This window comes from Mangifera indica, chromosome 10 (assembly GCF_011075055.1).
Source record: "Mangifera indica cultivar Alphonso chromosome 10, CATAS_Mindica_2.1, whole genome shotgun sequence".
Taxonomy (NCBI): domain Eukaryota; kingdom Viridiplantae; phylum Streptophyta; class Magnoliopsida; order Sapindales; family Anacardiaceae; genus Mangifera; species Mangifera indica.
In genome coordinates this window covers 3,573,012-3,643,746 of record NC_058146.1, presented here as the reverse complement: position 1 = coordinate 3,643,746, position 70,735 = coordinate 3,573,012, and the positions used below count along the sequence as shown (strand labels likewise).

Genomic DNA, 70,735 nt, shown 5'->3' with positions numbered 1-70,735 from the left:
ACAGAAGATTAGATCAAGGCCAGAAGATCTTTTTTACAAAATTAAACCACAGATACTTTTAATGTAAGATCTAATCTCAACGTAGATATTAATGTCATCATAAAACATTTGCATCAGAGCTCACAGCTCAAAGCAGAAGTCAGTAAAATTATCCAAAAACGAAAAGAAAATTAAAAAAAAATATAAATTAATGAAATAAATGCTTACAGGGACATGCGAGTCTCTGGCACTTCTCTTGGGATCGGTTGCAGAGAAAACAGTGTAAACCAAGACGAAAGTTCCGATGATCTCGGCACCCAATCCGGTGCCTTTGCTGTAGCCCTCACCAAGCTCGTTGGCTCCACCGCCGTATCTATTGTAGAACGAGCTCTGGAAAGCCTTCACCAGCCCAACTCCACATATGGCTCCCAAACACTGAGCCACCATGTACAACAGCGCCCTCACCAACGATACTTTACGCGCCAAAAACAGCCCGAAAGTCACCGCCGGGTTAATATGACCCCCTGCATTGTTTTATGTGTAAAAGATTGTTACTTGCTATACAAACGAGACAAAAGATTAAAACTTTATGTGTAAGTGGTTGCCTTACCGGAGATACCGGCGGTGCAGTAGACGAGAACAAAGATCATGCCGCCGAAGGCCCAAGCGATACCGAGAATGCCAACGCCGCCGCAGGGGTCAGCGTGGTCGGTCTGGCTCTTGTAGCCAATGACGGTCAGAACGGTGATGTAGAGGAAGAGCAAGGTGGCGATGAACTCGGCGATTAAAGCTCGGTAGAAAGACCACTTGGTGAGCTCGACTGAGTCGAAGAGAGGAGCTGGAGGGGGGTCTGTGTAGTCCTTGGCTGAGAATGAGCCGTGCTCGGAGTCCTTCGCCATGGATTATTTTTTTGCAGAGACAAAATTCAAACGAAGATGGAAAGAATTTGAGAGAGAAGGTTTGGCTGCTGAGCCTGTAGAGTGCTTTGCTGTGAGAGAAACGTAGGGAAGTGGGGTATATATTGAGAGAAATGGACGATACTGGGAGTTTCCTTTTTAAGATTTTAATTTTATATTATTTATTATTTTAAAATTTACATGAAAAAGTTTTCTTTTTCTCGTCATCTTAGTGAATTTATAGTTATTTAAAACCGATTAAGTGAATTAATATATCAATTTTCCCGAATTAAATTAAATTTTTGGTTCAAAGAAAATAATAAATTAAGAGTGAATAGATTTAAAATTTAAATAATTTTGAATTAAATAAAAAATGATTATTAATTTAACTAAATTTTTTATTAACTAGTTTTAAACTAAATTTCAAAAAATATTTTATTTATTATTTTTTTGAAAATACATTTGATATTTTATTAATTTATTATTCATTTTTTTAAAATTAATTTGGTTCCATTAATCTGTTTTAAAATTAGACAAATTGATAACCAAACTGAAAAATCAAATTTTTTATATTTTTCAATCAGTATTTAAATAGATTTTTTAAATAATTTACTTTTTTAATTGGTTTTTATTCAAAACTTGGATTAATTCGATTTAGTTACTTAATAATTTTGAACACCCTTGAGTTTATTAATAGGTTTTATGAAATAAATCAAATGAGTATTTTTCACCGAAACTTTGATGAAATGACGTTTCCTACCCCTTAAGTACTTAACAAGATGAAAAAACTCATATGATGTGAATAAATTGAGAGTTAATGTTCTCATTTATAGCCAATTTGAGGCAAAATGATAAGCGATCCTAATTGTCCAATTCAATTTTAAAACATGTGTCGATCAACTTATAATACCAAAAAAGAAAAAATTAAACCAAAATTTAGAATAACAAAAAATGACTTAACTAACACATGACACAAAACATACAAAATATTAATTTCATCAATCGAAGCATCTCTTCATTGACCAAACTCATAATGCGACGTTAAGGCAATGACTAACTATAGAAACAACAACCAACAACTCAATATGAAGATAGACAAGTCTCGTCTAGAGGAAATGACCTTCTCATGTCAACATAAAAAATAAATAACTTCATACTAAATTAGGATACGATTGTTATCTTATATCCCTATGATGAAATAAGCAATTAATTTTCAAATTTTAATTTGAATTATAACTATTAAAAATATCATTCTTCCTTTTCGTCTTATAAATATAAAGAATTACACAGACGAATGAGGATAATATAATCAAACATATTAAATATCTTTCTTATACGCAATGAGGCTCTTAGGAAAATCGAACCACCTTCTTTAGACTTTTTTTTCTTCTAAAATCAAATATTTCTCAAGACAATCTCTATTATAAATATTATTCACGCTCTATTGGAAAATTATTTCTCGAAGTAGCCAATAACATAAAAATAAATACGGGTTTTCACTTAGGATATCAAACTATTTTAGTAATTTTCTTGTGTACACTATCAATAATTCTCATGATAGTGGATAATTAATTTATATTACTAATTCTCATATATATATATAATCTATCTTTTACATATTTAAATTATATATAAAATATATATATTTAAAATATATATATATATATAATATTAAAATAAAAACCTAAAACTAAAATACATAATAATATGATTCAAAATTTATGGTTGGTTTGCTTTCACCGACCCTGCTTGACTTTAACTACACTGAGCACCGCCTGCGCACTCCTGTCTGGCAAAATCCCAATATGTTTTTTTTTTTTTTTTCAATGCTTTCATCCCTCTTTTATTTTCTCACTTCGTTCTGGATTTCATCTTGCAATTAAATATAAATCTTGAAAAAATTACATTTTAAAAATTAGTTATTGAAATTAAAAAATTTAAAATTTAAAATTTTATATTTGAGATTTTAATATAATTTTTATTATATTTGATGTGAGGAGGCAAGTATAATTATGTATATTAAATTATTTTTAAAATTATATAATGAAAATGTTAATGTATAAATAATACGAGAAATTAAAATAATTAAAACCCCTTCATAAATTTTTTCGTGCAAGTTGTACTTCAAAGATCGTTGAAGCCATCTGACTTGTCCTAACGGCTCTCTTTTTTACTCTCTCTCTCTATCTCAAGAGTCAAGAGATTGTCCCTACATAATTAATTACTTATCGACAAATAATTAAGAAAAATGCGAGTCCCCGTGGCCGTGACAAACACGTGAAGAATTAGACAACGGTCGAACCCAGCGGTCAAAAAACCAGAAACACAAACAGATGGTTCAGTCCCTGAGAACTCAGACCCACGAGGCCGTACTACCACATTAATGAACCCCGATTAGCTAGCTCAGAAACCAGGAACCAACCCCGCCGTCTGTTTTTTCTTTTTTGGGATCAATCTATCTCCACCCGGGGTAGGGGTTGCTGTTGTAGGGTTAGATCCAGACCCGGGTTCACTATTAGACCGCAAATTTATTTTATTTAATATAATTAATTCAATTTTAATATGATAATTTAGTTTAAATAAGTTCTTTATCTGAAAAAAAAAAAGTCTTTTGTCTAATCAACCTTTACAAAGTTTGGTTTAAATAAAATTTTATATATAAAAAATATGAATTTAAAATTTTTTTAATGAAGTTATAAAATTAAATTCTTGACTTAGTTTAATAATTATATGGTTAGTTATTATACTCAAAATTTTATATATTCTGTATAATTAATTTAATTAAAAAAATACGAGTTTGATATTCTTGAAAATTAAAATAAAAAAAAATATCTTCTTAACCAAATCTAAATAGAATAATTTTTTTGAGATCAAATTCATCTCACCGAATAAATAAAATTTCAAATCCGTAATTCAAGAGCCTTAAATGTGGCGTGAGAATCTCAAATCAAAATCCTCTTGAGACTACTGAAGGTTTCTATTCTATACTTTAATGTTAATCAATCAAACTAGGGGGCCAACGGTTGGACTTATGAACCAGCTAAAATAACTAAAATTTGAGGAGCTATTTCAGAGGGAACCCATTCCATTCCATTCAATTGGATTCTTTTGATTTGCCCGAGTAATCCAACTTTGATGGGCTGTTAACTTTTTAATTATAAGGTTTTGGCCAAATCATATTTCCCACCCAAGCTTTGGTGCAAACTATTTTCACCCATTAACTATAAAAAATTTAAATACCTAAAATTTTGTTAAATTTCATTATTACTATCATATTTTTTTCAGCACATTTTTCTTGTTAGGTTTAAAAATTAACAATTTATCTCACATTTTCTTATCTAAAGTTTGAAAAACTTATATTTCTCCTAAGATTTTTGTAGCAATTGGTGAAGGCATTCTCCCTCCCTCTTAGTTTCTCTTTTAGTGGTTGTCCATTTCAGACCATCATCGGCTATTCTCTTCCCTCACTAACCAGTGTACTAAGAGATCGAGATTTGGGTCTTTTTATCTTGTGACGAAGGGACCCAAAGTTCGATCTCTTCATGAGCTAACTGGTGATAGGAGCAGAAGATCGATGATGGTAAAAAATGGACAACCATTGAGAGAAAAGTTGAGAGGGAGGGAGAGCGTCATCATCACCATTATCTTTGATCATCGATGGTTGCTTCAAAAACTCTAAGAGGGAATGTAAATTTTTCAAATTTTTGTTGGAAAACTTTATTAGTTTTTAAATTTAGAGATAAAAATATGATCAATTTTTTTTTAAAATATTTTTATTAAATAATAATTTAACCCTCGATAGTAATAATAAAATTTATCCGAAGAGTAAGTAGTTAAATTTTTTATAATTAATAAGTAAAAAAGTTGAATTTACAACAAACCTTGGGTGGGAAATAGCCGTTTGGCCTAAAGTTATTGTTTTAATCACTAACATAATTTTGTCTTATTAACCGACTTTAGCACTGATTACTCATTTTAATTATTCACTATAAAGTTTTCTGGGGGAATCCAACCTACAACTTTCGGGTTGTGTTTGAATTGGATTCTTGGAGAAAGAGAGAAAGTTGGTTGATTTTATTTTTCTTTTGAAAATTTACAGTGGGAGAATTGACAAAGCATTTGCTACATACCTAGGGCTGGATTCTTTTGATATAAAAAACGAGCCGAGCCGAGCCGTTACCGAGCCGAGCTGAAAACGAGCCGAACTCGAGCCGAGCCAAATTCGTCGAGTCGAGCTCGAGCCGAACTTTAAAAAGCTCGAATCCAGCCCTATACATACCATTAATTATTCTTGTTTTATTGGGTGACTTTCACCCGCAGCCACCAAATCAAGTGTAGCCCCATTTTGAACTTTCATTCAAAATTTAATTGCCTAAATTGAGAGATAAAAAAGGCATTCTCTCTGTATGAAAGTAGTGGTTTATATTCTCTCATACAATATTTTAAATTTTTATTTTTATTTTATTTGATATAATAATTATAAAATCCTAACAAAACTGAGTTTAAAAAAAAAATACAAAAGGCTATAATTTGAAATAATTAAGATAAGAAAGAGAAATCATATAAACTCTAAGAATTAGTTTAAGTGATTAAACGAAAAAATTCATCGTAAAAAGTTAGAGTTCAACTATTATAATCTTTTTGTTATATAAAAAATTTGAACTGATTAATTTTAAATCAAACAGTAAGATGTTATAATAAAGTAAAACTTTGAATTATCTGATACAATAATTATAAGTTCAGTTACTGTAAATTAAAATTTACCCTGATCATAATACATTGACTTTGAGGATAGGTGTATGGTGTACAAGTATTAGACAGAAAAATTATAAGAAAGAATAATTAGTGCCCTACATATATAACAATAAGTCCACCAAATTCTTATCCAAATATATATAAAAAAAAAAAAAGAAGAAAAGAATATTTTCCATTTGCATGGGAATATTATTATTATTATTATTATTATTAAAGCATAAGGGAGGCATTTGGCCATCACTACCCACTGCCTGCCTCTTACAATTTTATTTTATTGATTCCACTATCGAGGGAATTTTAATTCCATAATTAATTAATTCATAATCTGTTGGAATGGATAGAACATGGATGATGCTCATGATCATAATTTTTAATTACAACAATTATTGAACCTTAATCCCAATTATTTTTTTACCCAATTAATCAATTAGATTTAAGTATATAATAAATTAAACATGTAAAATTTTTAAATATTAATGGTTGATCTTTTAATTTTTGGGTTATTATTTTAATAATTAAATTAACTTTAGAAGCCCATATTGGGGAACCGACCAAACTTCGAGACAGCCAGCTAATCAAAGCAAGCCACGTGGGGTCATCTACATTTTTGGATTGTGGCTGTCATGTTGCCACGCGTGATTTGAGGAGTCGGCTGGGTTGCGTGTGCCTCCATTTTTGACTAATTGGACCTAGTTGATACGGGGAAAAAGCTAAAATTTTCAAGAAGCAATAAATTAAAGGCATGTCATAATAAAATAGTTTAAGATTATGGAATTAATACGGAAATTTTAAAATTAAGATAAGAAAATGTCTATTTGCTTTTTTAAAAATGATACTTATATATTTTATATTATAATATTTAAATAAAATAAAATAAATATTATTTCATTTATTTTAATTGATAGATAAGAAATTAATATTACTAAATTTAAAGGGTAGAAATCTATAATTTCACTTAATTTTGTATGAAAATAATTATTCAGTCTCATAATATTAGAGGGAATATTGTAGTCAATAAACTTATAATATACACTTATATATATCATTATATGACTGAATGATTTTAAATTAAAAATAATTTAATTATGTAATGACACATATAAATATGTATTCAAAATAGATACACAATATTGTTTGATTGTGATTTGAGGATTTTGTTCTCAATAATATTCACTTAAATACAACCCAAAATAAAACAACTCTTCTTGTTAACTCTTCGAAAATAATGTCATATATAGAAACTAATGTCTTATTGGAGCAAGGCAAGATTAATGTGACTTTTTTTTCATTGAAGGAATAAAAAAAGAAGAAGCTCGTAAATAAGTGTAGAATAACGCTGTCCTATATACCAACTAATATCATCTTCATCAATGGCTTCTTCCTTTCTTTTTTCTTTTAAATAAATTTTCTAGTCCAAGACATTCAAAGAACCAGCATGGGTGAAGCGAAAACAGAAAATTCATGATTCAGAATAAGTGAGAGACACAAGAGACCTAAATTGAGAGCAGCAGAAACAAAGCTAGCTGCAAAGGCATTTTCAAACTCATTACATTTCACATTCACAGGGACCCCGACTCCCACTACACAAGGCCCTAAGAACACTCTGGTTAATTCTTCCAAGGCAACAATTATTTCTTCAAGGTTCTCACACGCCCTTCTGGGCTCCATATTTGGTCGAATACATGTGCATCCCATCCCACGAAAAGTAATTCATCAGAAATAATGAAAATAGCATTTCTTTCTTTTCGATAGGACCACTGGTAAATTTGAAGAGCTATTGTCTGCAAATTCTTGATCCCTTTCATTTATCTTTACGTTCCATGCTGATGCTGAGGGAGCTTTCAACTTTTTGTGCAGAATATAGACAACTTGGTACATCCTTCTTCGGATACACCACGAGACTGAACTCACAAATACAAATCCATAAGTAGGAAAATTTTGTTCTTTCATTTACTTTTGGATTGCCCCTTTTTTTTTCAAATTTAGAGATCTCCTACACTTGCTTCTTAAGTTTGGCTTTGAAACTGGAATCTTCGTCAAATTTTCGGTCTTTGAAAAGCGGAAAATAATGAACATCAACCACGCAAATGCCCATAAAGAATTGTCTGTAAGCATAATTTTATTCATATATAAAATGCAGCAAATTTCAACTTTTACGAGCATGAATATACCAAATACATGAAAATTTGATAATTAGGTATATCATAAAATCTTGATCATATATTTTTTATGCTTTAAAAAGGTGAATAAAAAATATACCAAAGTACAATTAAGTCAATTCTGCTACATTATTGTCAATGTAGAACATGAAAAGAAAAAAGGGAATTTTGGAGGCAAAGGAGACATTAGACATTGTGTGGTTAAAGAAGAAGGTGCATAAGCACTCAATTCATAGATGCTTTTCTCGCATGCAACTGAAATTATAAAGTCTATTATGTAATGGGATTTGAATGATGAAAGAAGGCAGAAAAAATGGTGTCACTGGATCAAGATCTCCTACCATAGAAGTTCTATGATTACCTTTGATATAAAGTAGCTTTGAGATATCATTATGGGCAGCTTTGATTTTGCTTGAAGATAAAACAATTGACCCATGACATAAGTTAGGGTTTTCCAAATTCAAGGCAAGCCTTTGAAGGTTACTCACCTGGAGTCTTTTGACCACACCCACACCTACAATACTTTTCCAGTATAAAATGATAAAAATTAACAATAAAACTATATGTACAAACAACGTACACAACTTTGTTGTGTACAAACAATGATATATCACTATGTGATTGAATATTATTTTATCTCTAATTTAAAACTATCTAATCACATAGTGACATGTCATTGCTTGTATACATACCACTACTCAAAAATTAAAGCTAACATTATAGTGGGGAATGAATTCATGCATTTTCATCAACTAATAATAATTTGTATGATCAAGCTGAGTTTTCAGTTGCATGTCATGAGAGACCAAAATTGTATTCAAATTACTAACAAAAGCAACACAAAGATAAGCATGAATATGATGATAGCTCTTAACTGGCAATTATACCTGGGTCTCAGACAGCGATGATGGATATTTCTACAGGCTCCTAGTGTTACCCCAGTCATACTAAGGTTTAGTCATTGGAGGAAGGTTTTGCTTCCCATTAAACTGCAATATAGAATAGGCACAACAAAAGTAATAGACGCCAAGATATACTACTAACCTCTGTGTTGACCTAAATACTGCTCTCCATTTTCAGCTTTTTCAAAGTTCTAATTCAAAATGTGCCATCACAATCAAGAAGGATCAGTTTAAGGTTGTGTGAAAACAGACTACATTCTTCGGTTTTAACTAACAAAATGATGAAAAATAACAAAGCACCATTTCCTTGAAAGTGATTCTGTACAGAATATGCACAGCAACCAAATCTGATAATCTAACAGACAATGTAACGCTGGTACAACAACTAATTTTCCATGGAGTATGTGCTTAATGCTCTCTGATAATACAGATGGAATGGTTGAAACCCAAGCAGCTATGTGAATGTTCAAGATTTACAAAAAAAAATGTTTGACCTTTAATTTGAAAAACCAGCTTCCATTGCTTGCAAGATAGCAGCAGTATTGAATCTGAAGTTCCTGAAGCTTGTGCCTGGGCCTGTGTCAGGAGGATGAGAATCAGTTGCAGGTTTAGTTGATTGATTCTCCAGAATCATTGTGTTACTTCCTATAGAACTGCTCTTCGCTTTCCACACACAGATCCCTTCACAAAATGGAAAAATGACACATTTAATAACATTGTAAAAAAATTAGCAAGCCACCCAATTTTCTATGAAATAATTAAATGCAATTCTAAATTCTTCTGAACATAAAATTGCGTACCAGATTTATCAGCCTAATTAGAAGTTCATACTGAAATTGAAACAAGCATCAACCATGAAACCAAAATTCATATTAGCTTTCCAAATTTTAATCTTCAGTATTTGATCTCCTCTACGATAAAAACAAGGTAAACCTCCTGTCCAAATTTTAACCTTCTATATTTGGTTTCCAAGACAGGAGAAGAGATGAGTAATCAGAACCCAAAAACAGGGTGGAAAGCGAAGTTTGGAGTAGCTTTTAACAGGCAGAAAATTTCCACCCTTCCCCAATAATTCATCATCAAATACACAAATTCCAACTCTAGAACAGATGTGATGATCCGTAATTTGAAGTTGTAGCCAAATTACAACAATGACTGTTGACCGTCTAACATAATTTTAGTAACAAAGTTGGACAAAAATCTGTTTAAATTTTATTAGACTTTAAGAATCAGCTAATGTATGTACCTGAGGAATATGAGATTCATTTATAACTTGTTATACCATTATATGGTTTCTACACTCAAGAGTACAAGATGCATTTATAACATGTTATATTATTATACAGTTTTCACCCTCTTTCAAATCCATGACATAAAACCTAATATTAATATCCTACAAAAATCAAAATTTCACAGGAAAAGGAGAAAGGGAAACCTTTGAGAGGCATATCAGGGTTTGGAGAAATAGGGGGCTTATGTGCTGAAATCCATTTTTTCAAAGATCTGCACAAGGATATCATAAACCTATTAAACAGCCAATTGCAGAAACCTGTATGAAAAAAACAAAGTTGAATACCAGGATACCCACGCCAAAAAAGGAGCCACCATGTAAAGCTTTAGACCAGTGACCCCATGGGATATCACATCTTCACTAGCAGGCTGAAGATCATCAAGCCGATGCCATGCAATTTCCTGCAAGTAACAGAAAGGATACTTGTTAAGAAAGACATAAAGATCAGAAAAGAAAACGGATTACATGGTTAAAAAGAACTAAAACAGTCTTATATTAATGAGAAAATCTGTATTTTATATATTTTTCCCAAGTCTTCAAGGAAGCCGCTCAACCAAAAAAAAAATCTATAAAGACTGAATCTTTCAAATATAAATTATTTGATAAAAAATATAGCATACACTAATCTCCTTTTTTGTTTGAGGGGCAAAGGCAGTATTATCTCTGACACCGGCAATTATGTAGAGCCGCACCCTCTGCTGTCCAAATATCAGTTCAATGTAGTCATCTTTGTTAAGAAGCATTGAAACATCGAAACCTGTTTCCTCCAGGACCTGCATTGTTACAGTAAGTAGGTTAAAAAAAATCCAAAGTACGGCAAGAGCAACTACAGATTAAACCAATAACGGTTCACATCCCCTTCAAAAAGTCATAACACAACAAGTATGCGTGCTCTTAAAAAAGAGCTTGGAACAGAAACCAACAGAATCAAGTCTGTTTACCCAAGTTAGAAAAAAAGCAATCGATCAGTTAATTTCTATATCCATTATTAATTTCTTGCATTAGGATTATATCTCTCAACAAGCAAATATTAAGAGAATATTATATTATCAGTGGCTAGGCCATGGGACCACATTTTGAGCTCATAATGGACATACACAAAAATTTTCTTTAAATCTTTTGAGAATATTTACTTCAAATTAAAAAAGAGACAGCCTAGTAATCAACAAGGTGATTTCAGAAAATTTTCTCTACAATACTATGATTGGAATTTGCACTAGGGCTGCAATCAAGCCAAGTAGAGTAGTGTTGGGCTCAAGCTCAGGTCAAGAAATTACAGTTAAATCTCATAACTTATATATTTATTGATTACCCTCATATTCGAAGTCAAGGAGTAAGATATAGAGGTGTAAGTGAAAGATTTTAAACTTTTAGAGGTTTATTAATATTATACTCAAGTTGAGTTCAAGCTCACAAACTGAAGCTCAACTCAACAATAATCACGCCAAACCAGCTCATTTGCAACCCTAATTTGCACTATTACAAACGTGCCAATCCATAGTATTAAATAAGACTCACCTCTCAACATAAATACTAGGTCTATTATCTACAGAAAGAGACATCAATCGCTAAATTGAAAAAAGAAATCAGTTTCCATTGTGTACATATTCAAAATAAATCTAAACCTTAAAACTTTTGTTACTGAAGCGTCTATTGCTCAGGTATACAGAACTGGTTTTTAAATTTCAATATGGATGCTAGAATAATTATATCACACAAGAGAGCACAATCAAAGACTGCCACAAGAGACCAGCTTACTTCTCGGATGGCACATGTGTGATCTTCCTCATCTTTGTTTTTTTTCCCTCTTGGAAAACTCCAACTTGACCCTTTCCATCCCTTCACTAATATGCACTGTGAAATGCAGCAGATAATATATCAGGTAAAATTACAAACAAAACTTCAGTTTTAATTTCAAAGTATTATATAGCCAAGTATAACACAATTGAAATTTTAAAATCCTAAATCATTAGAAAGTCCATCATTATAGGATACAACGAATAAAAAATAATTGCAGAAAGAAGCAACAGGTGAGGTACTGTTTCACTGATGAGTCAATTCCTATTCAAAAGCTACAATAGAAGAAAACAATGAGACAGGTTCTAAAACGGGTTAAGAAGAAAGTCTGTAATCCACTAAGAATCCAATTCTTGGTTAGAAAATACTGTAGAAGAAGAGGTGTCAAGAAAAAACAATGCAAAACTTTTTCTGACATTGATGTAATTAAATATAACCAATGCAAATGTCCCTTGTCTTAATTGATTAATATTAAACTATCAGATATCAATAAAGCAAATTTTTTGTCATTGATGTCAATAATGTCATGCTTCCTGACTTGGTGACTTCTGATAAAACATCACACACGTAGGCAGGTGAACATTATTGATATTCAAAATCAAACATCTTGTGCATAACCACAGTACAGTAACAACATAAAGTATACAATTCAAAAAATTAGAAAAACAATCTTATTCAAGATGCCACAATCTTATTCAAGATGCCTCACCCGTTCATACGTTTCATCCAAAATGATTGCCCCAGTTACCGGAACTCGAACCTTGTAAGAAGTGAAATCCTTGAATATGTCGTCTAAGTGAGCAACATAAGGTCTAAGTACATCACAACTGTTAAAAACTGAGATATATTAAGGAAACAAAGGGTAAGTGAATAAAGATATGACAACCTGGAGAAAAAAAGAAACAAGCACTTGAAGAATATCAGAAAATGGTCAATCAGCAAAAAAGATGAGACCTCACCTCAAGAAATATATTACAATAGAAACAAGCACATGAAGAAAATCAGAAAATGGTCAATCAGCAATAAAAAATGAGGGCTCAACTCCAGAAACTTATTACACTATCTGAATCAGGCTGCACAAATCTTTTTTGTGGCACCCTGAATTCACGTGCAATGAAATCATTCCTTAATTAGCCAAAATAACATTTTCCTCTTCCAATTTAAAAAATTACATACAGCAAAATTGTCTTAAGTAGCTTTATCTTGTCCTTATCTTGTGCTATTTTCAAATGTATTCATTTTCAGACATGAAATTTTCTGACCATGATATATTTTGTCTTTATCCACGTTAAAATCAAACAGTCTATCATCTGTGGGAAGTTCCTTTTGATTTTATTTGTAAAAGAAAAAAAATATTCCATGAAACAGAAATTAAAATACACCCTCTTGCTCAACTCTATAATCTATGTTTCTTGGTGTGCTCTCCTTCCGAAATAGTCACTTCAAGGCCACTTAAAAACTATGTCTAGTAACACCTGACAAGTATTTAGATTGTACTCTTGTCAAACCTTAAATATGCACCACATAGTCTGGCCCTAAACTTCCAAACTTGTGCAACAGATACAAAAAAGAAAAACAAGAGAAAAGCATCAGAAAAGCAATCAAGAACATTTGAATATACAGGTCACAGAGGTGCATTATGTGATGATATTCAATGCCTAAACAACTTGTTTTTTCTCTAGCTTATTATGAGCTAATACAAAGTTGAAAGTTGGTTGACGATAATCCCAGAAAGGATATGGCATTAATGTGAGAAATGAACATCAACTTACTAAAAATAAAGTTAAAACGAAAACAGATGGTAAAGGATACGTAATGAAGTGAACTCCTTCAAATTTAATGACTTCAGTGATGGATTATTTTCCACTGAATTATCCTCGTAGAACCAATGTGCGTACTCCACAAGAAACAGAATCCTCTCAAATGATTGTTGATCTTCTTTAGGCACATTCAACACAAATCGACTGTAGCAAAATCATTTGACCAAAGGGAATAGACATGAATAAAAAATAATGGATATGAAAAGAAAAAAGGAACAAGGGAAAAGATAAGCCACTATATATGCAATTATATAGGTGCATTGCAACAACAAAACCGATACACAATTCTAATGCTTATAAAATAAAGACTATACAATGATCATCATAACTTACTAATAAAAAGAGTTTCAAAAAATTCACTGACATAGCAAATCTAACAAATTGCCAACTTGTTCTTGTATTTTAAATGTTCTCATGTTTCCATTTTAGTATCCAACAACTATAGAAACGTAAGTAGCACATATACAGAAATGCGAAAACGTGGAAAGACAAAAACGGATATGTTGAAGCATATCCCCTAAATATATAGGAAATAGAAACATGGGGAAACATATAAATATGAAAAATATAGGGTTCTTCTTTTTTATAAATATCAAATTTTCATTAAAAAGTTAAAATAACCTTTTTCTTTTTGTTAAAAGTGTGTACTGTACAGAGTTTTTAACCATTATCATTTTTGTTCCCCTTAGTTTACAAGCGTGCAAGCTAGTTAGAATAAGCAGAAGATTTTTAAGTCAACAAGATTTTTGAAATAATGAAGATGGGAAAATTCTTGATGACAGCAACATTGCCAAAAACTATCATTTAACACGTGTCACTGCATTCTTTTGTCTTACAGGTATGAAATTACTTTTGGTTGATTCCTGATTGACTGGCAGGTCTGTCACCGCATTCTCTTGTTTTAACAAAACCTGGACCAGAAAATGCTTAGTACATTTCCTTTGAAGCTCTCATCTCCATAATTTAACTGTTTCATCAGCCAATCCAGTGAAAAGGCCACAATTGAAGCCTTCAATGACAGGGTTAATGGTGTTGTCATGGTATCGGAATAATTCCAAACATTTAGAGTCTGAGATTCACCACATTTTGAAGGTTTAATCCCAGGAGCCTGAATACAGCAATCATTGTTCTTCATTTAAGCTCAAACACGAAATTGCATTTGAAATGTGTTTCCAATTTTTTAATAATTTCTGAAACACGTCCGGAACGTTTCACACCAGTTTCAGACCATTTTAGAAACCAAAACGTTTTGGAGATGCTTGGCGTGTTTCTGTTTCTGTGCTTCCTAAATAGAAACTACTCAAATCAAGTAACAGATTCCAAAGTGCTAAGCTTAATGTATAATTAACTATCACTAATTCACCCCGTTGTCATTAGCCAAGTTTTGACAAGTAAGTTCCATGCTGGATATCCAAAACTTAACATGGCAACTTAGCTTTAATCGCTTATCATAAGATATATCGTTATCTACAGGATATTAACTAATGGATCGATTAAAAAGAAGCTATTCTATACATTCTAAAGCAGACAAAAGAAACAAAGCAACATTAAGCATATACGAAACGAAGTTCTGAGCAACAAAACACTTGATAAAGAGATGAGCAAAAGAATCGAAGCGTGAAAGAAGAACAACAAAATACCTGCAGAGATCATCGAGAAGTTCTTGAGGAGGAAGGCCGCCGTGTTTATGCGGCGCGCTTGAGGATCGATGGATACCTGACATCGCTATAAGAAGAAAGGCCTACAACCGAAAATAAAACCCTAAGTACTTTTGTGTTTTTGATTTCTACGTTTTTCGAAAATTCTGGAGAGTTGAAAGGGACAGCGAAGGCGCTTCTCTCTGGCACTGGGATCTGCAGTGAGAAGAGAGGCGGCAACGCAATCACTTTTTTAACTTCTAGAGGCTCTCTCTCGGACTTCTTTTTTTCCTTCTTTCACTTTGGTGTTTTATATCTGACAGGATTATTGTTGAACCCGATTATCGATCTTGAAATTTTATAAAAATATTGACTCTCTTGTGGTAAATTTAATTTTATTGTAAACGAGACTTGCCAACATATTTTAATTTAATTATTTGAAAAAAAAAAGTTCAAATACTGAAATATGGAGTCCAACCTGTATTTCCAAATTTAGGGTTTATTCATTTTTATTTTCCATAATATTAATATGCGACAAATTTGGGCCTTATGTCATTTTACAACATGAAATCGTTGAGAAATAACTCTTTAATTTATGCATAAAAAAAATAAAAATCTTATAAGTATTTTTAATACCAAAATTTAATATGTTCGAGCAAATAAAGCCTTTAAACGAACTCAAATAGAGTATTTGAGTAGAGATAGTCAATAAGAACAAAAGTCAAATACGGTAATTAGGGTGTCTACTCTTGTAAATAAAATTTTTCTACGTCCCCATCTAATTTCTGATATGAGAATAAAGAGAAATCTTCATTCATTATGGAAAAAATTTTATTTCTTTTCCTTTTTTATCTAGTAAGAAAAATTCTTTATCGTACATTTCTCTCTTCTCATCTTTATTAAAAAATAATAAAATATTTATTAAATATAAAATTATATTTATAATAATAAAAACTTTTAAGAATAATTTAATATATAAAAATTTTAAAAATATGTAAAAAAAATTGACAAATTTAGAATATATTTATCTTATCCTAATATTTTATCCATTTTTTAAATCTATTTTCGTTTTCATTTTTGTTGAAAATTTCCTCCCGATTCAATAAAAAATAGATTTTACAATTATAAATGTAAAATGTTACCTTCAAAACTTTCTTGTAATCTCATCTCTCTCTCTATACAATTATAAACGTAAAATGTTACTTTCAAAACTTTCTTGTAATCCCATCACCTAATAAATTAATGTTCTCCTGTGAAGGAAAAATTTGTAACAATATAATTAAATTTCAATTTGAAAAAAATAAAATAAAATAATTTAATCCCTTTCCATTGATTCCCCCAGCTGTCCCCGGCTCTGCGATTAACTAACCTGACCAGTACCTCAACTACAGGACGAACAATTAAAAATCTTCCCTCAATATTCTTTAAATTTAATATAAATATATTAAATAATAAAATTAAAATTAAAATATTATTTCAAATATAACAAATATAATATATTAATCAATTTTATATATTTAATAAAAATTTAAATAAATTTAAAAAATAAAAATAATTTAAAATTATAAAAATAAGTTAATATTTTAAATAAATATATTAATAAAAAAATTAACAAGAATGAGAATCAGATAAGATAGAAAAAAAGATACATATATCTCTATCACTGGCCATCCACGATTACAAAATTTTTTTTATCTTTTTTTATATTTTTATTGAAAAATTTCTTTACCTTAATTGTCAAAGAGGATCGGATTTTTAAAATCAGACCGAAATTGTTATCTTTCGATTCTTTCAAAAGAGAGGACGACGCCGTTTTAGGAGAGTAGCGGAACTGAAAAAAAAGTAAATTAATTGAAGTTAGTTGGCAGTTCGAAAATATTAAGTGTCAACGCGAGGTCGTACGCGAATTTTTATAAAATGATGCTTGTAACGAGATAAAATTCTTCATCATCTTCTTCGTGGTTTGCAAGACTGCAATTGAGCTTTCGCTCTCTGGATCTTATTTGCCTTCGAATTTGAAATTCTTTTTTCTTGACTCCCGCAACGCAGCATAAGTATCTCGAACTCTTACTCTCACTCTCGCTCGACTTCGAACTTCACTATGCGAAAGCGGCCGCAAGCCACTTCGGCGGAGCCGCCTCCCGACGCCGCCGAACCGCCTCACGAAGAGATTAAGACTGTTAACAACACTCACCTGAGGAGAGCGCAGAGATCGGGTTTCGTGGTGACGGTTTTACTTGTGTTGTTTAAATACAGCTCTTGGGGCGTTTACTATTATCAGTTTGAATCCATGCCTCCGCCGCTCAGTTCTGAGCAGGCCGGCAAGAGAGGCTTTTCTGAGATTGCGGCCATGGAACATGTCAAGACGTTGACTCAATTGGGCCCACACCCTGTTGGTTCTGACGCCCTTGATCGCGCTGTGCAGGTTCGTTTCATTCTATCGATTTATAATTTTGTTGATGTTATCTTGTTTGTTACAACTTTGAAAATAAAACTGATAATTTTGTAATAATGAATTTTCCCGTTCTTCAGCTTTACTCCTTTCACTGCAGTGTATAAGTTGTATGTATTCTTAATTAACGCCTTTTTGTATTAATCTAATGCTGCCAAACAGTTTGTTGTTGATTCTTTATAAATATCGCTTTTGTATCAATATGATGACTGGATAATCTTTTTTCTACAAGAATGTTTTAAGTGTCATAGCTTAACATTCTTTTCACCACAGTATGTTTTGGCAGAAACTGAAAAGATTAAGAAAACTGCTCATTGGGAAGTTGATGTGGAAGTGGACTTCTTCAATGCAAAGTCTGGTGCTAATCGTTTGGTCAGTGGCGTGTTTAAGGGAAGAACACTTATTTATGCAGACCTGAATCACGTGGTAGTCAGAATTACACCAAAATATGCATCAGAGGCAGCAGAAAATGCTATTCTGGTCTCTTCTCACATCGACACTGTTTTTGCTGCGTATGACTTCTCCACTTTTGTAGTCTTTTAACTAGTTCTTTGACTACTGTCTACGTAGAGTGGTGCCTTTTTCTGGTTATTTTTGAATGTGACAAGCTCTATTTTTAACTTTGATCCTTTACAGTCTGTTTTTGGTTATCAAGTGCATACACATTTAATTGATTCAAAGTGCTTGGCTTGGTTCAGGGAAGGCGCTGGAGACTGTAGTTCATGTGTTGCTGTTATGCTGGAACTTGCTCGAGCAACATCTCAATGGGCTCATGGATTTAAGAATGCTCTCATATTTTTGTTTAATACAGGGGAGGAGGAGGGTCTAAATGGTGCTCATAGTTTCATAACTCAGGTTGAAGCATATTAAATGCATATGCTGAATGGATTCCAATTTCATTTTTTATTTGGACTTAGTATTAATAGTTCATATGATGATATGACATGTCTGTGTGCCCCAAATAATTCAGTACTTGGTCTGTGGGGCTACATGTAATTACTTATTTTGCTCTTTTGTCGTTTCTGAACATAAAATAATGTTTGTTACTTAATTCTCAAAGCTTGTAATTTTCCATGAAAATCATATCTTACATGCATTCAATTTTTTAATGTAGCATCCCTGGAGTACAACTATTCGTATGGCTGTTGATTTAGAGGCTATGGGTATTGGAGGGAAGTCTAGCATTTTTCAGGTGCTTCTTTATTTTATTTTCATTTATTTGACTGCATATGGTTGTGAACTCTTCAATTGATGGTGATGCATTTGATTAGAGATTCTTTTTTATGATGGCCTAGTTGTTAAATAGGTCTGTGCCAAGCTTTCATTTATTTAATGCCATTATTGTTGACATGATGACACATCTAAACTTCCAAACCATCTTCCCTGTTTTTTTCTTTTGAATGGTATGTCTTCATAGTTTCCAAGTCCATAATGGGGCTGTTTTGTTTGGTGAGATATTATATTCAAAGTAATATAGTGAAGGAAAGCCTCTAGGGAGCTCATACTAACTGCTAAGAGCTTACTCTTCTACTTGACTTTTGGATTTGTATATTCCTTATTGTTGGCATGCTGGAAACACTTCTCACACACGCCCTGATTTTACACATTTAACTGATATGCCTCACAGTTTAACGTGATTTTGTATAGCTGATGGAATACCACTGACTGCTGAATTAAGTTAATTGTCAAATTCCAGTTTCTGTCCTTACTATTTTTTTTAGCCCAGACATTACTGAAAGATAATCTTGTAACTTTATCCTATGTATGATGACAAAATCCACCATTTGTATTCTAATCTCTAATTTATATGAGTATTGTAATATACTAATCGTTGATGAATTATGTATGGTTTGAGTGCAGAAGAGCATGTTTGTTTTCTTTTTTCCAGATCTTCTCTTCCTTTTTTTTTTTTTCATCTCGTCTTGAACCAGATGGTATCAAATAATCACAACTGCTTCTTATATATTCCACAATTTTTTATTTATTTGAGTTATCAGTTAAGCATATTTTCTTTACTTATATTTTGTTTGTTGTTTTGTAGGCTGGTCCTCATCCATGGGCTATCGAGACCTTTGCTTCAGTAGCAAAATACCCTTGTGGTCAGATAATAGCACAGGTTAGTGGATCCATATTTTCATGGTTATTTTCTTCCACTGCACTTTTCATTTTTTGTGTATGCTTGTGCTACCAGCAACACTTAATCCTGAGAATTTTGATGTTTCAGGATTTTTTTTCTTCTGGAGCCGTTACATCTGCCACTGATTTCCAGATATACAAAGAGATAGCTGGTCTTTCAGGTCTTGACTTTGCATACACAGATAGAAGTGCAGTATATCACACCAAGGTGTATCTTCTATATATATTATTCTTTTCCTTTACTCGGAGTTCTTTTATTTTTTTGAAAAACTCCATTTATTCTACTGTGGATAGCAGGCAGGCCTATATTTCTTGGCTTCAATAGAACTCCTTATGATTGTTGTTTCTATCTACTATTGTCTAAAAATAATCAAGTTGTTAGTGAATGGAAAGAAATTAAGAAATCTCCTGGTGTGCAAAATTATAGGGGATTTTCATGAATTTAATCTTATCTTGATCTTGAGTACTAATTATAGCTTGAACAACAAAGCTACGTGTACCCGTTTTGGGTACACAAATATGCACACATCATACATGTCATTTTATGATTGGATAATTTTGAATTAAAGATAAAACAACACCCAATCATATGATAACACGTATGAGCATGTATGTATTTATGTACCCAAAGTGGACACATATAGTATTGCTCTAACTTGAATATTTTACATTTGCAGAATGACAAATTAGATCTATTAAAATCAGGGTCTCTTCAGCATTTAGGAGAAAATATGCTCGCATTTCTGCTTCAGGGTGCTTCATCCTCTCATCTTCCTGGAAGCAATGCAGTGGAAGAAGAGGGAAAAACTGACCATGAGAGTGCTGTGTACTTTGACATTCTGGTAATGTACCTTTGTAACTGCTAAAATCTTGAACACTGTCATAAACTGCCCACCCACTCTCCACCTTTCGGTTATCTGTCATGGGTAATGGGGTGGGTTGTGTGAGGCATTCTGCTAACCTGAAATGACATATCCACATATTTTCTAACGCTTTATTTATCTCAGGGAACTTACATGATCATATATCGTCATCGTTTTGCAAATATGCTTCACAATTCAGTGATAATGCAATCACTTTTGATATGGGCTGCATCATTGTTTATGGGTGGTTATCCAGCTGCAATGTCACTGGGCTTGTCCTGTTTGAGTGCAATCCTCATGTGGGTGTTTTCAATTAGTTTTTCTGTTCTCATTGCCTTTATTTTACCCCAAATTTCCTCATCCCCAGTGCCTTATGTGGCAAGTCCCTGGTTGGTGGTTGGGTTGTTTGCTGCACCTGCTTTGCTTGGGGCTTTCACTGGTCAACATTTGGGTTATGTTATTCTGAAAACATATCTTGCAAAAGTATATGCCAAGCGGAAGCAGTTATCAGCTGATATTCAAGCTGAGTTGATCAAGTTAGAGGCTGAAAGATGGCTCTTTAAATCTGGTTTTGTTCAGTGGTTCATCCTTCTAGTGATTGGAAACTATTATAAAATCGGATCCTCTTATTTGGCTCTTGTTTGGTTAGTACCTCCTGCTTTTGCATGTAAGTTTGCAGTTACAGCTCTCAGCTACTAGAATATGGACATTACTTTTTCTGCTTGAGATGCATCTGAGATTTAGATACCATGATTTTGTTAAAATTTTATGAGATTCATGAGTTATGATCATGTGGATACTTCCTGGCTTTAACTCTCGCATATGTTTAATTCATCATTCCAAGTGGCTGCTTTGAAGTAATTTCTTACTTTGGATATTCAGATGGCTTGTTTGAAGCAACTCTGACCCCAGCCCGCTTACCAAGGCCACTTAAACTTGCAACTCTGCTTATGGGCTTGGCCATACCAATTTTAATTTCTGCTGGAAATTTTATTCGATTGGCTGTCACATTAGTTGCAATTTTGGTTCGAATTGATAGGTAAAACTTCCTTCACTGATGTCAATCATTTGATGTTTAAGTAAAAAAACCATGTTTTGTTCAAATTAAAAAAAATAGTGCATTTTTCGTTCAATTTCTTTCATACACTTCATTGTTTTTATGGGTTGTTTAGCATGCTAAATTTCTAAGTGGAACATAGTTAGTTGTCAAGGGCACAAGTTACACAGGTCTCTTAAAGCCTACAGTCAAGCTGCATCATACTCGCATTTGTGAAAGTTGGATTACATTGTCATACGTTACATGAATTTAGTAACTTCACTTGTCAGTTGATCCTGCTCTGCATCCATGTGCAGGGACCCAGGTGGCACCCCTGAATGGCTGGGAAGTGTAATACTTGCCGGTGTTATTTCTATTTTCATATGCCTAACTCTGGTGTATCTCCTTTCGTATATTCATCTTTCAGGTATGCATATTTCTTATGGCACTGACAATTTTGTTGGTGACAATCAACACTAACATTAGATAGGGTGTCAATTGCTTAATTGTGAAGCAATTTTAGTGTATTCAGACCAACATTTCACCGTCATCCATTGGCTGTAATCACATCATGTTGAGGTCTAAGGTTGGAAGTACATTTATCAAAATGTCTCCATTGATTCTCACCATTTTGATTTGGTTGTTGATAAGGAGTTCACTTGGGAAGAAAATGGAATGGAGAGTTTCTTTTTTGTGTGTTTGCTTTCATGTATTAATTGATTGTTGTGTAAAATTGTCATATAGGTGCAAAAAAACCATTTGTCTTTGCAACATTGTTTCTGTTTGGCTTTTCACTCATCCTGGTGTTATCTCATACCGTTCCCCCCTTCACTGAAGACACTTCCAGAGCTGTGAATGTAAGTTACATTAATACTAGGTAAATATGGCATTGCCTCTTATTTTTTTAGCTTTGACATGGCTAGATGATAACCCAGATGAACTGAAGTATGTCAAATTGATGGTGTTGTCTCTATAGTTACTGCATATTCTTTACGGTGCTCTAGCTTTTCAGTTCACCAAATAGGGTTATCACGTTGTTAAATATGGTCATGGCTTTCCAATGTGAGATTCCATTAAACTAGTTATGCTATGTTATAATGGAGATTATTTTTTATGATCTTTTCAGGTTGTGCATGTTGTAGACGCAACTGGAAGATTTGGTGCAAAGCCTGAACCAAGCTCATATATAGCTTTATTTTCTTCTACTCCCGGAAAGCTAACAAAGGAGGTTGAACAGATGAAAGAAGGCTTCATTTGTGGTCGAGATAAGGTTGTTGATATGGTTACTCTGTCCATGAAATATGGTTGCTTGACCTTTGACAACACCGAAGATGGGTGGAGCCAGTCAGATATTCCCACAATACATGTTAATGATGAATCCAAGGCCAAGAGCGATGAAAGAATCACAGAAATTTCACTTGATACCAAGGGCTCTGTCCGTTGGTCTCTTGCTATCAATGCTGAGGAAATAGAAGATTTCACTTTCAAAGGTACAATGACCTTTTCAATCTGCATCCTTATCCTTCTGCCAAGCTTATTATTTTTCTGTGCTTCATTCTTGTCTTAACTGAACTTGTCGCTCCTAACCTGGAATGCACAGACAATTCAGGGGAGTTAGTCCCCCGCGATGAAAAGATCAGCATGGATGGATGGTTCATAATCCAATACTCAGGAGGAAAAAATGCACCAACAAAGTTTGATCTGAATCTTTTCTGGGCTAAAAATTCCACGCGATCAGCTAAAAAGGTAGACGGAAAAGGAGAACATCTCCTTCTAAAGCTGAGAACAGATTTCGACCGATTAACGGCAAGAGCAGCAAACGTACTTTCCAAGCTTCCTTCATGGTGTTCCTTGTTTGGAAAGTCAACATCTCCTCAAACTCTGTCTTTCCTAAACAGTCTTCCTGTTAATTACTAGGTAAATTGGCAGAAAATAAGAAAGATTTACGAAGCATAAAAGTGATCTTACAGACTCTTAGATTATTGTGTTCACCAGAAGTGAAAATGTTAATTTTTATTTTTTTTTGGTTTGGTTTTGTTATTTATACTAAAAATGAAGTTTAATGATAAAGAATAGTCTGTATTGTTGCGAGCATGTTAGGAAATATATCATCTATGTATTTAATTTTGTACTTAAATCTGTTTTATCAATTTTTTTTTCTTACAAAACAGAAACATTTTCCTCCTCCTAATCAAACTTTCTCACACCAGATATCTATCATTTCATTTATGACCGCGGTTTTAAAAATTAAATTAGATCAACCGTTAATTACTAATCAAATTAGTCAGATTATATATAAAATTTGGTTTAACTTGATTAACATAAAAAGTTGATTTCTTTTCAAAAATTTAATATGAAAACTTGAACCTATACTTTATTTATCGTATTTAAATAATATCATCAAATTAAATTTATTTTAATATAAAATAAGTAAAATTATATATTTAATCATAAATTATATAAAAAATTTTTACTATTATTTTTAAACCGTTAACTATTCTGATCATCAATTGAAGCAAATTATCCTCTGTATCGGATTGATATTGGACACTCAATTTTAAAAACATTGCTTATACCATGTCATCAATTTTAAATATATTTTTATCAAATATGATTTTAAATTATAATTTTATACTTTTTTAAAATATTGTTTCATATCATACATTTTTTCAAAATATTTTTTAATCTTATTATATATAAATCAATTTTTTTCGACAATTTTTTTATTTTAAAAATATAATAGTGAATTCTTAAAAAAAAAGAAGCTACCCACAGGTTAGCAAAGCGGTGGGGGGCAAAACACACGTGCGTTATTTCAAAGTATGAACTAGTCCAGCATCCTTTCCAGTGGAGTTTTGTTCTATTTCTGAATCAAAACCCAAAAGAATTGAGACAAACAAATCTCCCATTAACATGCTAACCTTACCTTTTGGAATCTCTTCTCTCACCGTTAACAATCTCAATTTCAACAAACAATCTTCCCTCTCTTACTTTTCTTGTTCATCTTCCAGGCTCTCTCTTTCTCATAACACCTCCAAATTAGGTACTTCTTTATCTATATTTTCTCCTCTATGCTATATTTCTTCTTTTTTTCCCCTCTATGCTAAACTATTGGCTAGCTTTATCATCTTTCAATATACCCACAAGTATAACATCGTTCTATCTAAAGGGTATATTCAGATCTTGATTTTTTTTCTTCAAATTTGCTTACTTTGGTAGTCAATAACGGGATTAAGTGTATTTGTGTATCTGGGCTAGAAATTGATTGTTTCGATGAATTGGTATGTGTGGGTGTGAATATATGATCGATTTAAAGTGATTTCGCAATTGGGATTGCAGGAGTATGCAGAGCGAGTCAAGTGGTTGAACTATTTCCAACAGTGTCTCCTGAGATAGTTGTAAGGGAGGCAAGGTTGGAGGATTGTTGGGAAGTGGCTGAGACTCACTGCAGTTGCTTCTTCCCCGAGTATTCATTTCCTTTAGATCTGGTGCTGCGCGTTGACAGGTTGTTTGCTATGCTATCTGGATTGACTGTGCAGCGGCATGGTTGTAGGAGAATTTGCTTGGTGGCTGTTGTCAGTGGCTCGGTTGATCAACCCTTCTTTTTGGGAAGTGAAGATTTCAAAATTGGTGGGCTTGATGGAATATTCAGTCTGAATAGAGGCTGTGTTGCTGGGATTTTGACAGTGGACACAGTGGCTGACTTTCTTCCAAGGAAGGGACCTCTTCGGCAGAGAAGGTGAGTTTATTATATACTCTTTGGCTTATCTCTGCTAACCTTAGAAAATGATGATGATTTTTAACTTGGTGCAAACTTCTATTAGAAAATGTGAATCATGCTCTCTGTTGCTTGATGATTATTATTGTTTAGTAACTGTATGATTATGTTGAGGCATTGGATAGCAAAAAGGTTGTTATGTTTTAAAATATTGGAAACAATGTGCTGTATTTTGTATGAAGAATGCTGATTTTGTTTTCTGTACCCTGCTTTTTATCAATGAGCAATGTTATTTGTAAACACTTTTGAGTATACAATTGGAAGCACAGATCATATGTCATCATATGATTAGATGTTATTTTATCTTTAATTCAAAATCATCTTATCACAATGATGATAAATTATATATAACTTTGTATCCAACTGTATACCTAAAAGTGTGTGCACATAGTTTTATCGTTTATCAATTATATATGTGCATCTTATTTGAAGATTACTATCACATATCTTAGTGAGACTTCACCTTGATTTTCAGATTTATTGTTTGTCAATGGTACTATAGGGTTCTACGCGTTTGGGTCTTGATCCTTAAATAAGGATCAAAATGATTCTAGCTGTATGTTCCATGTTTTGTCTTAGTTTATATATTTGACCCTTGATAGTGAAAAAGTTCTGAGGTTGAAGTTTATGTCTGTAGTTCTGTTCTTATTATTGAAGATGATATAGATGGGGAATGCTCCAAGTGTCTTATTGTTGCCTTGTTAATAGCTAGTGAGAATAATGGTGATGCTGGTTTAGTATCAAGGAAATATTTCCAGGACTAAAGCTCTAAAAAGATGCAGATGAAAATGTTTAATTGGAATTCTTGACAGTCGCCACTCATAGCTCTCTGGTGTATCGATACGATACTTATAAGGTTCTGAGCAGATTGACAGAAATTCTTTCTCTGGGTAATTGAATTTTATGTTGTTATCAGGACTGGAATTGCATACATATCCAATGTTGCAGTTCGGGAGAAATTTCGAAGGAAGGGAATAGCGAAGAGGCTGATTGCAAAGGCAGAGGCAAAAGCCAGGAGCTGGGGCTGCCGTGCAATAGCGCTGCACTGTGATTTGAACAACCCAGGGGCGATAAAACTATACAAAGGGCAGGGTTTCAAAAGTATTAAGGTTCCAGAAGGAGCAAACTGGCCTCAGCCCAGGACCTCTCCAGATATCAAGTTCAGCTTCATGATGAAGCTGATAAACACTCCTACCTCTGCTTAGCTTCTTGGGCACAGGAAAGCAATTGTTTAGGTTTAAAAAGTAAAAAAAGAAGAAAAAGAAATGAAAATGTAGAAATCTAAACTAGTTTGTCATATATATTAATAGTATCATCTGCAAATGGTTTGGCAGCTGCTCTGGTAGCCTTCAAGTATTTTATTAGTCCAATCATGTAACATATCGTATATCGAAAATCTAATTTTTTGTATAATATATTTTACATTTTATTATGTCCTATTATATATCTTTTCAAAATAAATTAATAAAAAATTCTAAAAATTAAATTAAAGTTTTTTTTTTGGTCATATTTTTCATTTTATTTTCAGTCTTAATTTATTGTCACCAATATTTTTAAAAAATAAATGAAGGACTGAAATCATATTATTAAATTATTATTAACTTAGTCTATATATATATATTAAAAATTATAGTTAAATTTTATCATACAAAATAAATAATACAATCAGAAAATGAATACAAATGTGTATATTTAATATTTAATTACACTAAAAAATTCAGTTGACTATCCTAGTTTTAAGTTACAACCAAATTAGGTTGGCTCGATCTCGAAAGTTAACTCGACTTTGTTTGGTTTTATTTGAATTTGTTTAATTTAAATTTGAATTAAATTTGAATCAAAATATTATATTCATTTTTTAAATCAAATTGAACTCGAGCTAAGGGTGTCTGTTTCAATTTAGCTCAAGTTTGATTTAAATCGATAGTTTTACTTATTATTTAGTAAAAAAATAATTTTTGCCAATGAGTTATGAATTTAAACCATGAATCCAAGCCATAAATCCAAACCGAATTGATGCAAAAATTCAAATTATCAAATCGAATCAAGTCAAATCATATTATATTTTAACTAAACTTGTGTTAAAGGGTGTTCGAACTCAATTTGATTTGTATTCACCCTTAATTATATGTCTAATTTAGTTCAAAAAGATATATTAGTTTGTATAATTAATTTTACCAATATGAATCACTATATATCATTTTATATTATATACTTTAATATATATATATATATATTTGTCTGTAATATATCACACCATACTATAGGTAACATTATTATAAAACACTTGGAACTTTATTTTTAAAAGGTAATTTTCTAATTAACTTGGTGACTATATTAGTATTATTATTTACTCTATTAAGTGGACTCTTCAACCATTTTTTTTTTAATTTTCAATAGGTCCTCTGGTCACGAAGTTTCCAATTTAAGTAATATAAAATAAACAAATAAATCCATTATACTTATTTATATCACTTGAAATTGTAATATCTTATTTGAAAATTTTAAAGTGAGAAAAATTAAATAATCTGATTATCTAATTACAAATTACCACTTCAATTTATACAAATAAATTAATCAAATTTATTCATAGTTGTAGTTTTATTCTTCCGGTTGATAGATGAATTCAGTTCCCCACCCCAATTAAACATTGGTTTTCATATAAGCATTAACCTAGCCTAAAGGCAGCCAAAATCAAACGATTGAGTAAATCCGACTAGATAATAAAAATAATATTATATATATAAATAATAAATATATATTTACATATAAATAATAATATGCCTTTATATGATTAAGTATTATTTTTATCTTTAATTCAAAATTTTTAATCATACAATGATATATCATCGTTTATGCACAAATTTGTGCAAATAATTTTTATTGAAATAATAATATTCTCACTTTCAAATAAACTTTTGCAGGTTGCAGCCTCCCATGCATCTGGATAGACAGCCACTTGTCATAAATGCAAGTTACATAAACTCAGAACTCAAACCTTCCATCAAACCAAAATTTGTAAATATTTTAGAGTTATTCATTTCTGTGAAAACTGAACCTGGGTAATGCGGTCGCCTTCCCTCTGAGAAAGAAAGTTTACAAGACTTTCAACTACACATCAGCTCCATATTACCTGCCAATATTGTAGTGAGTTAGCCACACCATAGCCAAGCTTCGATATTACAAATTGACATCAGAATGAAGGCCGTCATCCAATGGTATCACTTACGACACTTTGATGAATTTTTCCAAGGCAGATGTGTCCAAGGCTTGGAACTCATTAACAGCAGTAGACACCACGAGAGCAAGTTTCACAGCCTCTTCATGGCTAGGTGCCTACAGTATTTGCAGATTTATGTTAGTTTCAATTTAATCTGGCAAATCGTTCTACAATTTCTGCAATGTTGGATGGTACTTTTCTACCTCAATGTTAAGGGGAAGAACAGGATCGTGAAGAGAGAGTCTTAGAAGGAACCACCCACCAAAGCCAGAAACTCTAACCTGTTTAGGTGAAAAAAGAAAAAAAGAGGAAATTGTAGGGATAAGTAGAACAAAAAGTTTCAGATTTGATCTGAATCCAATATTCTCAACTAGTTAAGGAGCTATGTGAATGCTTCAACTAATGTCTACATAACATTGTTTCTAACATACCCCTTCATAGTTAACTGGTGCTTTCTGAAGCTTTGGATGAGAATCAATATGGTTCTCCAAATGTTTCAACACAGCCTCCCCATAATCGCGGAAAGATCTGCAAATTCCCAATTATCAGAATCCTCAACTGCAATGGCACATGAACATCCTTAACACAGAATATATACAGCAACATACCCTCCTTTAAGATCTGGATGGTTTTGATCGATTTTCAGTCTCAATTCCACAGCAAATCCTGGTTCTTGGAGGCCCTCTACCAAATCAGTTAATACTTTGCTACCACCACCAACTCCAGCAGCTCTGGCTGAAGCAAGTTTATTTAAGAGTTTAACCTGCATTTGAAACAACATTGCAGTTGACGAAAAAATTCATACCCAGAAACATTGGTTATTTGATTGATTCATGATTAGCTACTTTAACATGCTTAAAAAGGCCAAACCAATAGATTGCAATAAAAGCATACCATGAGATATGCCCCATCATCAAGCCAGTGATTTTCCTTGAGAGCTCCATGGCCACTGGTTTCAATAGCCAGATGTGATTCCTCTCCAATAGAATTCTGTCAGCATTGCTATTAGTAAGTTTTTTCAAAAGATGAAACAAAAAGCTAACTGACTACCTGACAATGTTTACAGGTTATAAATTCCAATAAGGATCACTGAAGTATCAAATGACGACATAGCAAGACAGTCCGGTGTGAAAATCTAGATATTTCATTACTGACTAAAAAGAATAGCACATGCAGAACACCATTATCTGGGTTTTCAGTTAGATAACTACAGCTAAGCTTATAGGGATACTTTTATAATTATTATTATTTTTAGTTTAATTTTACCACACCCCTCTCCACCTCCCAAGCACATAGCAGAAACAAAATTCAATTCCCTTAAAGCTAATTTGAGGTCAGTCCATCTCTAGATCTCTTACTCCACAATAAGAGATCTTATTGATAAGTTATCCTATGAGGGGAAAACAAAAACATAAGGTAGGCACCATGTTGTGCAAAGCCAGTTGGAGCACTGACATCTAATCAACAAGAAAAAAATGTTAGATACCATTTTGAAATATCAATCAACCAGCACGAATTTTTAGACAGGAAAAAAAAAAGCCAGTAATTATTGTTGGTAACATTTATTATTATTAATCCAGGCTTCTTTTCTAGTTTCATGACTCTGTCAACAAGCACTCCAATCTAAGACTTCTGTCATATAACACCTACTTCATTATATGTAGCTAATCAACCTAAAACACGATAATTCAAAACCCATCTTACCAGACGAATAGCTTCATCGATGACATTTTTATACCCTCTTTTGAACCGATGGTGTTTTCCTCCTAAAGAAATTCCACATTGTTAGCAGAGTCATTACAGAAAATAAGCATGAAGACACCTCAATTTGCATCATACCCAGTTTCTTTTCAATAAAAGTTGTCAGCCCATCTGAAGTCACACTATCTGTCACAATGGCTGTTCCTGGATGCTAAAGGAAAGAAACAAATGGACCGAATGGGTAAGATTAGAGAAAGTTTGTGTGCAGACAAAAAAAAAAAAAATGCTGGAATAAGAAAATCTTACTTCCTCAAGAACAATGGCAGACATAAGAGCAATTAGGCGATTCCGATTAAATTCACGACCAGTTGAGTCCACAGCGGCAGATCTTTTAAATGATCAAAAACCAATTATTGAACATATTGGGTTTGAAAACTAAAGAAAAATTACATACATATATACCTGTCAACATCCGTGTCAAAGATGATCCCTAAATCAGCCTTGTTGTTAAGGACAGCCAGAATGATAGCCTTCATTGCTACCTTATCCTCTGGATTTGGAATATGATTGGGAAACAAACCTGATTTTTGTGAAAAAATGTCATTCAAATATTCCCATATCAACGCTCAACTAGAAATTTCAAGAATTATATATTACCATCAGGTTCCAAGAATTGACTACCAGAAGTTATAGCACCCAGAGGCTCAAGAACCTTAGCCTGACAGACCATAGGAAAAACAAGTCTACATAAGTACTGGTATTGATGCAGCTCCAAGGTTGCTAAGAGCATAAAAACACTTGAAATAACATGCATTCACATTATTCAACCAAAAGTCCAAGGCGTCCTATCTAGTAACAGACTACTAAACCTAAACCTGAGGATATTCTAAACATCAAACGATGAGAGATCTCTAGCAGAACTTGATAATTACCCAAATTCCGCAATCTTGGATATTCCAATAAAAATCTCTACAGATGACCAGAGACCAATATGGACACATGAAAGAAATTAAAGCACTCTTAACAAAAATGAAGCACTGTTTCTACAATCTAATATATTTTAGGAAACAAATATGAAAGGAATTAAAGCTTCTTGACAGAAACAAAGTATTATACCTACAATCTAATATTCAGTCCAAAAAAATTATTGCAGATAAAACTTACAGCAAAAAATCCTCCTGCTCCATTTCCTGCATCAACAACGATATGGAATCCCTCCAATGGCTTCTCTATGATTTGACAAACCAAACAGCAATTAGCAAAATAAATGAACCACCATGAAAAGAAAAATCAAAACAAGTACTATAATAGCAATAGATACATACAGAACAAATGAAAAAATGCACTGCAAGTAATAATAGAAAATGATGTTAATCTACAATTATAGTCCAAGTAAATTAAACATTCTGAAAGATATCATTACCTATATTTCCAGCAGCTTTTCGGACAGCCTTTACCAGATCAGATGCATATAGAGTCATGTAATCAACTTTCTTAACAGATGCGGAGACTTTCTTCCGTGAATTCAATAAACCTTCATCAGTAAAACTACTGTATATATGTGCAGCACGCTCCAGGATGTCTTTGATATCAGCTTTCCCAAGCCCTCCAGCATTTGTGAAGAATTTGAACCCATTCCGGTTGTAAGGCAGATGACTAGCTGCTCACAAGATTAAAAGCTTCATTAGGTGAAAACTTTCACCTAATCTTAAAACAGACATCTAATAACACCAAAATGAAATTTTGTCCATGGAAACCTGTGTGAAAATTTCAGGCATGTTTACTTGACATGAAAGGTTCTATGCTAATAGAAGAATAACATTTATTACACTACCTGTAATCATAATAGCCCCATCAACTGGACATAAAATTGCATCATCTTCTGTAAGTGTGCTATTAAACATTGCTGGTGTAGATGCTAAACTACAAAAGGCAAATGGCAATAATAAAGATGACCGATTACAGTCAATCATTACGGAAAAAACTTTGTTTGTCAGGCTAAACACTAAATACTTAGTATATACACTATACATATGTTAGACAAGGAAACTGCTTGGCCAAAAGAAGTACAGGACCTCATTACATGATATTAAAAGCAAAAACTTACATCGGTAAATGATACAATACAGTCCAATTCCTGTCTGAGACAAAATGTAACTCCAACCAGTTATAAAATTTGCATAGGTTCAATTGAGAAACAATTTATAACCAATTACACAAAAATGGCATGACTCAACATTGATCAATAATGAGCTTGCTAGGTTCATCAACATTTACCAGATATATCCAATACTACAAAATGTCTATCAGTGCTAATATCGATAGACAGGACAAAGAATATGACAAACATTTGAAAGTCATGACCTACCCATATTGAACAACATCCAGACCAGCACCAGCAATGCCTCGCGAAACTGCATCCTGAAATCAGCAAGTAAAGAAATAAACACAGAATAGGCTTCCTGGAGACAGCTCCTCCAATAATTTGGTTGCTATCAAGTAAAATTGTAACTACCCACTAGAATTGCATGAGGCTCAAACTTAATTTTACAATGGAATAACAGACCACCTGTAATGTTTGTGCAGATATGCGAGAATCATGACCGACCGAAATACGCAAGCATTTTGATGCATCAGCCTTTTTCTTTTCCAATAACCATGCAGCAAAGGCAGATGCTATTGCTTCAGTAACTGGTTCAGTGAGGCTGATAGGTTCTCCCTCAACACCAGCAACAGCAACACCACGAATATCACTGAATTTTCATGAGAAAAATGAACAGAAACATTCTATAAGCAACTGAGTCAGAAATGACTTTGATAAACTCAAGTATATTTAACAATATTTTCTTCAAGATTGGAACATGCAGGTAATAGTTGAAAATCAATACAGACATAAAACTAATATACATCATTAGTAATAGGATAGCAGTATATTCAAACTGACAAAGGAACTGCCAACTGAGAAAGTATCAAATATAAATGCATGCCATAATGGGACGGATTCTTCACCTGCCATTTTGAAGTTTAAGAAAATCAATTTTGTCAAGCGCTGGTACTGCAGTAGTAGATGAAGCTGCAAAAAAAAAGAAAAAAAGAATTTCATGAGAAAGTATATAAAGTTGTATATTGGTAAAAGGTTGTTTGTGATGAATCAGTGCTGTCAATATGATCCCACAAATGGAACAATTATCTCAATAACACAGAAAACATATTTAAATTCTAAAATCCATATAATATTTAGATGCTTATTGATGATGGTAGGAATATTTAAAATTCTTTTTAGGGTCAAATGCAATCTTTGCATTTGATTTCAACCCGGGTAGTGAGAGTCTAGAACAGACCGTTGCAGTAAACAGTTCCTTTGTTAATAAAACCGCTCTGGTGTTTGGATGGGTTGCGCATTTGCATGGAAGATATGCCAGTCCATGTCAACTTCCCTCCTTGAAAGGGAAGCAAGTTGCGCATACAAGGGGAACAACAGTCCCTTTGGTATTGGGTCCCGAACTTCCTATTCTTTTGGTAGGTCTGTGCTACAAAAACATTTTGAACAATCTTCCCTGACATTGCTGCATAAGAATTCACAACTTTATCAGATTCACTGTCCACAAATCATTAATCAAACTTTTAGAATCGCTAAAGCCGATTCTATTGCAGAATTCCCTTGATTTCTCGTTTCTTTCTCCAGTGTTCATGTCAGACAACACTAAGCTGCGGTCATTACCTCTAGATTTTATGGAATCCAATTAATCATTACATCTAATAAATTCAATAATAGGTAATTGATAAAGTACAAATATTATTATTTGACCATTAATATTAATGATTTAAAAGCATTGAATTCTTGATATAAAAATTTCAAAATATCATTAACGTTTTCCATTCCTGAAATCTATAACAACTCGAGAGTAACTGATGAAAACTGATATATAAATATTATAATTAAATTTACTATTGTCAAGTTTAATTATACCTTAGAACTTAAATTCTATTACTGTAACAAAAATGATTGCTTAAATTTGTTCAATCCGCACTTCTTTACACACAGACCCCTCTCTAAACTGAGTAGAAAAAGCATTTCCAAGCTCTACTCATTAACTGCAATTTAAGCTCGTATAATTTAATCATAAAATAGGAATAATATAAAAACAAAATTATAACAATCATGCTACTGTAAAAAGAAAAAATTAAAGCATTCTTAAAACACACATTTCTCCCCAACTTCAAATGCAAACGAAATCAAATTTGATTGCATTAAGAAACTCGAATTCGACAAAAGGTAGAAGAGATGATGAATTATGAGCTGAATTCTTAATTTTACCTGACATTTCTTCGTTATTTCTCTCTTTTTTCTTCGGTAATTGCGGTTAGATGAAGACTGAAGAAGAGTGCGACGGAGAAACTGATCGAACAAAAACGAAAGAAGAAGAAAAAGAGTTGGTGAATAAATATTTTTTAAAACAAACACGTGGCAGCAGCTTTCTTTAATAAAAATTTTCGTTGAAAATTGATTTTTACCTTTAATTTTTAAAAAAATTAGTTTCGTTTTTCAATATATATAAAGATGTTAAAATTCAACTGTCAGAAGAGTAATCTTTTATCCATTTATAATGTTAGATTATATTTTTTATCTTGTAAATTATATATTTTTCTTTATTTTCTATTTTTATATTATTTTTAATAGGTGAATTAGACAGTCATCATTGAATCATCATTCATTCCTCTTTATTTGACAAATTATCTCACATTTTTAACTTCATAAACCACCTTTTCTTTTGCATCAATTATCTCTTACAATTCTATCACACATGTCATTGACCCCTGTCATCATTTTATCACATAAAAGGATTAATGATCCTCAAATATGCCTTTTACTTCTAGTTACCGTTATCCATGCTCATAGTTTAGTCACAACTTCGATCATAGTAATTTGGCCAAAAGGATTATTTCCCATCGAAGGTCCCAAATTTCTCCCCTTTTAATTTTGATAATTTCAAATATTTATCCATAAATAGTTAAAATTAACGATAGTAAAAATAAAATCGTTATTTTTTCTATAATATTAAAAATAAATTAAAATATAATCTCTTTTTGTCTCCCTAAACTTTAAAAACTAAAAGTTTTCTCTAATCTAAGTTTTAAAAAATGACAGTTTTCTCTGAGGGTTTCGTTTCGAGATCTTCAGTGTCATTGTCAACGACCTCTCCCTTCCAAAGTTTACTCTCCCTCCAACGGTCTCTCTCTTCCCATTTAGATGTTCGATCAACGTTAGAGGATCCATGAAAGAGAAGAGCTTCGTTCGGGAAGACGACAGCTTCATCTTCGTTTGGGAAAACAAAAAACTTCGTCTTCTATGACTCCTCCAACATAGATCAGGTATTCAAATGGGTGGAGAGAGATCGTTGGAGGAAAAAAAAGTTTCGAGAGAAAGAGGCTGCCGACAATGGAGCCAGAGATGACACTAGAGATCTCGGAACGAAACCTTAAGGGAAAACTGTCATTTTTTAAAACTTAGATTGGGAAAAAAATTTAATTTTTAAAGTTTAAAGGGGTAAAAAGAGATAAAATTTTAAAAGATTAACGTTTCGTTAATTTTAACTGTTCATAAATAGATATTTAAAATTATCAAAGGTAAAAAGAAGAAATTTGAGAATGCAGTGCACCTTGGGTGGGAAATACTCCTTTGGCCTAGTAATTTTCAATTTCTTTTGCTTCATTTTTTAACTTTTTTGGTTTTATCATTTTTTACAACCTCAACGTTGCTTTTATTATCACCCTTATTATCAAATCAATTTATTCAATCTCACTACAGAAGTGTGAATGACGGTGAAATTTACCTTTTGAGCACTGAGCAAATGATGATATTGTTTTTCCACGTATTAATCATTTATTTAATTATAATAATAAAAATAAGATAAACTCTGTCATACTAACAGTGAGATTTTAATTAAATTGATGGCTAATATTTTAAAAATTAATTTTTAAATTTTTAAATTTATAAAAATATAAAATTAGCATGTTTTATTTTTTAAAATATTTTTAGATGATAAAATTATAATTTTTATCGTATAATGGTTTTTTTAACGACTTGCATTTTTAGTGAAAAAAAAAAAAAGTCATTTTAGGATGGATGGGTACAAGTGAAAAAGCAACGAAGATGATTCTGACACTTGCACGGCGTCGTTTAGATTATACGCGGTCAATTTACGCGCGAGGGCGGTTGAGATAATTATATATATATTCGAGGGAAGACCGAGCAAAACCAAAACGAGGAGAATCAGAAGAAAGCCACAAGAAAAAGACAGAGAACCCTGGGAAGAGAAGATGATTGAGGTGGTGTTGAACGATCGGCTAGGGAAGAAGGTGCGCGTGAAGTGCAACGATGATGACACCATCGGTGACTTGAAGAAGCTGGTGGCTGCTCAAACCGGTACTCGAGCGGACAAGATTCGGATTCAGAAGTGGTATACCATCTATAAGGATCATATCACTCTTAAGGACTACGAGATCCATGATGGCATGGGCCTCGAGCTCTACTACAGCTAAACCTATCAAGGTTCCTCCCTTTGATTATTGTTTATATTTTTATTCTGTTTGTCTGTTTGAATTATGGATTGTTAGGGTTTCTTCGGGAGATTGTCTAGTTGAAGATGTTTGAATAAACAAAGCAGTAATTGGAATTAAGTAGTGGATGGAGTAATTTTTCTTCTTTTGTATAACTTGTTAGTGAATTCGAGAAAACGTTTGCTTCTGAAGATTTGGGAAACTAAAGGAGGTCATCCTCGTGTTTCTTGTTTCCTCCATTTTTTGTTAATTTTCCGTTTTGTGGATGTACATGTTTTAATTTTTCTGCGTGGTTGTGGGTTTTTAGGGTTTGTTCTTAGAAGTGTTTTGATTATAATATTTAAACACCCTTTCGAATACTAATAGCTGTGATTCGATTATAATATTTAAACACCCTCCATGTTTTGATTATAATATTAATTCTATATAAAAATAATTAATAATAATAGCTCTTTAAATTTTTTCTTCTCTGGCGTTTGAAGAATTTAATACTTAGTTTTTGAGAGAATGTTTGGGGGTGCTGTTATTAGAAGCTTTTTCGACCAGAGCATTCCTAATTGGATATAAAATTTTGGAAGTCAAGTGTGTCTACTGAGGTTTCTGATTAATTTGGAACCACAGTGGTGAGATTCTAACCATTAAGCGTTGTTTAATGGAATTTTTGCTGTATATTACTGTCAGCTCTGATTGAGGTTTTCATTTTTGTGCTTCTTATTTCTTGTGTTGAAGATTGTGGATTATTCGTTTTTAATATTTTTGTATGCCTGTTTAAAATATTTAGCAAGTTTGTTTGCTTTTCCAAAACAATTTTTGTTCTCAGAAACTGTTATTTGTTATCTTGATTATAAAACTTATTCAGCTAACTATATTTACGTTACCTTTTGTTATTTTTTGTAAGAATGAAACATTAAAAAAAAAAAATCCATGCAGCTTTCCTTTTTATTGAAGAAAAATTCTCAATTTTCATGGGTAAGGCAAAAAAACTTTAATCTTAATACAAAACTATCTTATAGTCCAACTATTCAAATGTATATTAGTTCAAAATTGGAAACTTATTTTTTATTCTTGTTCTTTATAACAGACTTTGGCTATAAAAATTAAGAAAATGTGGGAGAATATGTCATAATTAACGTAGTAAAGTGCAAGGCACTATATTAAAACAGTATATAATAAAATAGTATTGGAGTGTTGGAATGTAATTCCTGAACCAGAAGAATTCATTTGTGGAGCTACAACTATTACTTCATTTTATTTTGGTTTTTAAGTGTTTTAAGTTGGGCTATGAAGTGTCATGCCACTTGCCAAAGCTATCAAGCGAAAGAAAGGGGGAGGTAGTGTGATGTACATTTGATTTTGATGGAATATTTTATTGACAGTTCAAATCTGGTGCAGTCTTTGGGTTGGACCTTAAGTAGTAGTCCAGTTTATAAAGCACTGATTCCACTTTCTGTCATTGACTGGTTCAAGTAGAAAATGCCCTGAAATATGTTCTTATGTTTATAGTTGATTTTCATATTAAATCCCCTTGTATATTTCACCTTGTACGATTTTGGTTTATCCTAATCCTGGTGGTCTACTCGATAAGTGTTTTGGTCTGACACATAGTTGTGTGAAGAGGGAGGAAGTTTGGGGAGAGGAGAGTAGTGTATCCTACATCTTAGGTTGAATTCATTTTGATCATATGATGTATTCATCTTCTTTTGATTTGTGATAGATTGCAAAAGCAAAAGGGATAATGAAGAAACTACAATTCATAAGTGATATACTCTATTTGCTTAACTTTTTCTTTTTTCTTTGGTGAATCACCAGTACTACCGTTGTTTCTGCTTATTTTACAAAATTTATTTTTGATAATCATTTAAAATTATATAACTTGAGAATTGCTTTAAGTTTAAATTTTTGGATTGTTACAGCCTATCTAGTAGGCTGTATATCTCCAAATCAAACTTGAATGAATGAGATCTTGATTATCACAGAGTGGAAAAGAGAGTGATGGTTTATAACATTGGTGTTGTTACCAGTTGGGTAGATTATCATTTTTTGGTTTACCCGTGGATGGCAAGTTCACATGCTTGAATATCCTTTTTCTGCCTTTGAACTAGAACACAAATTATTTCATATTTAAAAAAAGAATAGGAAAATCAAAAAAGAAAGGATAGAAATGTTTGGTGCTAAATTTTTATTTCTTTTTTGATGTGGCATATTAAACTTTAAAACACATTTCTTATTTACAGATTATAAAGCAATTGTTTCTGGTACTTTACAAAGTAGATACTTTTAGATTTGTCACATTGTGCTAGCTTTGGAAAACATGCTCTTCAAGCATAACCAACATTTTGAGGCTTGGACTAATCTTTTTTATATTTTATATCTTAATATTGATATCCAGGTAAGTGATGATATGATAAGCAAGGCATGTTGGTACTGGGAAGGACTACTTTGCTAGTAATGTCTTGTATGATAATATTGGCAGGGCCAAGTTTTTAAGTAATGTCTTGTATGATAGCACATGTTATACTCCTTAAAACTTGTAATAGCTTGTTCATGGTGATTTAATATGAATGGTTTTTTTTTTTTTTTAATTTATTGTGTTTGATTCTATTCTCATTGGTATGTGGATCTTTCCTATGAAACCACGGTTAGGATTTTGAGGTAGTAGTCATGCATAGTGCTTTACGCTCTAGTTAGGCATTAAGCATGAGGATGAGTTTGACCTTCAGGGAAAGGATTGTGCTTTATTTTCAGATGGTGTGGTGTACTGACCTATGACTTTCTACCATCCATTCAATTTCCACCTCAATTGCATTGAGGTGTTAATGTGTTGGTCTTGCTATGAATTTGGTTTATTTAGCCTTTGTCATATTTTTGTAGATTTCTCAGTTAACTTGCACATGATTTTCAAAAGAGTTGATAGTTTGATCATTATCATTATTGGATTGATTCCATCCCAGGAATATAGTCTATGTTTGGGTTGATGGTTGATCGATATTATGAAGATGTAGTATACTGCCTCTTATGCCTGAATGAGATAGATTTGATATTACTGTCAAATCATTCTCTAGTATGGTAGGTGTGAGGCGGTCTGAATACTTTGCTGAAAAAGCAAAAACCGAAACTTTAATAAAGACTAATTAGTTCTTTAGATTTAGGAACTAGCATTGGAATTTACCTGTTCAGTTATGGGTTCTGATTCTGGTTACCAACACCTCTCACCAAAGGCAAGGGGAAAACAAAATAGACTAATGATGGAAAGGAAAAAGTAACCCAACCGTTGGGTAGGCAGTGGGCTGTGTCAGAACTGGACTGGTATAACTCAGCGTGCTTAGGGGCTGGGCTGGCTCACAAACAATTAAAGCCTATTCATTTGCCTGGTCCCAGAAATTTGCTCATTTGTTACCCCCAAATTTGACTGGAGCTTGTCACGATTGTCGGCTTCTGTTTGTGATATTTATATGGCTTACAGAAATTCGAGTCGACCACGGACATTTATCCCTTTTGCAGTACAAGCTGACTCTCCTCAAATCAAATCGGGTTGGTGTGAACGCATACATGTATTCTTGGATGACAAAGAGTTGCACTTTCTTTGCTTCATTTCTAATCAACTCATCAGTCAGCCAGCTGAATTTTGAATTGCAATATAACTTGATGAATTTACTTCCTTCCTTTTGTGTTCAGAAAACGCATCTGCTTAATTTAATATGATTAAATCTGGTCAACAAAATTAAATTTTCAAACACAAAAACAATAAAAAGACAGGTTGGAGATTTCCAATTCCCATGTCGGAAATCTTATTGTGTGTGTTTGTTGACTTATCATTATCATATTTTTAAATTTCTTGGATCTTGTTCATTAAAATAATTATATTTAAACAGCCTCATTAAATCTTTAATTAATAAACTAATCACCTCTCTTATAACTCAACGCTATTTTCCCATCTCTTTTCGCTGTTAGTTAAAATCTCGTACACCACAACTCACTTTTTACTATTTTTGCCTTTATTTTTTTTAAGGTTAGCTAAAATAATAGTCAAATTAAGAGTCTTTTATCAATTATACAAGCGTTGAATTTCTTATTATATCACATTGATATTGATGCCACTAAATGTAATTATTTCTTTATTTCATACTGTTAATTATTTTTATGTAATGTTGATAAACATTGAACTACTGACAGTCGGAGATCTGCATGCATCCAAAATGTAGATAATAATGAAATAAGTATGTTTGAATATTTTTATTTTTATTTATTTTTATATAAAAATATTTTTTTGTCCCCGTTACAAAAATGACGGAGAACCCTCATTTCTCTTTATAAGAAAAATGTCTCTTCTTTTCCTTTTTCTTTTCTTATCTTTGTATTGAAATTTTTTTCACACTTTTCTTTTTTCATCATGCTAGAAAATTAATAAAAATATTTTTAGGTGTTAGAAAATATTTATAATAATTTAAAAATTTTAAAAATAATTTAATTTATAAAGATTTTGAGAATATGTAAAAAATAATAAAAAACAAATTAGAAAAATAATATATTAGAGATATATTTACCTTTTGATTCTTCCTTGATTACAAAAATTGTGTCATTTTTGTCTTTGTATTTATCCAAAAAAAAATTCTTTTTATTCAAAAAGAGATGGAGCAAAAACCCAATTTGATTTTACACAGTATTATAAATATGATGAAAGAGTTAGAAAGGAACAAGATATTAAACCTCAAATTTATTTATGGAATCAAGATCCTTGATAATCCATTTTCCGTAAGTGGACAGAGGCAACAATGGTGCACGATCTTACTCTGTTCATGTGCCATATTAATGGCTAATTGTTGTAAGGTAACGTCACATGCAAGTCAAGGATTACGCCCCTAACCCTAACCCTGATCAAATCAAATGCTTTTTAGGGTTTTTTATTTTCCTTCCTTGCCTTGACTCACGAATCTTTGTCTGCCTCGTGCAACTTAATTAAAGCCCACTTCAAACCTTTGACTTCCGCCCCCTTAACCATAGTTAATCCCCTCCAATTTTAAGCTTCTGTTTTTTCATTATTATTTCTTCAAATCCCCAAGGATATTAATATCTATCATCTTTATCTTCATCTTATATTATGTATGCATCTGGACCGTTGTTTTAGAGCTGGCTAAATTTGGGAAGTGCTTTCATTGAAAAGTGCTTATTGTAAACACTTCCAAATGCAGTGAAGTTAATGCACAGTTTGTTTGATTCAAGATCTTCTTGTTAAAATGTGAATCACTGGATATCTGGGTGTTCATGGTAAATAGGGATTTGTCTGTGATTCTTTTAACTGTTTTGAGTAAGTACTTAAGGAGAAATATCAGCAAAAGTTTTTAGACCCGGATAGGGCTTTGGTTGTTGCATCAAATCTTGTCTTGATCCCACCAAAACATCCAGGATTTTATCATATTGTTCGTTTTGGATTCGGTTATGTTTTCTCTTTTTTCAAATGACAAGAAACCCACTCAAATACAATCATTAAACCGGATAATTTAAGAATTTCATCTTGTTTTGGTGGTAGTGAGTCTCAAACTTATACCTTCTCTTGGGCTTTGTAGGAGAATTTTACAACTTTTACCAATTACCCAAATATGTTGAAATGGATATGTTGGGAAGTGTATAGGGAGAAGAAGAGAGACAAGATAAAATGCACCCGAATTTGTCTGTTTTTATAAGAAGCACAAAATCTATGTAAAGGCAAACTAACAGAGTTTCAACCTAGGCTCTAGACATGTTTTTGTTTTTATTATTTATGGCAGCTCTAGTTATAAATCTACTAGCTTTTCTATTTGTTTATAAATCTACTAGCTTTTCCACAACATGGTAATGGATTCAGAGTGTATCTGATAATGGAGACGCTTCAGAGGGAGGTTATGCCCATAAGACATTGCCAAAGTTGGCCTGGTTTGTGTTAAGGGCTGTTGCACCACTCAAAGTAGGACAATATTAGATTGTTGAAAGTTGACAGCACCAATTTTGATAGCAGAAAGTGATTTGAAGCAGAAAGCTCAATCAAAATAGACAACATTTCTGTAATCTTAAACCATCATCTTCTCAGTTTCATAGATGTGTTTGCTTAAAAAGGCCATTTTCGACAGAAAGTGTTGAAGCTCATTCAACATTTTACAGCTGTGTAATATCTTGTGAAAGTCTTTTCTGTTCACGCATACTTGTAATTAATAGGATAAACAAAGACAGAAAATCAAGGGCAGAGTTGAATTTGTATTAACAATCGTGAACTACAATATTCCAAAATTGGATGAAGTGGACTTCTCCACAACTCCAGAAAGGGGAAAAAAAACAGAAAAACTAAAAAGAGAAAAGCAGAAGAAACAACTTCGAAACTGTACATCCTACCAAAATCCTGTGTCTTTATCGTCCTACATTGTCACTGCCTGAATCGGTCAGAATAGTTAGCCTTCTTGCTGTCTTCAGAAACTCACTGCAGCATCAAACAGATATGAACTTGTAAGACTGGAATGAAAATTTGATTACCTAAGTAAAAGGATTGGAAAGACATAAAGATGAGGACCAAAATAGAAAAGATGACGAGATTACCAGAAGGGTTCTTCTCCAGCGTGTTTAATAGAACCTGTTGCATCCCAGTACAACACATTGCTAAACATTTCTGAACTTCCTATACCAAACATGTTGGCTAACTTTCCATAAAGCTCTTCATATGACCCAAGGACAGACAGATCAAGGGTTCGACCAATATCCTCTGATTCCATGAACACTTTGCAATGGCCAGTCTCCAAACCAAGGTCAGATTTTTGGTGATCTTTGCACCAAGGAGACCCTTCATCAGAAGAGTTATCTAGTGGAACATTCTGATGAACTGCAGAACCAGAGCCATCGGAAGACATTGCCGTCTTTTCTTGATTGCCATTTGATGAACTGTTTCCAACAGTTTCACCAGAGCAGCTTTGAGAACTATGTTGCTGGGGGAGAATGAGTTGACCAAACAATAAGATGTGGGGTGTCTTTATTTCATTGCTATCCTTAGGACTCTGGGTGGAATTTCCTGTTCTCAGCAAGCAAGACATATTCTCATTATTTCTGGTGTCACTCAGAAGATTGCCACTGGAAGTTCTAACAGGTTGAGTAACATGCTCACGCTGCTGAAAACCAACTGGAAATAGACCTGACTGCAGCTTGTTGAAGTGGAGATCTGAAGATAGTCCATATTGGGCATGCCTGGCTCCCTGTATGCCTGCAGGAATGTCATCTGAAATACAGCTTAAAGGACTGCCGGTCATGAGGGGGTTTCTGGAATATGACAGCATTGGAAGTTGGTTCATCAAAGAAAAATCTGGATGTTCAGGAAGCCGCAATTTCTTTCTTGGTGGCGAGAAAGGAGAGAGATGGATGGCTGGTATATTTGATACAAGTTCAACCAACCATGGGCTGACACGCTTCACATTCTGAAGTAGATCTGGCTCATCCCATGCTACCTGAAACATAATTATTTGAAACAGATATTAGAAGCAAGCATATTTCAAAAGAAAAATAATTCAAGACAAATTTCCTTTCAGGTTTCACTTGCTTTTTCAACATAAATCCTCTGCAATAAAGATGCTTTACGGAATTTATGGTTTCAGAAATCATAAACAATTAGAAACCAGTTAGAGGCATGCTACGCTGCTCATTCCAGAGTGTAATTTGGCATAATTCATGTACTAGCCATGGATCCAATTCTTTTCCTTATATTACATTCCATTTCTTATAGCAATATTATAGGGGTAAATGAAGAAACTACAACGAATAGGTTTAGATAATGCTAAGTTTAACAATTTTAAAAAAAATACACCATTCTTTAGACTCAAGATATCAGAAATGCAGATCAATATAGCATTTAAATGAAACAAAAGTTCATACTTAAGGAAAAAAAATATTAGATTCATAACAACCACAATAATTGAGCATAAACAAAATAATAATAGAAAGGAAGACTTAAGTGTACCAGCAGAAGCCGCCATGGGGAATTAGGCCATCGAATGGGTTCAGCAACCTGAACAGAAGAGATTGTTCCCATAAACCAGCTGATCCGAGATGAATCCTCAGTTTCGAAAGCCATTTTAAATCTCATTCCAGAACACCACTGGATTTGCATTGCAGCTCTCACAGCTGCGGCCTTCACAACAAACTCTGGTGTGCTTGCACGTGGGTAGTAAACAACCTCAAACGGTTGTCCATTAGCAGCAAGAGTTGCAGCTTCAACAACAGACTCAGCCCTCACTTTCCCCCTCAAATCACCATTAGAATTTCTCCTCTTTAATCTATTCTCATCCTCCCTCATATAACCTGTATATCCCCCAAAAGGAAAGCCACAATTTCCACCTCCTGAGTTCCACCCAACTGCATAATCAGATCCGCCACCAATTCCTCCTTTTTTGGCCCTTCGAATCCCCACACAGAGATCCCCATTCTCTGCTCTCAGAAAAACTATCGAATCTCCAGCAACAAGCTTCTTCTGGTTCACAAAATTGCTCCACCCTGTCGTCAGAAGATGACGTCGAGGTGTTCCTCTATAAATATGCCTAAACTTCCATACTTCACCGTGCACATCCTTTGCAAGAATGATTTGAACAGGAGGTTCTGCACTATAATCCAATCTTGGAAATATAGTCTCAGCACAATACCGTGGAACAGAAAACCCCCCACCATTGTTTGCATCAGATTGTGTCAAAGTCTTAGCAAAAGATGCGGGCTTTTCACTGCATTCATTAATTCCTGCATTTCCTTCAAACGCCACATCCTCAAGATCATCCAACCCATTGTTTTTTGCTGCAATCAGCCTAATTTTCGCAAAGACCTCATCAGTTTCAGCATCAGCCATATACTTTATGGCAGTTACTCGACACGGGATCATTGCAGGGAGGTTAAGATTTGACAATTCTATGTTCCCTTTAGCATGTTCTATGTGACCCTGGGGAAAATAAAACACTTTAGAGTTTACTAGTGGCATTTGAACCATACCACCAGCACAGGCATGCCATAATTGTGAATCTAAACAGCTTTCTGTTGTTGGATTCTTCTTCAAGGAGTCTTTTGCCGCATCCATAACTGTAATCATCGCTAACTTACAGCCTCTCAAGCATACAATTTTTTTCTATTCTTTCCTCTATACTAGCCCTCAGTCAGAACACTGCTAGAACATGAATGAATACACACACTTGTTACCTATATCCCAATACAGGAATCAACTGAAATAAAAAACAATAAAGATCAGTTTTTTATCATGAGAATAATGAAATCAACAGAAAAATCAAAACTTGCTTCAATTTTCTCAACAACCCATGAAAGAAAACGAAAATCACATAAAAATAAACATAAAAAATAAACAATTCATACAATCTCTTTACCTAATCTCAGCAACGAAATTCTGCAGAAGGAATCACCAAAATGCGCTCAGAAGAGACAGCGTATTCATATGAAAAAACAACCAAAACCAAAACTTTTCCTAACAATAATCCTCTTTTTTGTGTGAAAAGGGAGTGAGAGAGGAGTTATGTGAGATGGGTCAATAGTGAAAGTTTAAAAAGAGAGAGGAACAGTGAATAGTGTTAAAGATGTGAACCTTCGTCTCGTTGGGTTGCCGACCAGACTCAACTCAAGTGTTAAAAAGAGAGGTTCGTTGAGGAAAGAGAAAGAGAAATAGAAATAAAAATAAATAAAGTGAAAACAAAAAAGGTGCTTCTTTTTTTTTTTTTTTTTCTGTTTTACTTTTCTCCGGATCGCTTCAGTCCACCGCCAAAGCCAAGTTCAGGTGATTTAATCAGATATTTTTAACCTAATTTATTTAATTACCCACGCGTCCTCTAAGCGCGTGCACGTGCTCTCATCCACTTACTTAAATGTACTGCAATATATTTTACATATTTCAATTTTACTGCAACATCACTAAAATTATTATAACTAAGATAAAGCATAATTTAAGTGGTAGTAGATTTTATTATATAAAAAATATAAATTTAAATTTTTTAATAATACTTACAAATTAATTTTTTAATTTACATAATATAATAATTATAAAAACAAAATTTAAAATGTTATTTATCTAATATTTTTTATTCAATTTCAAAAAAATAATTTCACTTTTAAAAGATAATCTTATTTAAATAAAAATTTTTGTTACAAAAAAATTTAACCTAATGTTTATATGACATTATTATTATAATATTTATAATTAATTATATAATAATAAATTATTTATATTCTTAAAAAATATATAAACTTAACTTATTGATAAACAATTAATATAATTTTGTGTTATTCAAATAAAATAATATTTTAAAAGGTGCATAAGAATGTAATATTCACGCGCGAGGAAAGAAAGTTGGGTGGGTTGGGGCAAATCCCCACATAATCATAAAAGAAGTCTCCAATTAATAAAATAAAAAAAGATAATCCCGAAAAAGGAGATTTTGGTTGCAACTCGTATCGCGATTTTTACGTACTGCTCGGAAATCAAGGGAGCCTGACCAGATTGATTTGACCATGGTAACCTCACTTTGCCAAGCCCCTGACTCTCCGGAACTAACCACGCTTTGTTTAAATTAACCATGGTTAACTCATCCTTTGGTCAACTCATGACTCTTCTGTTGCTACCGGTTCCCTGGTTTTGCGACGGGACCAAATTTGGTACCATAATTTGACCGTATACCACAAAGTTAATTTTGTAATAACATTTCACTTACGAGTCTCATTACCAATTTTACCCTCTATTGAGTTTGTTAGAAGTTGAGGTTCCGATTAAATATCAAAAGTAATGTTATGTAAATATAAATAAATAATATATTATTATATTATTAATTATTATTTTAAAATTATTAAATGATATGATAATATATCATTTACATATCTAATTATATATACTCAAAATTATATAAATATAATTTTATTGATATCAAAATTTTTTTAATAATTTTAAAATAACAAAATTTTGTTATCGCTAAAATAAACGAAAAAAACAATTTGATTAATACTTATAATCATGATAGTTAAATAACATATCGTATTGTATATCAAAAATCAAATTTTCAGTATCCTATCATAAGATCTATCTTTTAAAAAATAATATGATAAAATATTAATTAAATAATAAAAAATTATAATTGACACATTATTATTTTTACTAATATTATAAATACCCTTAAAAATTTTAAATGTCTCATATACACTTTTACTGCATCTTTATTTTCTAAAAATGTGTTATTGATAATATATATCATATTAAAGATATATATTGTATTATTGTATGATATATTTATTATATCAAATGAATTCGATACATATTAAGATACGTATTATCTTCTATCTGTATTATATTTTATTATAAGATACGTATCGTATATTATATGATACCGATTTCATTATGTCATTTTATAAATGATAGAAGATTTTTATAATTTAATATGAAAAATTAGTTTCCTTTATTTGAAAAAGTATTGATAATTATTATGTATTAAAAAATAAAGTTAGAAAGGTGGTATCAAATCCATTTTCAACTAATTTGTGCATTTATTAAAGATTTATGGCAAACTTGTGGTTAGTGGGTGATTAAAGCAAAGATTAGGAGATTGGATTAAGGAATGAAAGTGACAAGGTGATTAAGGACAAGATAATGTGATGATAATATAAGGTTTAAGGAAAAGCCCAAAACATTTAGGGATTTGGTCGGCCTAATTTTGGGACAAGAAGAATGATAAGAGTCAATTACTTCTCAAACCTTATATTTTAATTATTGTTTTTAGTTTTATTATGAAAATAAAATAATAACAAAACTATATGTAAATATTTTTTATATAGAATTTATATACATAAATGATATGTCATCATACGATTAGATAATTTTGAATTAAAGATAAAATAACACATAATGATATAATAATACATATTTTTTTATATAATTTAAATATATAAATAATATATTTTTATGTGATTAAATATTAATTTATTTTTAATTTAAAATTACCTAATTATATAATAAGATATTTTTTATATATTAAAAATATATATACATAATATTTTATTGTTTAAATAAGTGGAAAACAAAATTATATTATATCTTCGTCAATTTATGAAATGGACCCCTCACCAATCTTTTAAACGGCACTTCTATGATCACTCAATTTTTTGCCATTTTAATTTCTATATATGATTGGCCAAAATTAATTTATTTTGTGACAGTTTACCTTGTAATTGCCTCCGAAGAAATTATTATTATTATTATTATTATTATTGTTAGTAATAAATAGCCTACAAATGGACATTAATTGGATAAGACACTGGCAGTTGGAATTGAAACCAACACTGATTTAGACATGTATTTTAATTTAATTTAATTTTATTATACTCTTTACCAATAAATAAATGAAAATATTTTTATTTAATTTACTTGCACTCTACACCACAACAAAGCCGTACCCCACTTTAAAAACATTGTTCTGTGCTTGTCTTTCTTATGAGGCCCTTTGAATTTAACATCTAAATGTCTTTTGCAATTTATTGGCATGTCAGTTTCTTGATGTTTTTTCCGTTGTCTTGTTGCCATATTAATGTCTAATTAAGTAAAGACTGTCCACAAGACCCCATTACTTAAAGTTTTCTTTTAGTCTTGTCATCAGATTAAAAAAAATTTGAGAAACATCATGCATATATATTTTTTTTAGGAAAATTAATTAAATTACCCCAACGATAAGAGGGTAAAACAAAATTATCTCTAAATTTAAATATTAAATGAAAATGTCTTAAAACTATACAGAGATAAAAATATCCCTCGTATCAAAATCGATAAAAACTACGCGTATCTCCACTAGATACACGAAAACAGAAAATTCAAATACATATTTTCGTGCACTCAACAGCTTCGATTTTCTCCAGTGATTTTTGCGATGTTTTCAGCCACGAAAATAAAGAAAAAGGTTAGTAAAACAACCTTTATCATCTCTTTATGCATTTTGATTCACGATTTGAGCGATTTCATATGAAATTTGGGTGTATAGCGTTAGAGTTTCGATTTAAAATTTTCGATGAAAATGCTTGATTTGTTTGTGATTTTGATAAATCTTCTTAGGGCTTTTGTGTTAGATTAAGTGTTGAATTGATTGTTGTTGAAAAGGAGATTGAAAAACGAAGTTTGGGAGGTGAAATGTAACCACACGAATTCGGCAGTGATCATGCGAATGGTGCACTGACCACACGAATTCGTGTGGTGAGATTTGTTGAAGACGGGGTTGTTTTGTGTATTTTTCAAACTTCGTGGACTACAGATATTGTGTGGTTGGGGGTGAAAATGTGGACTTTAATCGTATGGTGGAACAGAAATAAATTAAAAAAGTTCGTTGACACGTGATTTCGTGTGATTGATATATATAAATAATATATTGTTATATAATTAAATATTATTTTATTTTTAATTTAAAATTATTTAATTGTATAATAATATATCATATGTATATTCAAATTATATATATATATATATAGTTTTATTAAAAAAATCGTTTTACCACAATTAACACATGAGGATAAATCAATGTTCTAAAGTTTATAACCCACTGAAATCTTATCTAAAGTATAAACATATCAAAAAACGACTGCCAACCAAACTAATATAAATTTATAACTCATGAAGTGAAAGTTTTTTTTTTTTTATGTCAAAACTATAGTTACAGTTCTATCAAGAAAGAGATCTATTGGTATTCTATAACTTGACATCCTTATAATGTTTATTCAGAACAAACTTTAACTTTCTCTTGTAAACATAATGTTTTTTATATAGGTATAATTCTCTCATTTTAATTCAAATTACAAATTAAGATCCTAATCTACGATAATTTAATATATACTTTTTCCTTTAAAAATTCGATATATAAACAAACATAAATGTGACAGAAAGGGAGAGGATCACAACCATATGGATGATCATATTTGAGATAGATTGTCTTTTAAAGATAAACTAAACAAGTAAAATTCGAATTGGATATGCCCGCTGGGGATCTTAAGCCACCAGAGTGCAATTTGGAGTGGCAGTTATCTATGAGTGGCATCGACAGTTACAAAGGTGAAAATTACTTAAACTAGTAAATTACGGAGAAATGAAAGGTCTGATTTGATTGTTAGTGTCATTGATTTAATCGCAGCCGTTGGCTACTGACAAAACCAAGCAGTCACTGTATCACTGCCGGCCGGCTAGGCTAAATTGACAGCTACAAGACAACCCTTTCTGCTGTACTTTTCTTTTATCACGAGCAGTCCGTACAAATCAGACACGTGTCCTAAATCATGTGTGTTTATTTCATTTGGGCCCACTCACTGTGAGATTCTCGTCGGATATAACTGTAGGATCCACAGATGGGGCCCACCTAGAATCTGTGTCGTTACTCCTGGGATTTTATATTTGTTTTTTCTTTTTAGTAAATATAGACATCATTATTTACTGTAATAAAACTTGATTTAATTTAATAAATTAATATTTGAATTTCTTGGAAAATCATTGATTTTTTTAAATCTAAACCCAAGATATTATGTTACCTGATGATGAAGTTGCTGAAATTTCTGTGGCTTAATTATTTCTTAAATGGAAGAAAATTAAAAATAATTCAAAATATTGATGATTATGGGCCCAATGAAAACAGCAAAGGCACGCCAGCCCAGAGTAAAAGAGTTTATGATGAGAAATTTTACTAGGGTAGCTCCGCGCATGGTTGTTTATATTATACAATACGTAATATATATTTTATTATATGGTATAATAAAAAATATAAATATTAAATTATATCAAATTAATATAATATAATAAATATATTTTATAATATAAATTATATTATTGAAATATTTAAAAATAAATAAAAACATAATAGAGGCACGTATGAAATTTTTTTATTATTTTATTAATATTTAATTTTTTAAAAGTTTATTCTATGATATGATAAAATACGTAGTATAAAAATTTTCATTTTTGATATATCATATGATATACGATTCGAATATCATAATTATTCAAACTTAAATCATATTATGTGAGTTATACACTCAAAATTATTTTCATTCAAAGTACATAATTATTTTCTACAAGAATTAACACACGAATTTTTAAAACTATTTGTAATAATTTTCATTCATAGTTTCATACTTATCTTTAACTGCAAAATTAGAGGAGATATCACACTTATGAAATAAGCAAGATTTGGCCGAAGAAGAGACAGCAAGGCGAGGAAACGAGGAGGCCAAATGGGGTATAGTTTAATAATTGAACATTAATTGGTACATGTGTTGAAGTTGAACACGAATACCGGCGGAGGTTGCCGTCATGCCGCTCCATCTGGTCCTGGTGCAGCCGGCGGAGTTGCTGCTTACTGTCTTTCATTTTATTTGAATTTAAAACTAGTTCCACCATTGTACCATTCTTTTTGGTCAACTTCTTTTGGTTAATAATACAAAATAAAAATATTTGGAGATACCATCATTAAAAATTGAAAAGGCTTTATTACAGTGAATTGAAATGTAAATGAAGGAAAATGGATAAATAATTGTTAATGTGGTTTGACCTTATAATTGAAATGCGTATGTCTACAGTCTTATTTTTTATACAGGTATTTTATAACAAAATAACAAATATATTGGGATTGATTATTACTTTATTCGTAATCACATATAAAAGGGCATCTTATATCTTATTAAGGTTGATTATTAAATTTCTGACGTTTTTATAAAACTTTTCCAATCAGCAGGATTTCCCCCTGCCTTGAAACTCAATCTAGTTTTTAGATTACCATCTTGAGTTTGAGGGAAGCTCTTATAATTATAATTGGTAAGTTAGTTTATTCTTGTTTCTCGTGTAGATTAGCTGATTTGGTTTCGTTGCCTCTTTTTTAAGAAATAAAAATATTAGGTTAAATATTTCAGCAAATATAAGCTTCTTCATTGTGTACTTCAGGTTGTTTTGGGGCTTGGCCCAGAAAACACACATTATCCATTCACAGGAAATCTCAGAACCCTGCCCAGTTTTAGTCCTAGAAGCCCGATTAAACCAGCCCAGCTTACAAAAGAAAAGTGTAGAATTACGGCTCAGGTGAAACAATTTAGTATTTGGTGGGCTAAAGAATTAGGTTTAAGCCTCAGTAGGGGTGGATTCGAAGCAAGCTTGTTCAGGTTTGAAATGAGCTTTGTTCAAACAAGCTTACCTTGAAAGAGCCCGAGCCCAAACACAAGCTTGAATTTTAAACAAAAAAAGAATATGAGCCCAAATCCGAACACCGGTTAAGCGAGCTGAGCTCGGCTCGTGAGCTACTCACTCAAATAAAAGAAACATTTAACTTAGAACAAACGACACTGTTTGCTATTTGAAATACAAGTCCAAAGCAAACCCGAGCCCTAACACATGAACCTGAGCTAAGTGCGAGTCGAGCCCGAACACTAAAATTATAAAACGAGTCGAACACAAATATGTGTTTAGTGAGTTCGACGAGCCCAAGCTTGGGTTCATTGAAAATGAGCCGAAAACGAGCTGGGCTAGGCTCGTATCCAGCCTTAAGCCTCAGCATTGTAAATTTTGAAAAGGTTTAAATTGGATGAAAAAAGTTTGAGCTTTAAATAGGTTTTCGTGATCAATAAAATTATGTGCACAACAATAATATGTTACTATATGATATAAATTTGAGTGAAAGAGTTTTTACATTCTTCTCCTTAACTATCATCTGAGTCTTAACTTCTAACAAGGAGTTTAATCTCTTATGAACTTAGTTATTTAATACTAAAATATAAAAGTTATAAAATTTAGATTAAAAATATATAAAATATGTATATATGAGTTTTATACAACACATCGTTAATAATATATTTTAAAAAATAAAATAATATTAATTTTAAGTTTGTGCTTTGTAGAACGACATTATTTTAACCTTTTGTCAAAACAATTAAAAAATATGACAATATGTAACACAGTTGTTTAATACGTATTTAATACAACAAATATATTAAATATGTGTTTTAAACATTTTCAATCCAAATATATGATATAATGCGTTTAAAATGAAAAAAATACAACAAACATATGTAATATGTGTATAAAATGCATATTTACTAATTAGACATACAAGTATTGTTCTTGGGTAGTGATATCTAAATGTGGCATAGTTTAAGATAAGATTGGATTGAAACCGAGTTTGTTCTAGCTTAAGTATGAAAGTTTAATATTTTTAAATTTAAATTTTAGAGGTGTTCGGTTCGTAAAATTTGTGAACTTAAAAATTTTAATACAAATCAACTAAAACGACATCGTTTTGACCAATATGGATCAAAACGACGTCGTTTTAGTATTGAATCAAGCTTAAAGCTCAATTCAAACTCAGCTCTTCTAAAATGAACCGAGTTCAAATACTTTTGAAACGAGTCCAACAAGCTCAAACTTAACTTCACTAAAGCAAGTCAAGCTCGAATCCAACTTTAGTTTAAGATATGTATTTTAGCAAAAGAGATTTTGCATTCTTATCTTAATATATTCTCTGTAAACCTTTTAAATATGAATTGAACCTCATAAGAGATTAATTCCCTTCTGCCTTTCAAAATTTTTAGCAAAAGGTTCTCCAAAATAAAAGGAGTAAGACCCTTAGCTTTCTTGTGAGGGTGAATGAGTTATTTTGAGGATGCTCTTTGTTTGTCTCATTGAAGAGGATTTTACAAATAGGAAAAAATAAAAAGCTATGCAATTCGTTAGGAGATTTGCCCTCGTGGTCATAAGGGTTCTCTCTTGATTCATTGGTGGTGTGAAGACGAAGACGAAAATGAAGGTGGGTTCGGAAAAAAGGGGGCTTTTTAGTTTCTCCGTCAACTTAAGTGTTGCTTTAAAGCAAAATAATATCATATCATAACCAAAGAACCAATGAGATTTGAACATGATGAAAAATAACTAATAATTGATGTGATGGATTGCTCCATAACAACACTCATCAATATTATTAAGTTGAAAATTTTCTTTCCCTTTCATTTGGTAAGAGTTTGGTCCGACTTAGACGTTTTGCCAGATCCCTGGTAACAACCTCAACCATAATTACATTGACTCTTATTATTTAACCCATCAGCTCATCAATCCCCACCAGCCAACTGCCGAGGCCCCTTTTACCCATATCCATTTTAACACCATTTTGTATGTGTAAACCAATAATATTATAAATAGGAGATTTTGAAGGTAAAAGCAATACCAAAGTTCTCAAATTTCTACTGACAAATGAACTGCAAAAAGAATTCCCTAAATGAAGGGAAGAACAAGAAAAAGAATATAAAAAAAGAAAAGAAGGAAACACAAGAAATCAACATCTAAAGGACCTAACTCATTTCAGTAAACCTAAAACTTTACTATTCTTAAGTCTTTCCTTTTCTCTATGACCCTCAGTTCAGTTCAGTTCTCTCATTACAATCCTTTTCTTCTCTCCTCTTCTTTTCTACTAGCTAAAATATTGGGTCATCTACTGCTCCTACTTCGCCCATTCCAACCCTGTACAAAATCAAATGAACAAAGAAATGAAGGAAATAACTGTAAGCAAATTGCAGATAAGACTGGAACAAGTGAGGAAAGCCGAGGAGAAATATTCCCAATAGGGAGCGTTGCTCTCTCCTGAAGCCTATCCCTCAAATGTACTCCCGTGCAAGGTTGTTGATATTTGGAATCATCTCCGGAGAATTGGCCATCATCTTCTCAATCCCTGCCATTGCAGGCTTCTCACCATTCTTGCATCTCATTTCGAGAACCTTCTTGTGGGAATTTGAGTGCACGGAGGGCACAAATGTTGGGCTAGCTGCAGGCCTGTATTCAGGGAAGAGCCTGCCTGATTTGTAACGAACACCACATGCGTTGCAAAGGGTTTTCGGCCCCAAAGGTCCTGCCCTCCATTGCGGCGTCTTTGTTATCTCACAATGCTTGCATTTCCGAACTGCTTGAGTTGGTTGGTTTTGATCATTCTCAGTGGAATCTTGGGAAACTGTCAATTTCATCTTCTTTTTCTTCTTATGTTCTGAGTTATACTGCTTTGTTATCTTGATCACAAGGCGAGACTCAGCAAAATTCTCAGAATCAGAAGGAACCTTAGGGCCTACAAAGGACTGGTGCGCCTCAGTGACAGAGGAAGTCGGTGAAATAAGTTGCAGTGGAGGGCGAGGATTAAAAGTTGCGGGGCGAGTACGTTTGCTACGAGCACGTACTCGTCTTCCGGGGGGAACTGTTTTGGGGCTGCACAACACATTTTTCTCTCCTGAGCAGGAGCTACTGCTCTCCAGAACAGAAATTGGACTAGACGTCCAGGATGACACCTGTTTATTAATTGTAAGGCTTCCTCCGGAGAAGGAATCCTCAACAAAGTTGGAAAGCCATTCAAGCTGAACAATGTCTTCATACTGCAATAACAATTACCAAAATTGAATCAGATTAAAGCTCACAAATTCTGTAAGATGATTATAATTACGTGATTCATCAATGGAATTAAATTGGGTTGTTGAAGAAATCTAACTAAAAGACAATAAAAATGAATAATTGTAGACGACACATGAAGCAAAATCAAGAAAACAATTGATTCGCCAACGAATAACCACTGTAAAAGGCACAACTAACTTTAGGTAGTAACATGGGCAACCAACTGATGTGACTTGCATCCAAAAGGAAAAATCTATATGCCAAATTACTCATCACATGAAGTGGCTTCCACTCTAACGCCGACACTAAAACAGTCAAATTACTAAAACACCCCTAACTAAAAATTCAAACTTTTTTATTTAAAAAAATATGAATTTAATACACAATTTATACATATAAACAGGAGGTCCCATTATATAATTAATTATTATTTTATTTTCAATCTAAATTCATTTAATTATATTTCATTAAAAGTTTTATTGAAAAAATATGGACATCCTATAACATTTATTTAGTATTATAAAAAAAAAAAGTCTACACTACGTGGCATTCAAACGATACGACATATGACGTCATGAAAAACATATCCAACGGTTGATAATTGAACTTACTGGAACGGAAAGCTCAGCGGAAATGTCTGTAGTGCTGTTGTTTGAGAAGACCGAGTCGGAAGCCGGCAATGATTCGGACTGAGTCGGCCAAAGAGGGGAGAAAGACTTAGAGTCGGCAGCCGTTAACCCAGCTTCGATATCTTCGTTCGGAAAATCAAGCAAGTCGTCAATGTGGTCGAAGAAGCTGCCACAGTCTAGCTCGTCCATGAAATTTGGTCCAATCATAATTCCTCTCTTTCTTTACTTGTACGAAGAAATTTTCCTGACAGAAAAAAAAAGAAAAGAAAATAAGTTGAAAATAGTGGAAGGATTTTGTTTTCATATATACAGTGGGCGTGAATTTCAGAAATAAGGAAAGCCAGGCTAGCGCATGTTAGCACAATGCAATCACAATAATTTGCTTTTTTTGGTTTTCCAAAAAAAAAAGTGAAATATATTATTGTAATTATTAAATCCAATTTTGAACATTTTGGAGGTATCACAGAAAACAGAGGCAAAAATTTTAAAATTTTTCAAGTTCCAAGTACAAAAATGGAGGTGAAATAATGAAAATACTTCATATTCACATTAATTAATTTATGTATAATTTCAAAAACGAGAAACCGAATTCTGAAAGCTTGAAATTCAGTTGCAAGAAGATGATAATTCTTCGTTACAGAAGAAAAAGCAAATAGAAACGCAGGAAATTGAGTTATAGAAGGAAGAGTGAAAGAAAAAGGCAAGGAATTGCAGGGAAATGTGATGTAAAATTAAGAATCTATCGATGTTGTTGCAAGAGCGGAAGAAAGAATTAACTATTCAAACCTTGAGGAGGAAGAAGAAGAAGTGGTGTTGAAGGTGGAAGTTGAAGTTGAATTTGCAGAGAAGTGAAATGAAAAGAGAGAAGGCTTAAAAAGGAAACGGCGACGGTGGGTGAGGCTGCTGCTGCTGTTCAATTTCATCCTTCACTGCCAGCTGTCTTTTACTATTCCTTCACTGTCTCAGGGTCCCACTCGCCCACCACCCACATTTCTACTATTCACCGCTTGCCTTTCGTAACATTCAATACTGTGGGCACATACAATTAGACAGAAATAATAGATTTATTTATTTTTATAAATAAAAACATTTTTTCGTCCAAGATTTAATTTTTTATTTAATTGAAACCCATTAACTTAAAAAAGTCTAAGTATTCATCCCTCATTCGACTTTTATTAAAATATGCATTTAATTATAAAAATAAAAATGTTATTAATAAGTAATATTAAAAAAACTAAACTTTTATTTTGTTTTTCTATCTTAATTTTAAAAACTAACCATTTCTCTTAACATAAGTTTTGAAAACTTATTTTTTTCCTATCATTTAAGGTTTTATTATTTAAAAAAAAACATTCGCCCTCTCAAATTTTAGAATATTACAGTTACACATTCATAAAATATATTATCTTTTTCTGGTAACCATTTTTCCCTATAATTTATTCTAGTGGATTGTCAACCCTAGTGTTGGCACCTTCTCTCTCCTTAATGGCATTGTCGATACCCAAACTATTGTTTTTGTGGTCAAATTGAGCGAGAGATCTAAGTGCACGACTTAGGGTTTTGTCTTCAATTCTTTGGTAGCACAATTTATCTTCGATTCAATGAATTGGTGCTCCTTCCCGCTTTGATTCAATGTTCTCTCTTGTTTGATGAACCATCGCATCTTCGGTTGACAATTCGTCAAACAAGAGAGAGCGAAGACAAATCACTTGTTTTTAACAAAAAGCGCCAAGAAAGGGAGAAAGAGTCGCAGAGGAAGATAAGTGGGAAGACAAAGTAGGTCGGAGATGGGGAAGGTCATCAAAGAAGGAAGGAAAAAAAACATAGGGGGGGAAAATAAGTTTTTAAAATTTAGGTTAAGAGAAAATTATTAATTTTTAAAATTTATGTTTAAAAAAAAGATAAAATTTTATTTTTTTTAATATTACTTGTTAAATAATAATAATATTTTAGAACTAATAAATTTTATTATCTTTAACAGTTGATAAATAAATATTTGAATTTTCAAAAGTTAACTGATATCCCCTCAACAATAAACTAAATAACAATAAATCTTTCGGCCATTTACATATTTAAATATGTATTTAAAACTGATTTAACATAACTTTATTGTTATTTTATTTGTTTCATGCATTAATTATTATATACAATTTTAATAAAATAAACATGATTCAAAATATTTTTTATCCAATAATATAAATATATAAATCAATTATAACCTTTTTCATAACATAAGACATTAACTACTTACCCTACATCTCAGATAATATATATTTTTATTTCTTTTAATTAATAAATTTCACCTTTGCTATTAATAATATAAATATTACACAGTTAATAAAACAATCTATAAATATATATTTATTTGTGTATAAAAAATTAGATATGTATAATATTACTTTTATGTAGTATACATCACAAATTATGTAGTTGAAAGTTGAATATACGGCCGTTCTACTTTGCGTGTACTGGAACCGTGTTTTTTATACGTATATGAGAGGTGGGGCCAGAACTTAGAAGGCAGCTAAGGAATTTAGCTGTGAACGTTCAAAGTCAAAAACTAAACGCTCTTTCACGTTCTTTTAATTTACATTGTACCAAAATTGAATCTTCAATGTTCTTTAAAAAATTATTTAGTGATTTTAGAAAATTATAAAATAAAATAAAAATCTTTCTAATTTGTCTTTTTTTGGGTGGCTGTACTCAACACTGATAATTGCAACAAAGTAAAAAGTAAACTTACCGAAGCATCAAAGTTATTATTTTATAATATACTATATGTATTATATACTATATAATATAAATACAAAAATAATATATACTATAAAATATATTAAATTAATACGATATAATGAATATATCATAGATATAATATATATATTATCAATATGGGTTAATTCATTTTTTAAAAGAAAACAATAATATAGTAGAGGTGTGTATAAAATTTTTTAAAATTTTATAGATATTTGTAATATTTTTTAAAATAATAACATACTAGTTATAATTTTTTATTATTTTATTAATTTATTTTTTAAAATATGTATTATACAATATGATATAATATACAATACAAAAAATTAGATTTTTCATATATAATATAATATATGATTCGACTATCATGTATCAAGTATGAACAGTTATCGCCCTTAGTCCTCACATAATCTTTTTTAATGGTTAAAATTTTAAATTTTTACAACAGAAAATCTTCGATTTTTAGTTAAATATCTCAGAAATTTAGTTTTTTTGAGTTATTGTTGGGTTAGTTTTCCACTCCTCTCACTAGGTCATCATTTTGGCTTTGGAATGTTATTATTTAGTATAATTGATAACGTATTATTATATAATTAAATATTAATTTATTATTAATTATTATATTAATATTTAAATTAATTTTCATTATAAGTATGAATAATTTTAATGTTAATTTAGACTAAATATCTAAGTGGGCAACAAAAAATTGAAAGGCTTCAAAGGCAAACAGCAAAATTGAGTTTAAAAAAGTTTAAGTATTGAATAATAAATTAGAGAAATGGTAAACAAAAGTGATTGCATACCAGAAGAATGTCTGGACTTTGCCGATAAGAAATGAAATGATGAGCCACTAAATATATATATATATATATATTATATTTCCCTTCATTTCAACTATCTTCAATCATACTCTCTACATCAATTCCTTCTATATTTCTCCCCACCCAAAAAGATAAAAAAAAAAAAGGTTATTGGTTGATGAAAACTTTTCTTTTTGTGTAGCTTGGGATGCACTCATAGAATCACTTCTGAAAAACTTGGTTTGAAAAAGTGATTTTTGGTAAAAACCCAATTGTCTATTAGGGTTTTCAAGGGTTAGGCTTCATTGCATATTGACCATTGTGGGGTGGTGCCAATTTTTAGAAATTCAATTCAAATCAATCAGTAATTGGGGTCAGAAGTTTGGTAGTTTTCAATTTTCTATGTTACATATAAGTTAATTGTACATCAGAAATTCAATGATTAACCAATCTGAAAAACAACTTCAATATTTAGTAAACCCAATTTATTTAAAAAAAAAAAAATGAAACAATTTATAACTATTTGGTTGGAACAAATAAAACATTTTAAATTTTTATTATTGATTAAAATTTCTTCCCTTCCAAGTTAAGGGGGTTGAAATGAAAGGTGTTGTCTGTTGTTGAACAAGCACCATATAATAAAATATAAATATTATATCTACCCATTTTAGAGATTTAAATATGTGCGTATTTATATATATTATCATATAATTGAATGATTTTAAATTAATGATAAAATAATACTTACGGTTATATTCGAATCGAGTCTATTGGAGCTCAAGCTTAGCTCAAACAGTCGAAAATGAGTCAGCCTTATACAAGCTCAAGCGAGCTTAAGCTACTTGTAAAATCTGTAAATTAAAAATTTTGATACAAAACGATATCGTTTTGATCAAAATGTATTAAAACGACGTTGTTTTGATAACGAGTTAGTTAAAAGCTCAAGCTCGAAACGAGTCAAATTGAATTTAAATTGAGTTCAAGTTTAACTTTCATGAGCTCGAGTTCGAACTCAAGCTCTACTATATGTAAACCGAATTGAGCTTGAATTTAATTTAGTTCGAATCTAACCCTAATAATATATAATTATATGATGACACATATAAGTATGTATATATTTATATATCTAAAATAGATATATATAGTATTATTTGACAATTTAAAATATGTGAACTTCATGTGTTAAGTTGTGACAATCAATTTTATTGCAACAAGAGATAGAATCTAGAACCGACAAATTTCCAATTATTAAGAACGCAAATAATAGGTGTGTCTAAGTTCTCTATTTTTATTTTTTGTAATAAAGTTAAATTGAAAACTTGCACCTTCCAAATAAACCGTACATATCATAGACATAACGTCCTTCAATCAAGAGTATTGTATACCGGGATCACATGACAAGCATATTATTTTGGGGTCATTGTCCATAATTTTTGCATTATTTATTATAGACCAAATAGCTATTTTCCACCTAAAATTCAATAAAATGATAAATTTTTATCATTCGAGTTTGAAAAAGTTCAATTTCACTCAAAATTTACTTTTATTAATGAATTTGGTTTGGTTTTAACGGACATTACATTTTATCATTTGTTAATATAATAATAAAAATAATCTTCCCATTTAACAAGAATTTTAATTATCATATTCCTAATTTTATTAAAATTATAAAAATTAATTATATTAACAATAGATATTTAATTATAATTATAATTTATTAATTTTATTTTTTAAAATAATTTTCCTTACTATTTTCTTTTTTCAATCCTTCTCATCCGGTCATATTTAGGTCTTCATCACCCCATTACTAGTTATCATTTTTCTATTCATTTCATCTTCATTAATAAGACCACGGTTAATTATCATTTTTCTCCTCTCGTTATCTTTATTATCAACTAGTACTCATTCTCTCTTTCCTCTTATCATCTTCATCAATAATACTACAATCGATCGTTATTTTTTTCCTTCTATCATCTTCACTAGCAATATTACTGTCGATTATCTTTTCTACTCAAGTCATCTTCACTATAAACTATCATTCTTTTCTTATCATCTTTTTTGTCATTTTTATATTTTTCAATTTATTAGGAAAATATATCAATAAATGTAAATTTACATTTACTTGAATTAAAAAGAAACTAGTTAGAAAGAGAAAAAAAGAAGAGATAGACTTTACTTATTGAAGAAAAATGAACAAGCTGAAAGAAACAAGTAAGAAATATATTAATATTTATTGAAAAGAAAAGAGTGAGAAAAAATGAAAAGATTAATTGACATTTATTTAAAAGAAGAAAGAAGAGACTAAATGAAAAAAAAAAATGAGTGAGAGAAAAAACATGAAAATAAATACGTGTGATAAAAAAAAGGAGGAGACATGAATAAGAAAATTAAAAAAGAAAAATATTTATATATAAATATCATGGATACATTATATAGAAGAAAATTATATATTTTAAATTTTTTTTGAATTACTTTTTTAGTTATAAAATATAATTCATTGACAGAGTGGATGATAAATAAAAAAATTAATATTTCAAACTTAAAGAGTAACAAGTTCATTTTACTAAACTTTAGGTGGGAAATCGTCATTTTACCTTTACTATTTAAAAACAAACAAATTTGGGCTAATCAACATCAAGCAAGTGTTAGGTGAAGAAAATTGCACTCATGTACATAGAGATGAAAACGAATCGAATTGAACTCAAACATCCCTTGGCTCAAATGAAAAATATTTTGGTTTGAATTTGATTCGAATTCATCCAGCCAATATTAAGAATAGTTCGAATTTAGTTCAAATAAAAATAGTTTGATTTAAATTTATAACTTAAATTTACGACTTAGATATGTGATTTAAATTTATAATTTGAATTTGTGACTCATTGATAAAACAATATCGTTTAACAATTATTTAATATAATTTGAATCGAATGATGAGTCAAGTTCTAATCGAATCGAGTCATCTATCCAACTTTCAAGCTAAACTTTTTATAATTCGAGTTCAGTTTAATTTTAAAATGAATTGAACCTTTTAACTTAACTTCGGTTCATATTTAACGTAAACAAATTTAAACTAAACTGAATCAAATCGAGTTGACTTTCAAACTTAAACTAACTCGATTCAAATATAATTCTGTACCTATATAATCTTAAAGAAATGTCACATGGGTATGTGCCCTATTGGGGTAAAAATGCATTAAATGAATGCTGCGAATAAGATAAATTAAAATCAAACAAACAAACATAGTATTTTAATTTGTTTTATAGTGTCATCTGTAGCCTTAATTAGTGGCAAATCCCTCGTATTTTGACTATCATTTGATGCTTCAATAAACCTAACTTATGAATTCCAGTATGACCAAATGACCATTTTCCATTAAATCTTATTAAACTATGATTTATCATCCTCTATTTCCGGAAAATTCATTTGTCCTTTTGTTCTCTGCTCCCGTTAATGAAAACTATTTATTTTTTATTATAATGTTTTTTTTTTCTTTTTTTAGTGAAAATATGAAAATGCCTTCAACAGATAATATAAATATCAATTATGAATTTATTTATTTATTTATAATTAAAGTTACACAAAAACTATGTTTTTCAATTTCATCATGCAAAAGGCTATCAATTTATAACAAAACAACAAAAAATTAAAAGAAATCACCACCCACGTTACCAAGTCCTCGTCGTAACATAATTAATTAAAGTGAAAATCGAAACAATTAGAGATGGAAATTAGCTTCGATTTCGTCGTCTCTCACTTTTTCTTCATAATTGTTTAAAAATTACATATTTCGATTGACTAAAATCTCCAAAATTAATGGCAAATTCAACGGGTTGCTTGCACTTTGGAAAAGTCCTAAAACCTTGGAACAATTTGGGTTGGTAGACTAAAAGATCTTTGCCGCCTTCATCTTAACCATAAATCCCAGCCTTCAATATTTATGGACCAGAATAAATTTCTTTAATTGAGTTTAATAATTTGACCAGGTTGAAGACTTTGTATATACACACGATCGTTAAATAACAATATTTTTAAAATTAGATTAGATATCTTATTGATTTATAATTTGATTAATTTAATCAGACAATCAATCAGTTTAATTTATTATCAAATTATTATACATTTTTTAAACAGTATCAAATATTTATTATATTTTTTAAAGACAGAACATATAAAATATAATTTTAAATATATTAATTAAACAATTGATATTTTATTATATAGGTAAAAAAATCAATTATAAATTTTATTATTAATTCAGTTAAGATATTATAAATTGTAACTCTTTTAAATTTTAATTAGATAAAATTATATAATATTATACAAATTCAATTTTGTTGGTTTTAAATAATTTGTTTAGTTTAACAGGTTTATCAAATTTCATCAAAGTTCAAATAAGTAAATATTTATATATAAATTAGACCAGTTTGTAAAACTAAATTAGATTATAAATTGCTTCACAATTTTACTTTTAATCGGTCAAATTGGTTAATTTGATTCGATTTTAAAAACATTAATGAATGCATATTGGTTAACTTTTTAATTGGTTTATTTTTTGAATTTTTTATATAGATTTTTATTAAAGAAATGAACGATGGATGGACAAATAAACTTTTAAAACTTGAAGGGTGAAATAGATTTGATTCAAAATTCGGGTGGAAGTCGTTGAGCCTTCAAATATTTATGTGTCTAGTTGGACTCTCGTTGTCTTCTAACTAAGCACTCATTTACATGTTGGTTGTCACGTACACATGAGGTTGATGAGGGAAAGGACATCGTAACCTTCCCTTTTATTATATAATATTCCAATTTTACCATCTTCTGTACCCGTTGATGGCATATTAATTTTCAAATTTTTAAATAAGTCCGAGAAAATCGTGTCTGTTTTCATTACTTTATTAAAATAATAAAAACGCTTTTGAAATTTAAAAGCAGGTAGAGTGATTTTCGGAAAAATCAAATTTCTAGAAATCAAATTTTGAAAAATAAATTTGAAAGCGTTTAAAATATTTCAAAAATGTTTGAATTTAACGATTTTGACGTCTAATTTTGTTACTACATATAGGGTATCATGGTAATTTCGCTTTTGGAGCTGACATAGTGGAACCCTGCGCAAAGAGCGGAGTGAAAGAGGTGGCATGTGCATCGTGCGTGAGGGCAAGTCAGAGACTTCAAAGCGGGACCTACTGATGAAAGTTCAAAAGCATGGCGGATAAAGATTCACAGTTTATCGTGAAGCTCACAACAGAGAATCATAAAACCTGCTCAAGTCCAGCTAAGTAACGTAACGTGAAGAACATCATGTGTGGGGCCATAGTCACGTGACTTCTGTCTGGGACTTTGGGCATTCACTATCGTTTCCGCTTTCATTTTGGACTTATCATTTATTGCCACGTAAGCTTTTCTGACTTTTGCAAGACGAAAGGGTCCCATGGCAATTGTGCTTGGCTGCTTGCTTTAATTAAAAAATAAATTGTGCTTTTTGTTTTGGTAAGTTAAAAAAAAAAAAAAATTGTGCTTGCACTCTATCATGATGAGGATAAATATCTACGGTCAGAATGTGCGAAGTGGGGCCGGCTAGTGCAAGCCGTACAATATTACTTTGCGACAAAATGTGACGAAATAGTTGTGTGGGCCACAGCGCATAGAGGGATTAGCCCCAGAGATGCGTCCATAACGGAGAATAATCAGAAATTAGAATGATTCGATTATGCTTTGACTTCCATTGGATTTCAAAAGAATTTTTTGTTTCTTTTTCTTTTTTTTTATTGCTAATTGGGAAATCTAAAATCTTTTAGCGGTATTAACATCAGGAAAATCACTCTAATTGCGGTGGTTGTTGAGCCAGCTGTTGCATCCAAGTTTAATCTAATATAATTTATTTATTTTAAAGGTAATTCAATTTAAATAGAATTTAATCATCTTATCACGTTATTTATTACAAAAGATGATACTAACATAAAACTCATTTTCATGTTCACACATTAGTGCTCTTAAAATTGGATTAGATTGATTAATTAGATTGATTAAACAATGAATAATTTTATAATTCAATTCGATTTTATAATCTAATCAAATTTATATATAAATATTGAATTATTTGAAATTCGGTCAAATTTGATAAACTCATTAAATTGAAAAACTATTTAAAATCAATAAAATTAAATTAACATAATATTACATAATTTTTGCCTTATTAAAATTTTAAAAAGATACAATTTGTAAAATATTAATTGAATTAATGGTAAAATTTATAAATAATTTTTTAATCGATATAACAGTATCAATTGTTTAACTAATATATTTAAAATTTTATTTTATACTTTAAAAAATATAATAAATATTATATATATAATAATTTAATAATATATTAAATTAATTAATTATCTAATTAAATTAGTGAAATCATAAACTAATAAAATAATGGGCTCAATCATTGATCTGTTGTGAAAACGTGGTCACAAATTCCACCTCAGCAATTGATATTTTTAGTGGCTGCCAATAAAAATTCCAAATTAAAAAAGATACAAACCGGGAATAAAACTGGCGTGTCGGTGCCGACATTCGCTACACCGACTGAGTTACTGGACGCAACAGGTGGAATTTGGAAAGTTTGATTTAGCGGGCACGGAAGGTAACCCGACCCAAACTCCCAGTATATAAGGCAGCGTCGGTGCGCTGATTTTTGACTCTTGTGAATTGTGTCACATCGCGTCTCTAACGGTTTTACGAACTACATTCCCGGATAACAATTAAAAAGGCGAAAATAGAAAATTACAAATATATATTTTATTTTGTATAAAATAAAAAAATAAAGAAGAAAAAGGCTCAAAATGTTTATTTTACATAATATTATATATATATATATATTATTTACCACGTAAAGATAATTTATATGATAAATAAAGACTTTGTATATATAAAAGTATAAATTTCAGTTTTTTTAAAAATATATTAAAATCAAACTCTTAATTTATCTAATTTAATAATTATAAAATCAATTATTAATTTTAAAATTTATCTTATTCAATAATTTAAAAATTATATTGATAAATATAATTATTTAAATAAAAAATTATATTATAGTACAACGGATTATTCATATAATAAATAGACGAGATTAAAATTTTATTTAAATGATGTAATGTGCAATAATTCTTCTTATCAAGACATGCTGTCATGTCTGGTGATATGTGTGCTGTATCGTGGAGAAACAGCATGTGATGGTGCCACGTGGCCTTCATTATTTAACTGACGAATGATATCGTGATGGTGATTTGGGAAATGATATGTAATGCTTGACCCACCCGTTATAAGCGCCGGGAACTAGACAATGAGAGCGATGGTACATGTGAGATTAGCTTGAAAATTAAAAATTAAGCATGATCTTAAAAACGAAGTTAATTTTAATGTACTGAGGCCAGGTTACACGTGGGTGCCTCAATCATCGCACACAACGTGGGGATGACCAAGATCCGAATTTTAATATTTGGATTTTAAGGACTGAGTTGAATGACGGGATTGGTCCATGGCACGTGTGAATTTGGAAACGTTTGGAGGGTATAGTGGGAATTTTATCTCATAAATAAAGGGGAAGCAGAACGAGCAACAAATGAGTCGGGGGGATACTTTGAGTAGACATGGGAATTCGATCTATAGAATTGGTTTTCACTTGTTTCCCTCTGAATAAGAAAAAAATTTCTTAATATAGATAGAGATGAGGATAAAACAACTAAAATCCTCGTAATTAAAGATAATATAGGATTGAAGATAAATATATTCTCAATTGATTCTTTTTTTTATTCGTCATCTCTTTTACATATATTGAATTATACTTAAAAGTTTTGAATTATTATAAATATATTTTAATACATAATAAATATTTTATTATTTTTTAATGAAAATGGATAGATAAAAATGTGGCATATTTTCTTTACAAGGATTAGAAAGGAAAAAGGGACAAAAATTTTCTTTTACGAGAATAGGATGGAAATTCTTTGTTATTCTTATATTAGAGATGGAAATTTTTCATTCCAAAAACAGAGATTAAGGTATTTGAGTCATATTCGACCATTGCCATCTCTATCTATGAGAAGGGGTTGTGGATCTCACGGGCTCATGTTCGATTGTTTAATAAAACTAAATTAGGGCTGAGAAAATAGTCATAACCATGATAATTCGCATCTGTTTACTCAAAAGATTGAGCAAATTCTCTCTGCAAAAAATAATTATATATAATTAAAAGGATGAGCAGCGATCAAAGAAAAATCTATAAAATTAAATTTCTCTTATTAAGATTAATGACAGCATTACAATTGCACTGCACCTATGTGTAACTTCATTCTGCTTTGGACTTCAATCTAGCAAATAGAAAAAAAAATTTCTGGCTGTTAAAATCAAGGGTTTGCTACGGCGGTTTTGGAAACATCAAGATGATTAAGTCTACATGTTCCTAGCAGGAATTCTGGAAGCTCCTCCTCGGTGTTACCCTGCAAGTGTAAGTAGGTTTTAACAATAAATAATTTGGGTTTGTATAAAAGCCAATATAAATGACTAGATAAGACAGTGGGTGGGACAGACTAATCTTGGTCTGACCCACTGAGTTCACATGCTAAGCCGGTCGACAGAATCTAAAAGCTTGAGGCATGACTCAGGGCTTTTGGGTCGTGCTCCCATGGGCTGCCGTTAACGGGTTGGCTTGTGGACCAACCCAAAATATGAATTTTTTTTTCAGTCATATGAAATTAAAAATTTTAGTTATTTTAAGTTGGTGTAATAGTGGATTGTATCGAATGGGCCAACCCATAAACAATATTAAAAAAATTTATCATACAGTATTAAGCCGTGCTGGGCAGGCTTGTAGACCTTACTTCACGAGTTGGGCACGATCCATTGAACTCATGAGCTTGAGATAACCTAGGGTTTTCTATGCTAAGTCTAAGTAGACTTGGCTAAAAAAGCCATGCTCGTGTTAGACTGTGAACTAACCTGGCCAATTTAACACCTTTATAAATGACTTTTACCTGTATCAAAAAGGCCATTTCTACCACTAAATTGTTAAGGTATCCAAGAACAAGACTAACAACCCCTCTTGCCACTGTTGATGATCCAACATCTATTTGAGCCTGAAAATTTGCACCAGTTTCAATTGTTAAAATACCTAAAAAAAATTCTACTAATTTTTTTGACAGAAGGTCTGTAATCTACCTCCAAGTAGTTCTTGCCACGGTAATAATTTACGTCGAGTGCTTGACCGACAAGGCATGATGATTTTCCTACACTCTGCTTCACTATCCAGGATCCCTGACAGGCCAAAAACACATTTCAACGTGTCACATTTGGAATTTACTTTGTGTTTTTTCTTGTTTCAGGTTCTAAAACGAAGTAAACATTTGACCTTAGAAATGTATGGTATAAGCTTAAATCTTGAGTTTCTGAAGGCATCATCTCCATTGACAAAGCTGTGTAGCAAGGGATGGTCCTCGATAGGCGTTTTCATCATGTAATAGAGTGCCAATGTATACATGGTCGGACCCGGAACCTGAATATTAACAATGAAGAAAAATTCTGGTCCCCCTTGCTCTGCATATCTCTGAACGAATCAAATTAAACGTTTGAGCCTGTTTTCGAGCTGTGTTTCTGTTAAGTTTATAGAGATGGTTATTGACAATGGAGCAAACCTGAACGGGCCACCAGGACGACTACCGAGATCGTTCTCTCTTTGATTTGATCTTATCCAATCTGCGCCCACCATTTGCATCAGGGTGCCTTTTGCTTTTATCTGAGGACAGAATATTAAGCAACAGAAATGAATAAATTCTGTTTATAGGGAACATAGCATTGATATGAAGAATCGAAGAACACCTTTCGATTATCTTTTAGATAGTTCTCTCCACGTATCAAAAATGCTGAAGGATCAGCTGTGGACCAACTGCAAGGCACCGTACAACTAGTGTCTTTTTGAAGACTACTTCCATAAGACCATGATATCGAATCAGCCTGAAGCGTCTCTTGCAACTCTGTGTAACCCTTTTTCTGGACTGCCATATGATAAAGTTCCGGAGAATTTCTCAGGAAAATGCAATAGAAAAAGACTATGTATAATATCCTGGAATCATATTTAGAGGACTCACTGGCAAGGTCGTGCAACTTTTTAACTA

General features: G+C 31.6%; 9 protein-coding genes and 1 pseudogene across 11 annotated transcripts in view; 3 read left to right on the top strand and 7 right to left on the bottom strand.

Moving 5' to 3' along the window:
- Positions 1-981, bottom strand: part of LOC123228014 (probable aquaporin PIP2-5) — a 2,517-nt gene extending 1,536 nt beyond the window's left edge. Inside the window, exons 1-2 of the mRNA XM_044653201.1 lie at positions 590-981; positions 208-503 (exon numbers count right to left, since the gene is read on the bottom strand). Coding sequence (XP_044509136.1) covers positions 208-503; positions 590-878 — 585 coding nt within the window. The 5' untranslated portion in view covers positions 879-981. The remainder of the gene's footprint in view (positions 1-207; positions 504-589) is intronic.
- A 6,089-nt stretch (positions 982-7,070) lies between these two features.
- On the bottom strand, positions 7,071-8,822 carry LOC123228044. Its single transcript, XM_044653242.1, has 3 exons — positions 8,677-8,822; positions 8,151-8,311; positions 7,071-7,531 (listed from the first exon to the last, which is right to left on the bottom strand). The coding sequence occupies exons 1-3, from the start codon at positions 8,733-8,735 to the stop codon at positions 7,344-7,346; spliced, it is 408 nt and encodes a 135-aa protein (XP_044509177.1). The 5' UTR covers positions 8,736-8,822; the 3' UTR covers positions 7,071-7,343.
- A 148-nt stretch (positions 8,823-8,970) lies between these two features.
- Positions 8,971-15,565, bottom strand: LOC123228043 (mRNA-decapping enzyme subunit 2-like). The gene is made up of 8 exons (XM_044653241.1): positions 15,240-15,565; positions 13,592-13,743; positions 12,489-12,616; positions 11,741-11,836; positions 10,603-10,755; positions 10,280-10,383; positions 10,127-10,194; positions 8,971-9,372 (listed from the first exon to the last, which is right to left on the bottom strand). Exons 1-8 carry the CDS (start codon positions 15,320-15,322, stop codon positions 9,188-9,190), a joined length of 969 nt encoding a protein of 322 aa, XP_044509176.1. The 5' UTR covers positions 15,323-15,565; the 3' UTR covers positions 8,971-9,187.
- Positions 15,566-17,129: 1,564 nt separating this feature from the next.
- Positions 17,130-23,817, top strand: LOC123227932 (endoplasmic reticulum metallopeptidase 1). Its single transcript, XM_044653081.1, has 13 exons — positions 17,130-17,661; positions 17,962-18,200; positions 18,387-18,543; positions 18,803-18,880; positions 19,730-19,804; positions 19,913-20,032; positions 20,502-20,666; positions 20,832-21,354; positions 21,570-21,726; positions 22,041-22,150; positions 22,468-22,580; positions 22,850-23,213; positions 23,324-23,817. The coding sequence occupies exons 1-13, from the start codon at positions 17,338-17,340 to the stop codon at positions 23,638-23,640; spliced, it is 2,742 nt and encodes a 913-aa protein (XP_044509016.1). The 5' UTR covers positions 17,130-17,337; the 3' UTR covers positions 23,641-23,817.
- Positions 23,818-24,542: 725 nt separating this feature from the next.
- Positions 24,543-26,857, top strand: LOC123226947. Its single transcript, XM_044651530.1, has 3 exons — positions 24,543-24,766; positions 25,063-25,462; positions 26,418-26,857. The coding sequence occupies exons 1-3, from the start codon at positions 24,637-24,639 to the stop codon at positions 26,704-26,706; spliced, it is 819 nt and encodes a 272-aa protein (XP_044507465.1). The 5' UTR covers positions 24,543-24,636; the 3' UTR covers positions 26,707-26,857.
- Positions 26,858-28,345: 1,488 nt separating this feature from the next.
- LOC123226894 (phosphoglucomutase-like) lies at positions 28,346-34,888 on the bottom strand. Of its 2 annotated transcripts, XM_044651454.1 has the most exons (19): positions 34,741-34,888; positions 33,764-33,988; positions 33,432-33,495; positions 32,992-33,175; positions 32,791-32,843; positions 32,257-32,345; positions 31,846-32,082; positions 31,587-31,651; positions 31,080-31,140; positions 30,885-31,002; positions 30,729-30,810; positions 30,561-30,633; positions 30,426-30,487; positions 29,616-29,711; positions 29,330-29,484; positions 29,153-29,249; positions 28,925-29,002; positions 28,731-28,837; positions 28,346-28,634 (listed from the first exon to the last, which is right to left on the bottom strand). In XM_044651454.1, the coding sequence occupies exons 1-19, from the start codon at positions 34,745-34,747 to the stop codon at positions 28,631-28,633; spliced, it is 1,857 nt and encodes a 618-aa protein (XP_044507389.1). In that variant the 5' UTR covers positions 34,748-34,888; the 3' UTR covers positions 28,346-28,630. The 2 variants fall into 2 exon arrangements, with proteins under 2 accessions (XP_044507389.1, XP_044507390.1); XM_044651455.1 differs by lacking the exon at positions 33,764-33,988 and having other exon boundaries at positions 34,741-34,878.
- Positions 34,889-36,664: 1,776 nt separating this feature from the next.
- On the top strand, positions 36,665-39,561 carry LOC123228095 (ubiquitin-like protein 5). Its single transcript, XM_044653311.1, has 2 exons — positions 36,665-36,975; positions 39,373-39,561. Exon 1 carries the CDS (start codon positions 36,744-36,746, stop codon positions 36,963-36,965), a length of 222 nt encoding a protein of 73 aa, XP_044509246.1. The 5' UTR covers positions 36,665-36,743; the 3' UTR covers positions 36,966-36,975; positions 39,373-39,561.
- Positions 39,562-43,186: 3,625 nt separating this feature from the next.
- Positions 43,187-46,648, bottom strand: LOC123226677 (auxin response factor 16-like). Its single transcript, XM_044651200.1, has 4 exons — positions 46,355-46,648; positions 44,953-46,195; positions 43,548-44,443; positions 43,187-43,431 (listed from the first exon to the last, which is right to left on the bottom strand). The coding sequence occupies exons 2-4, from the start codon at positions 46,063-46,065 to the stop codon at positions 43,362-43,364; spliced, it is 2,079 nt and encodes a 692-aa protein (XP_044507135.1). The 5' UTR covers positions 46,066-46,195; positions 46,355-46,648; the 3' UTR covers positions 43,187-43,361.
- Positions 46,649-55,180: 8,532 nt separating this feature from the next.
- LOC123226832 (GATA transcription factor 8-like) lies at positions 55,181-57,931 on the bottom strand. Of its 2 annotated transcripts, XM_044651342.1 has the most exons (3): positions 57,813-57,931; positions 57,009-57,270; positions 55,181-56,381 (listed from the first exon to the last, which is right to left on the bottom strand). In XM_044651342.1, the coding sequence occupies exons 2-3, from the start codon at positions 57,231-57,233 to the stop codon at positions 55,620-55,622; spliced, it is 987 nt and encodes a 328-aa protein (XP_044507277.1). In that variant the 5' UTR covers positions 57,234-57,270; positions 57,813-57,931; the 3' UTR covers positions 55,181-55,619. The 2 variants fall into 2 exon arrangements, with proteins under 2 accessions (XP_044507277.1, XP_044507279.1); XM_044651344.1 differs by lacking the exon at positions 57,813-57,931 and having other exon boundaries at positions 57,009-57,577.
- Positions 57,932-68,866: 10,935 nt separating this feature from the next.
- LOC123228284 overlaps positions 68,867-70,735 on the bottom strand; it is a 6,020-nt pseudogene continuing 4,151 nt past the window's right edge.

Coding starts and splice junctions, on each gene's coding strand:
- LOC123226677 (XM_044651200.1), bottom strand. CDS start 46,065: ATGATTACAGTTATGGATGCGGCAAAAGACTCCTTGAAGAAGAATCCA. Junction 44,444..44,952: donor CCCCATGGCGGCTTCTGCTG/GTACACTTAAGT, acceptor ATTATGTTTCAG/GTAGCATGGGATGAGCCAGA. Junction 43,432..43,547: donor GCTGGAGAAGAACCCTTCTG/GTAATCTCGTCA, acceptor TTGATGCTGCAG/TGAGTTTCTGAAGACAGCAA.
- LOC123227932 (XM_044653081.1), top strand. CDS start 17,338: ATGCGAAAGCGGCCGCAAGCCACTTCGGCGGAGCCGCCTCCCGACGCC. Junction 20,667..20,831: donor CTGTGTACTTTGACATTCTG/GTAATGTACCTT, acceptor TATTTATCTCAG/GGAACTTACATGATCATATA. Junction 21,355..21,569: donor AGTACCTCCTGCTTTTGCAT/GTAAGTTTGCAG, acceptor TTGGATATTCAG/ATGGCTTGTTTGAAGCAACT.
- LOC123226947 (XM_044651530.1), top strand. CDS start 24,637: ATGCTAACCTTACCTTTTGGAATCTCTTCTCTCACCGTTAACAATCTC. Junction 24,767..25,062: donor TCATAACACCTCCAAATTAG/GTACTTCTTTAT, acceptor TTGGGATTGCAG/GAGTATGCAGAGCGAGTCAA. Junction 25,463..26,417: donor GGACCTCTTCGGCAGAGAAG/GTGAGTTTATTA, acceptor TGTTGTTATCAG/GACTGGAATTGCATACATAT.
- LOC123226832 (XM_044651342.1), bottom strand. CDS start 57,233: ATGATTGGACCAAATTTCATGGACGAGCTAGACTGTGGCAGCTTCTTC. Junction 56,382..57,008: donor CCGCTGAGCTTTCCGTTCCA/GTAAGTTCAATT, acceptor TTGTTATTGCAG/TATGAAGACATTGTTCAGCT.
- LOC123228043 (XM_044653241.1), bottom strand. CDS start 15,322: ATGTCAGGTATCCATCGATCCTCAAGCGCGCCGCATAAACACGGCGGC. Junction 12,617..13,591: donor GAAGGAGTTCACTTCATTAC/GTATCCTTTACC, acceptor AATATATCTCAG/TTTTTAACAGTTGTGATGTA. Junction 9,373..10,126: donor CCCTGATATGCCTCTCAAAG/GTTTCCCTTTCT, acceptor CATTTTGTGAAG/GGATCTGTGTGTGGAAAGCG.
- LOC123228095 (XM_044653311.1), top strand. CDS start 36,744: ATGATTGAGGTGGTGTTGAACGATCGGCTAGGGAAGAAGGTGCGCGTG.
- LOC123226894 (XM_044651454.1), bottom strand. Junction 29,712..30,425: donor TCGATGAAGCTATTCGTCTG/GTAAGATGGGTT, acceptor CAATGCTGACAG/AATTCTATTGGAGAGGAATC. Junction 28,838..28,924: donor TTCTTCCCCTTAACATTGAG/GTAGAAAAGTAC, acceptor CAAATACTGTAG/GCACCTAGCCATGAAGAGGC.
- LOC123228044 (XM_044653242.1), bottom strand. CDS start 8,735: ATGACTGGGGTAACACTAGGAGCCTGTAGAAATATCCATCATCGCTGT. Junction 8,312..8,676: donor CATCGCTGTCTGAGACCCAG/GTATAATTGCCA, acceptor ATACTGGAAAAG/TATTGTAGGTGTGGGTGTGG. Junction 7,532..8,150: donor AAAGCTACTTTATATCAAAG/GTAATCATAGAA, acceptor TTGTGAGTTCAG/TCTCGTGGTGTATCCGAAGA.